Below are 72,089 nucleotides of genomic sequence, written 5' to 3'. Positions count from 1 at the left end.
AAGCCTCCCCCAAGCTTGTGGGAGACTCTCTTCTTCAATTTGCACAAAGTTAAATATTTCCTTTAAAGCAGCTTGTTTCTTATGAGCAGGAAAATATTTGTGAGAGAAGTACTAAATCATATCCTGGGGACTACGCACACAACCAGGAGCAAGAGAGTTAAACCATAACTTAGCATCACCCTTTAATGAGAAAGGAAACAATTTGAGAATATAGTAGTAGTGAATTTTTTCCTCATGAGCAAATAGGGTAGCTATATCATTCAATTTAGTAAGATGTGCCACAATAATTTCGGATTCATAACCATAGAAAGGATCAGATTCAACCAAAGTAATTAACTCAGGATCGACAGAGAATTCATAATCCTTATCAGTAACAAAGATAGGTGAAGTAGCAAAATTAGGATCATATTTCATTCTAGCATTCGGGGATTTTTCTTTCAGCTTAGCTAACCGTTTCTTAAGATACTCCCTATCATTGCAAGCAAAGAATTCTCTAACAGTTTCTTCATCCATAACATAACCCTCAGGTACAACAGGCAATTCATATCTAGGGGGAGAATCATAATCTTCAGTTTCAATAATATCATCAGTTTCAGTAATTTCATTCTCTCTAACCCTAGCAAGTTGTTCATCAAGAAATTCACCAAGTGGCACAGTATTATCAAGCTTAGAGTAGTATCATAATAAGCATCATGTATAGCAGAAGTGGTATCATCAATAACATGCAACATATGAGAACCAATAGTAGGTGTAGGTGTTGCAAGTTTACTCAAAAAAGAAGGTGAATCAAGTGCAGAGCTAGATGGCAGTTCCTTACCTCCCCTCATAGTTGAGGGAAAAATCTTGGTTCTTTGATCTTTCAAATTCCTCATAGTGATCAACAGATATAAATCCCAAGTGACTCAGGGAATAGAGCTATGCTCCCTAGGAACGACACGAGAAAAAGATCTTGATAACCCACAAGTATAGGGGATCGCAATAGTTTTTGAGGGTAGAGTATTCAACCCAAATTTATTGATTCGACATGAGGGGAGCCAAAGAATATACTCAAGTATTAACAGCTGATTTGTCAATTCAACCACACCTGAAAGACTTAATATCTGCAGCAAAATATTTAGTAGCAAAGTAGTATGGAAGTAGCGGCAACTGTGGCAAAAGTAACAGTAGCAGTTTTGTAGCAATCGTAACAGTGGCAACGGAAAAGTAACTTAGCAAAGATCAATATGAAACGAGCTCATAGGCAATGGATCAATGATGGATAATTATGTCGGATGGCATTCATCATGCAACAGTTATAACAAAGGGTGACACAGAACTAGCTCCAATTCATCAATATAATGTAGGCATGTATTCCGAATATAGTCATACGTGCTTATGGAAAAGAACTTGCATGACATCTTTTGTCCTACCCTCCCATGTCAGAGGGGTCCTATTGGAAACTAAGGGATATTAAGGCCTGCTTTTAATAGAGTACCAGACCAAAGCATTAGCACTTAGTGAAGCATGAACTCCTTAAACTACGGTCATCACCGGGAAGTGTTCCAAGTATTATCACTCCGGGGTTGCCGGATCATAAAACGTAGTAGGTGACTATAACTTGCAAGATAGGATCAAGAAAACAAATATATTCATGAAAACATAATAGGTTCAGATCTGAAATCATGGCACTTGGGCCCTAGTGACAAGCATTAAGCATAGCAAAGTCATAGCAATATCAATCTTACAACATAGTGGATACTAGGGATCAAACCCTAAGAAAACTAACTCGATTACATGGTAAATCTCATCCAACCCATCACCGTCCAGCAAGCCTATGATGGGATTACTCACGCACGGCGGTGAGCGTCATGAAATTGGTGATGGAGGATGGCTGATGATGACGATGGCGATGATTTCCCCTCTCTGGAGCCCCGAACGGACTCCAGATCTGCCCTCCCGAGGAAGAACAGGGCTTGGCGGCGGCTCCATATCGTAAAGCACGATGAATCCTTCTCTCTGATTTTTTTTCTCCCCAAACATGAATATATGGAGTTGGAGTTGAGGTCGGTGGAGGTCTAGGGGCCCACAAGGACAGAGGGCGCGCCCCAGGGGGTGGGCGCCCCCCACCCTTGTGGCCGGGGTGTGGGCCCCCCTCGGTTGATTCTTTCGCCAATATTTTTTATTTATTCCAAAACAGATCTCCGTGAAGTTTCAGGTCATCCTGAGAACTTCTATTTCTGCACAAAAATAACACCATGGCAATTCTGCTGAAAACAGTGTCAGTCCGGTTAGTTCCATTCAAATCATGCAAATTAGAGTCCAAAACAAGGGCAAAAGAGTTTGGAAAAGTAGATACGATGGAGACGTATCATAAAGCACCTAAACCCTTGGAACTAATTAAAGTAGAACCTAGTGTTCGTATGGTTGAAGATCTCTTGGTCGATAATATAATGGGCATGTTATTTACTTCTGTGATGAAGCTGTTAGAATTGCCAAACCTGATGAAAAAGATAAACATAGACCTGTTGTTGGCATGCCTGTTGTCTCAGTTAAAATAGGAGATCATTGTTGTCATGGCTTATGTGAATTAGCTGCTAGTGTGAGTGTTATCCCTTTTACCTTATACCAAGAAGTTACGAATGATATATCACCCGCTGAAATAGAAGACATGGATGTTACTATTAAACTTGCTAATAGAGATACCATCACACCACTTGGGATTGTTAGAGATGCTGAAGTCTTGTGCGGGAAAATAAAATACCCTACTGATTTTCTAGTTCTTGGTTCCCCACAAGATGACTTTTGTCCCATAATTTTTGTAGACCTTTCTTGAACACTGTCAATGCTAAGATAGATTGCCATAAAGAAACAGTCAGTGTAAACTTTGGTGATGTGTCTCATGGGTATAATTTGTCTAGGTTTCGTAACAACCTCATGATAAAGAATCACCTAGTAAGGATGAAATAATTGGTCTTGCTTCTACTGTCGTACCTCCTACTGATCCTTTAGAACATTTTTTTGCTAGACCATGAAAATGATATGCACTTGCATGAAAGAAATGAAATAGATAAAATATTTGAACAACAACCTATCCTTAAACACAATTTGCCTATTGAAACTCTAGGAGGTCCTCCTCCACCTAAAGGTGATCCTGTGTTTGATTTAAAACAATTGCTTGACACTTTGATGTATGCTTATCTTGATGAGAAAAAGATATATCCTGTTATTAATAGTGCTAACATTTCAAAACACGAAGAAAAAAGATTATTAAAAATTCTGAGGAAGCACCGTGCTGCTATTGGATATAGTCTTAATGATCTTAAGGCCATAAGTCCTACCTTTGTCAGCACAAGATTAATATGGAACATGATGCTAGACCCGTTGTTGATCACCAATGACGTTTGAATCCAAAGATGAAGGAAGTGGTAAGAACTGAAATACTAAAGCTTCTAGAAGCATGTATAATCTGTCATGTAGCTGATTATAGATGGGTAAGTCCTGTTCATTGTGTCCCTAAGAAAGGAGGTATTAATGTTGTTCCCAATGATAAAAATGAACTTATTCCACAAAGAACAGTGACTGGCTATAGAACGGTAATTGCTTTTAGAAAATTAAATAAAGCTACTAGAAAAGATCATTACCCTCAGCCTTTCATTGATCAAATGTTAGAATGATTATCTAAACACACACGCTTTTTGTAGCGACCAGACCTCAAATGGCCTGTGCTGCTGTGCACCAGTGTCATCCCTGGATCAGTAATGCTGACACGCACAGTACAAATGGAGGATTTATAACAGAGTAGCAATCACACACTTATTACATCGAATATCTCCAAAGAGATTGGGTATAAAAACATGGCTTAAGGCCATCTAATAACGGTAACAGCGAAAGACTTGGAAGATAAGTGAGTCCATCAACTCCAGCGGCATCACTGAGTATAAGACCACGACCTAAGGCACCTTACTCGTCGTCTGAAAAGTCTGCAACATGAAACGTTGCAGCCCGAAAACGGGTCAACACATAGAATATGCTGGCAAAGTAACACATAGAGAGCAATGAACAATGATAATGCTATACTATATGCATATATGGCTGGTGGAAAGGCTCTATGGTTACAGTTTTGCGAAAAGCCAATTTTATCCTACTGCAAAGGAATAAATTTTATTTAACTATCATGGTGGTTGAAACATTGAGAAGGTACCTCCAACTCAATCCCAATTAAGTAACATCATTAACCCAACAAAATTAATTATAAGTATCACAGTGATGAGATTCAAATGATAATCCAGATACTAGATACTCAAGTCGTCCATAACCGGGGACACGGCTAATCATGATCAGTTTGTACACTCTGCAGAGGTTTGCGCACTTTTCCCCACAAGACTCGATCGCCTCCGCTTGATTCTCGCACTACATGATGTTTGAGAAACGGATGACCGAGACACAGTCTTTCAGAAACAATCACTCTTTACTCTGGATGGACCGGTACACCTACTTTCCCCTACATCTGCTAGTCCACCTCTTCAAGAGATCCTGTAACCTACTCAGCTATGCTAGAGCCCATAATAGCTTGTGGCTGCACACGGAAGTTTCTAGCATGAATAATCTTATGATCCCTTTGAGCCTGGGTGGCGGACCTTATACATACAGACAACACTGGGTTCTCTAGGTGCCTCAATCCACCCAGATGTGAGTTTTAGTTGCCACCTTAAGTTGAACCATTATTAACACTCTCACATCTGTCATGAATATCTCTCAAACCCAATCCACGTCTACGAGCATAGCATGGCGATAATAAAAGCAACGTAAAAGTAACTCCCAAGGGTTTGAATAGAAAACAGGTAATAGGTACTACCTCAACTACTTCCCAGTACCCACAGTTTAATTAGATCCTAATCATGCAATGTGTTTGAGGAAATAGATCTAATGCAATAAAACTGGGTATGAACGGGATATGATCAAAGTGTTACTTGCCTTGCTGATGATCCGCAAAAACTAACGAGTCGAAGTAGCAAGCGGCACACTCCGGGTACTCTATCGCAAACAAACAAGCATACAATCAGTACTCATCTAATGCACAGGTAAAACTCGAATGAAAGATCCAACCAGAAAGTTCAACTTAAGAACTCCGGTTTGCAAAAAAAATCAATTCGAAAGAAACAACGAAAGTCAAACGGCGAAAGAAAGAAACTTTGTGTGCTAATCTGGATCTAGGTCAAATTTTACTGTAGCAAAACTTGTTTGAGTAGGTTAAACGGAAAGAGAATTTCGAGATGAAACTCTAGGCGCTTGAATCGCCTGATTCCGATAAACGAGCGAGAAGTTAAACAGAATCGAAAATTCGATCAGAAATCGAATCTGAGAAAATAACGAGAAAAATCCGACGAAAAGAAAAACGGACGAACGGTTAAATAACGGACGTTCGTTAACAGAGAAAAACCGACGAACGCGTTCGTTAAAACGAACGGTTCGGTGAACGCTCGCGAAATAAGAAAACCGAAAAAAAACCGATCTAGGGTTTTTTTTAAACAAAAGGGTTTTTTTTACAGAAAACCGGTCAACGACGGGAAAAACGGCCGGCGGCAGTACCTCGTCGGGCGGGCTCCGGCGGGGCGGGGCTCGGCGGCGGGGTGCGGGGCTCGGGGAGGCGGCGAGGGGCGGCGGCTCCGGGGCTCCCGGCGGCAGCGGCGGGCGAGATGCGGGCGGGCGGCGGCGGCGATGTCGGCGGCGGCGGCGGGGTGAGGAGAGAAGAGAGGGGGGGTATTTAAGGAGGGCGGGGGGGGGGGGGGGCGGCGGCGACTTGGGGAAGGGGTCGGCCGGCGGTGTCGTGCGGCGGCCGGACTCGGGCGGCGAGGTCCCGTGCGGGAGGAGGAGAGGCCGCGGGCGGGCCGTCGGCTGGGCCGTTGGCCCAGTCGGCGCGGGCGTTTTTTTTAAATAAGTTCCGCGGAAAATATTGCGTAGAAAAATAAATAAAAATCAGAAAAATATGAAATAAATTTCCCCATCTAGTTAGAAAATCTAGAATAGGGTGAACATTTTTAAAATCAAAAACAAATATTTTGAAAACATGCAATATTTTTAATGCAATAAAAATTGCAAATAAAGTCCAAATAAATTTCAAATAATGATTTTAACATTTTTCCTCCAGTATTTTAATTGTTTTGGAGAAGTCACATTTTCTCCTCTCGTTTATTTAAAATGAAATATTTTTCCGGAGAGAAAAATAATTAAAACCACAATCCTCGTTGGAAAAATTAATTGAAAAGAATTCGGGAAAATCCCCAACTCTCCCCGAGGGTCCTTGAGTTGCTTAGGATTTATTGAGGATTTGTGAAAATGCAATAAAAACATGATATGCAATGATGATCTATGTATAACATTCCAAATTGGAAATTTGGGATGTTACAAACCTACCCCCCTTAAGATGAATCTCGCCCTCGAGATTCGGGTTGGCTAGAAAACAGGTGGGAGTGGTTTTTCCGTAGATCCTCCTCTCGCTCCCAGGTGGCTTCATCCTCCGTGTGGTGACTCCACTGGACTTTGCAAAACTTGATAACCTTGCTGCGGGTAACTCGACTGGCATACTCGAGAATCTTAACTGGTTTCTCCTCATAAGTCAAATCACTTTCCAACTGAATCGCTTCTAGTGGCACAGTATCTCTTAGTGGTATCTCAGCCATCTCTGCGTGGCACTTCTTCAACTGCGAAACATGAAATACATCATGTATTCCAGACAATCCTTCGGGCAATTCCAGCTTGTAGGCAACTTCTCCCATACGTTCCAACACTCTGTATGGTCCGATAAAACGGGGCGCTAACTTTCCCTTAACTCCAAAGCGCTTCACTCCTCGAAGTGGTGATACTCGAAGATACACTCTGTCTCCGACTTCGTGAACTGTCTCCTTTCGTTTAGAATCGGCATAACTCTTCTGCCTGGACTGGGCTACCTTGAGCCTATCGCGAATCAACCTTACTTTCTGTTCAGACTCCTTAATCAAATCTGGTCCAAACAACTGACGGTCTCCAACTTCGTCCCACAACAACGGTGTTCTACACCTCCTTCCGTACAATGCTTCAAAAGGGGCCATCTTCAAACTGGTTTGATAACTGTTGTTATATGAAAACTCCGCATATGACAAATTGTCGTCCCAACTAGATCCATAATCTAGCGCACATGCTCTCAACATGTCCTCCAAAATCTGGTTGACTCTCTCGTTCTGTCCATCTGTCTGTGGGTGAAATGCTGTACTAAATTCCAGCCTGGTTCCCAATGTTTCATGTAACTGCTTCCAAAACTTCGAGGTAAATTGGGTTCCTCTGTCTGATACAATGGTCCTCGGAACTCCATGCAAACATACGATCCTGGTCATGTATATCTTTGCCAACTTAGCACTGGTGTAAGTGGTCTTCACTGGAATGAAATGAGCCACTTTCGTCAAAGGGTCGACTACAACCCATATCGAGTCATAGCCTGAACGAGTCCTGGGTAATCCCGTGATAAAATCCATGCCTATTTTATCCCACTTCCATTCGGGTATCAGCAATGGCTGTAGCAATCCTGCTGGCTTCTGATGCTCTTCCTTCACTCTCTGACATACATCACAAACTGCTACAAACTCCGCAATATCCTTCTTCATTCCGGTCCACCAGAAAGTATTTTTCAAATCCAAATACATCTTGGTATTCCCTGGGTGAATCGAGTACGGTGAATCATGGGCTTCTTGCAAAATCAACTTCCTGATCTCCGGATCATTTGGCACATATACGCGGTCTTCAAACCATAAGGTATCGTGCTCATCCTCACGAAATCCCTTGGCTTTTCCTTTGCTCATCTTCTCTTTTATCTCTTCAATCTCCTTGTCTGTCTTCTGAGCTTCTCTGATCCTTTCCATCAAGGTAGACTGAATCTCCAATGTCGCTAAATAGCCTCTAGGGACTATCTCCAAACATAGCTCACGTAGGTCCTCGGCTAACTCCTGAGGTAACTCTCCTGTCATGAGGGTGTTGACATGACTCTTGCGGCTCAACGCGTCTGCTACTACGTTAGCCTTTCCAGGGTGATAATGCAATCTCATCTCATAGTCTTTGATGAGCTCCAACCATCTCCTCTGTCTAAGGTTTAACTCCTTCTGCGTGAAAATGTACTTCAACTCTTGTGATCCGTGTACACCTCACAATGGTTTCCGATGAGAAAATGTCTCCGTGTCTTCAATGCATGCACCACGGCTGCTAATTCCAAATCATGCGTAGCATAATTCTTCTCATGGGGTTTAAGTTGTCGTGAAGCTTACGAAACAACTCTTCCTTCCTGCATAAGCACTGCTCCAAGTCCTCGACGAGAAGCGTCGCAATAAACTTCATAATCCTTGCGTTGATCTGGCAGAATCAACACTTGTGAGGTAACCAATCGTTTCTTCAACTCTTGGAAACTAGCTTCACATTCCTCAGTCCAATCGAATTTGGTGTCCTTCTTCAATAGCTCAGTCATGGGCTTAGCAATCCTTGAGAAATTCTCGATAAATCTCCGGTAGTATCCTGCAAGTCCAAGAAAACTCCGGATTTCTCCAACTGTAGTGGGCGATTCCCAACTTGTCACTGTGTCAGCCTTGGCAGGGTCTACTGCTATTCCTTCTCCAGAAATAACATGTCCAAGGAATCCAACTTCCTTCAACCAAAACTCACATTTGCTGAACTTGGCATATAACTGATGTTCTCTGAGCTTCTCAAGTACCAATCGCAAATGCTCCTCATGCTCTTCTTCATCCTTGGAAAAGATTAAAATATCATCAATGAACACCACGACGAACTTATCCAAAAACTCCATAAACACTTTGTTCATCAAGTTCATGAAATAGGCAGGTGCGTTAGTCAGTCCAAATGACATAACGGTATACTCATACAATCCATATCTGGTGGTGAATGCCGTCTTGGGTATATCCTGTTCTCGAATCTTTAACTGATGGTACCCTGATCGTAGATCGATCTTGGAAAATACTTTAGCTCCTTGCAAGCGGTCAAACAAATCATTGATCATCGGCAGTGGGTACTTGTTTTTGATGGTCACTTCATTCAATCCTCGGTAATCAACAACCATCCTCAGCGATCCATCTTTCTTCTCTACTAGAAGTACTGGTGATCCCCAAGGTGACGAACTTGGGCGAATATAGCCTTTATCCAGTAACTCCTTGATCTGCTTCTTAATTTCCTCCAAATCCTTTGCGGGCATCCTGTACGGTCTCTTAGATATTGGCCCTGTGCCTGGCAAAAGTTCAATCAAGAACTCAATGTCTCTATCTGGTGGCATGCCTGGTAACTCTTCTGGAAATACATCTGGATAATCCTTCACCACTGGTACTTCCTCCTGTACAACTCCTGATAAGGAATTCACTTGAGTCCTCTTCGGCATATGCCGGGATACATACTTGATCCTTTTTCCTTCTGGGGTGGTAAGCAAAATCGTCTTGCTGGCACAATCGATGTTTCCTCCATACAACGATAGCCAATCCATTCCCAAAATCACATCCAAACCTTGCGATTCCAAAACAATGAGGTCTGAGGGGAAAACATGCCTACCAATGGCCAATGGTATCGGAAAACATCCTTGGGTGGCCATATACTCTGCTCCTGGCGAGGTTACTAACATGGGGCTTTTGAGGACTTGGGTGGACATCTTAAACTTGTTTACGAATCCCCTTGATATGTATGAATGCGATGCACCAGTATCGAAAAGAACAGTTGCAGTAAATGACTTAACCAAAAACTTACCTATTACTGCATCAGGCTGAGCTTCAACCTCCTCCATGCTCACGTCGTTCACATGTCCTTTGTTGAACGGGTTCGGCTTCTTCCCAGAGCTTCCATTGCCATTTCCATTTTGGGCTTCGGGACAATCGGTAGCGTAATGTCCCGTCTTCTGGCATTTGAAATAGGTAATGTGACTTTGATCTCTCTTGGTTGGGGTAGATGGGTTGGTGCGGTTCTGTCCATTTCCTCCTCCATTCCCATTACCATTCTTGGAGCCATTATGGTTATGCGAACTACCTCCTCCATGGGTATGCTGAAACTGTCCTCCCGGCTTCGGGGTAAACCGGGGCTTCTGCTGGGCTCCAGAATTGTACTTCCCTTGTCCATACTTCCTCTTACGGTTTTCAATCTGCTGTTGCTTCCCTTCAATCATGAGAGCTCTATCTACCAGCTCCTGGTAGTTGTTGAAAGTTGCTACCATCAACTGCATACTCAGCTCATCATTCAATCCTTCCAAAAACTTCTCCTGCTTGGCTGCATCTGTAGCAACGTCATCTGGTGCATAACGTGCTAACTTACTGAAATCCTCCACATACTGGCCTACGGTGCGTCCTCCTTGGCGTAGGTTGCAAAACTCACGCTTCTTCATAGCCATAGCTCCTGCTGAAACATGAGCTGTACGGAAAGCTTGGTGAAACTGGTCCCATGTGACAGTGTCAATAGGGTGCGTGGCTGTATAATTCTCCCACCATGATGCTGCGGGTCCATCAAGCTGATGTGCGGCAAAACGCACTCTTTCCGCATCTGTGCATCCTGCAGTGGTCAACTCCCTTCCAACTTTGCGGAGCCAATCATCTGCTACAATCGGCTCGGTGCTACTGGAAAACACCGGCGGGTTTAGCCTTAAGAAACGGGCTAAGTGATCAGCAGGTGGTGGTGGCGGTGGGTTGTTGTTGTTGTTGCCTTGGTTCTGTACTAACACTTGCATTAGGGCATTCTGTTGCTGAATCAACTGGGTGATCTCTGGCGGGAAAACAAATCCGGTGTCGCGTCTCGGAGGCATCTGATAGGTTTAGAAAAGATGAGAATTAAGAATAGAATGAGGTCTAGGGACAAAACACTACCCATATGCTCATGAGACAAATTCAATCAATATCACTCAATCAATCCAAACAAGGCAAAACAATCGATCTAACTAGCGTTACAAAGTGCTTGAGCTGTACTACTAAATGGGGGAAAAAAACTACTACTGATATGGTGGTCTACTAAAAATTCTGATCCGTTGAAGACTCCATGATGTCTGCTCCAGCTTCATCCACCCATTCGTCTTCACTTGGTTCCGAGTCGGTGTCGTCGATGATGATGTAGTTATCCGAACAAGTGCATTCGTCGACTTCTGCTTTTGGCACTGGATTTCCCATGAATGATCCAATCTTATTCTCCAGATCGTCAATCTTCCCGACTAGTGCGTTGATTTCCTCCAAGTAATCTTCGCGGGTAGCCTTGAGTTCTTCTTGGAGTTCCTTGATCTTCGTGAATGCCTTCTTCAGTTCTTCCTTCTCCGTGCACATCTGATTCTCCTGGCGTCGAATATGTTGGTTCTGCTCCTGGATGAAAGCTGCAATTGATCCATCCTTCTTGGTCTTGATCATCTCCCATTGCGCGTCTCGACGTCCACAAATTTGATAAATCGTATCCTTAAGCTCCTGGTGATAGACTTCTCCAATGCGTCCCATGGCGATATGTGCGGCCATGCTCTTCCCTAAACTCCAAATTGGTGCTTCGAAAACCAATCTCATGGGTTCCGTAATTGGCGCAAACGTTCTTCCTGGAATGATAACTTGAATCTTCCAGCTCTCTTCTTCCGGTAATGTGGCGTTGTAGGTTCCGGTGACGCTTGGTATTCCTATGTTCAAGTACTTGGTGACTTCCTTCAAGTGTCGACCAAACGGCGTGTCTTCATCTGGTTGCATGAACTTGCTCCTTGCATTCGCCATTCCTAAAAGAGTAGAAAGTGGAGAGGGGTCAGAAATGAGAAGAGAGAAGTTTTCTAGGGCTTAAGCTTAGTGGTCGTGTCCTACAGTCAGCGTGTGCTTTGATACCAACTTTGTAGCGACCAGACCTCAAATGGCCTGTGCTGCTGTGCACCAGTGTCATCCCTGGATCAGTAATGCTGACACGCACAGTACAAATGGAGGATTTATAACAGAGTAGCAATCACACACTTATTACATCGAATATCTCCAAAGAGATTGGGTATAAAAACATGGCTTAAGGCCATCTAATAACGGTAACAGCGGAAGACTTGGAAGATAAGTGAGTCCATCAACTCCAGCGGCATCACTGAGTATAAGACCACGACCTAAGGCACCTTACTCGTCGTCTGAAAAGTCTACAACATGAAACGTTGCAGCCCGACGGGTCAGCACATAGAATATGCTGGCAAAGTAACACATAGAGAGCAATGAACAATGATAATGCTATACTATATGCATATATGGCTAGTGGAAAGGCTCTATGGTTACAGTTTTGCGAAAAGCCAATTTTATCCTAATGCAAAGGAATAAATTTTATTTAACTATCATGGTGGTTGAAACATTGAGAAGGTACCTCCAACTCAATCCCAATTAAGTAACATCATTAACCCAACAAAATTAATTATAAGTATCACAGTGATGAGATTCAAATGATAACCCAGATACTAGATACTCAAGTCGTCCATAACCGGGGACACGGCTAATCATGATCAGTTTGTACACTCTGCAGAGGTTTGCGCACTTTTCCCCACAAGACTCGATCGCCTCCGCTTGATTCTCGCACTACATGATGTTTGAGAAACGGATGACTGAGACACAGTCTTTCAGAAACAATCACTCTTTACTCTGGATGGACCGGTACACCTACTTTCCCCTACATCTGCTAGTCCACCTCTTCAAGAGATCCTGTAACCTACTCAGCTATGCTAGAGCCCATAATAGCTTGTGGCTGCACACGGAAGTTTCTAGCATGAAAACCGGTCAACGACGGGAAAAACGGCCGGCGGCAGTACCTCGTCGGGCGGGCTCCGGCGAGGGGCTCCGGCGGGGCGGGGCTCGGCGGCGGGGTGCGGGGCTCGGGGAGGCGGCTCCGGGGCTCCCAGCGGCGGCGGCGGGCGAGGCAACCGGCGGCGGCGGCGGGCGAGATGCGGGCGGGCGGCGGCGGCGATGTCGGCGGCGGCGGCGGGGTGAGGAGAGAAGAGAGGGGGGGTATTTAAGGAGGGGGGCGGCGGCGACTTGGGGAAGGGGTCGGCCAGCGGTGTCATGCGGCGGCCGGACTCGAGCGGCGAGGTCCCGTGCGGGAGGAGGAGAGGCCGCGGGCGGGCCGTCGGCTGGGCCGTTGGCCCAGTCGGCGCGGGCGTTTTTATTTTTATTTTTAAATAAGTTCCACGGAAAATATTGCATAGAAAAATAAATAAAAATCAGAAAACTATGAAATAAATTTTCCCCGTCTAGTTAGAAAATTTAGAATAGGGTGAACATTTTTAAAATCAAAAATAAATATTTTGAAAACATGCAATATTTTTAATGCAATAAAAATTGCAAATAAAATCCAAATAAATTTCAAATAATGATTTTAACATTTTTCCTCCAGTATTTCAATTGTTTTGGAGAATTCATATTTTCTCCTCTCATTTATTTAAAATAAAATATTTTTCCGGAGAGAAAAATAATTAAAACCACAATCCTCGTTGGAAAAATTAATTGAAAAGAATTCAGGAAAATCCCCAACTCTCCCCGAGGGTCCTTGAGTTGCTTAGGATTTATCGAGGATTTGTCAAAATGCAATAAAAACATGATATGCAATGATGGTCTATGTATAACATTCCAAATTGGAAATTTGGGATGTTACACTTTTGTTTTCTTGATGGATATTCTGGTTTCTCTCAAATACCTATTTCACAACCTAATCAAGAGAAAACCACCTTTACTTGCACTTTTGGAACTTATGCTTGTAGACATATGCCTTTTGGTTTATATAATGCACCTGCTACCTTTCAAAGATGTACGACTGCTATATTCTCTGAATTTTCTGAAAATATTTTTGATTTTTTTCATGGATGATTTCTCAGTTTACGGAACTTCTTTTGATGATTGCTTAAGAAACCTTGATTAGGGATGGCAATGGGGGAAATCCCCTATGGGGATACCTACAACATCCCCATCCCCATCTATTCCCTATCATCCCATCCCCATCCCCGTTTAGATGACTGGGGATGAAATTTCCCCATACCCATGCCCCACTTGGGAACGAGGCCCCATTAGGGTCCCCATCCCCATAAACAAATACTCATATACATAATATGACACCCTATAATCAACATACATAAATGGTGTTGTCCTTGTCCTGCTAATGCCTATCTAGGTCGTACTTACTTCTTGGTCATGGTGGCAGCTGAGGTGAGGACGTGAGATAGTTTTAAGGTTTTTCAGAGCTTTTTTTTGTTTTCGCAAGTTTGTTTGTGAATATTTTAAGGTTGACCGCTGTGTCATAGTTACTAACCGGGTCCTTGATGGGTATTGGGTCTGGGGAATAGGATATCGTCCCCATCCCCGTTGTACCCTATGGGGAATAAATTAGTTTTGTAAATATCCCCACGGGGATGTTTTTCACCCATCCCCACCCCCTAATAGATGAAATCCCCATGGGTTTGGCGGGTATGGGGCCCCATTGCCATCCCTAACCTTGATCAAGTTTTGCAGAGATGTGAACAAACTAATCTTGTCTTGAATTGGGAGAAGTGTCACTTTATGGTTAACAAAGGCATTGTCTTGGGGCATAAAATTTCTGAATGCGGTATTGAGGTGGATAAAGCTAAAGTTGATGCAATTGAGAAAATGCCATGTCCCAAAGATATTGAAGGTATTCGTTATTTCCTTGGTCATGCTGGTTTCTATAGGAGGTTTATTAAAGACTTCTCTAAAATTTCTAGGCCTCTTACTAATCTTTTACAAAAGGATGATCCATTTGTTTTTTATGATGATTGCTTAGAAGCCTTTGAAACACTTAAGAAAGCCTTAACTTCTGCACCTATTATTCAACCACCTGATTGGAACTTGCCTTTTGAATTTATGTGTGATGCTAGTGATTATGTTGTTGGTGTTGTTCTAGGGCAAGAGTTGATGAGAAGTTAAATGTTATCCATTATGCTAGTAAAACTCTAGACAGTTCCCAAAGAAATTATGCTACCACTAAGAAATAATTTTTAGCAGTTATGTTTGCTTGTGACAAATTCAGATCCTACATTGTTGGCTCCAAAGTAATTTTGCACTCCAATCATGCTGCTATTAAAAATCTTATGGAAAGGAAATATGATAAACCTAGACTCATTAGGTGGGTTCTCTTGCTACAAGAATTTGACTTCCATATTATTGATAGGAAAGGAGCTGAGAACCCCGTAGCTGCTAACTTGTCTAGGTTAGAAAATATTCTTGATGACCCACTACTATTGATGATAGCTTCCCTGATGAACAATTAGCTATAATAAATGCTTCCCATAATACTCCTTGGTATTCTGACTATGCTAATTATATCGTAGCTAAATTTATACCACCTACTTTCACATACCAACAAAAGAAAAAAAATCTTCTATGACTTAAGACATTACTTTTGGGATGTGATACGTCTCTGTCGTATCTATAATTTTTGATTGTTTTATGCCAATATATACAAGTTTTACATACTTTTGGCAACTTTTTATATGATTTATTGGACTAACCTATTGATCCAGTGCCCAGTGCCAGTTCCTGTTTTTTTGCATGTTTTTGTATCGCAGAATATCCATATCAAACGAAGTCCAAATGCAATATAATTTTATGGAGAATTATTTTGGAACATATGTGATTTTTGGGAGTTGGAATCACCGCAAACGGAGGCCCACACAGTCCACAAGACACCAGGGCGCACCAGAGGCCCCTGGCACGTGGTGGTGGGTTGTGCCCTCCTCGAACGTCGGTTGGTGCTCTACTTCAGGCGCAAGGAAGCTTATATACGGAAAAAATCGTGTTAAAATCTCAGCGCAATTGGAGTTACGGATCTCCCGAAATATAAGAAACGGTTTTCGGCCAGATCAGGGGGACGCGAAACATAAGTGAACAGAGAGGGAGATCCAATCTCGGAGGGGCTCCCGCCCCTCCGCCGCCATGGAGACCAAGGACCAGAGGGGGAACTCTCCTCCCATCTAGGGGGAGGCCAAGGAATAAGAAGGAGGGGGCTCTCTCCCCCTCACTTATGGTGGCGCCAGAGTGCCACTGGGGCAACGATCGGGACAACGATCTACATCAACAATCTTGCTACCATCAACACCAACTTTCTCCCCCTCTATGCAGCGGTGTAACACCTCTTCCCCCCGCTGTAATCTCTACTTAAACATGGTGCTCAACTCCATATATTATTTCCCAATGATCTATGGTTATCCTATGATGTTTGAGTAAATCCGTTTTGTCTAGTGGGTTAATCGTGATCTTGGTTGGTATGATTGTATATTTTATTTATGGTGCTATCCTACGGTACCCTCCGTCTCGCGCAAACATGAGGGGCCCCCGCTATAGGGTGTTGCAATACGTTCATGATTCTCTTATGTTGGGTTGCGAGAGTGACAGAAGCTTAAACCCGAGTAGGTGGGTTGTTGCGTATGGGAGTAAAGAGGACTTGATACTTAATGCTATGGTTGGGTTTCACGACCTTAATGATCTTTAGTAGTTGCGGATGCTTGCTAGAGTTCCAATCATAAGTGCATATGATCCAAGTAGAGAAAGTATGTTAGCTCATGCCTCTCCCTCATATAAAATTGCAAGAATGATTACCGGTACTTGTTATCGATTACCTAGGGAGAAATGACTTTCTTTTTGACAAAAGCTATCTACTTTATTACCTTGCAATTTACTCGTAGTTTTATTCTTGCCAAATAGTTTCATACTTGTTCTAGGTAAAGCAAACGTCAAGTGTGCGTAGAGTTATATCGGTGGTCGATAGAATTTGAGGGAATATTTGTTCTACCTTTAGCTCCTCGTTGGGTTCGACACTTTTATTTATCGAAGAAGGCTACAAACGATCCCCTATACTTGTGGGTTATCAAGACCTTTTTCTGGCGCCGTTGCCGGGGAGCAATAGCGTGGGGTGAATATTCTCGTGTGTGCTTGTTTGCTTTATCACTAAGTGGTTTTTATTTCCTGTTCTAAGTTGTTCTCTATCTTTAGTTATCGATATGGAACACGAAACACCAAAAAAATTAGTGGTACTTGCTACTCATGGAGATGGGGAACCTCCTAAAACCCTCGATGCTCGTTATGTGAAAAATATTATGCACTACTTTGATAATCTTTAGAAAACCCCATTCAACTTGATAATGGGAGTGACATTGGATCAACGTGAATACTTTAGGGATTATCGCTTGACACAAAAAGGGAAACTTTTATGGGATCAAATTCATATGTTGCATTGGTATGCTTGGAATTTATGTCAGAGATATGATTTTACTTGTTGCTCTAGGATCAATGCTCCACATATTCCCTTTTCATGTGAATTTAATGATAATGAAACCTTAGCTTCTTATGCTAATGGTATATATGATTACTATGATGTGGAAAGAATAGAAAAAATTTGTTGATTTTATGGGTGCTTATGAAATTGAATCTTTGTTCGAAAAGTATGAAGCTTTTGATGATGATGTTTATGGACCTAAAATTTTTGCCATCCTTAAATATTGCTATGATAATTATAAATATAATTCTGATATTGATGAATTTATTGAGAAATTCTCCGCTGTCCGAGAAGAAACTAATATTTTGCAGGAGTCTATGGAAGAAGAAATTGATGAAACTGTGAGCTCATTGGATGAAAAAGATGATGAGGAGAGCGAAGAACAAAAGGAGGAAGAGTGGATTAGCTACCCGTGCTCACCTTCTAATGAGAGCAACTCTTCAAATCAAACATTATTTAATGCCCCTTCATTCTTACCGAAGGATGAATGCTATGATAATTGCTATTCCCGTTCATTCATTTGAAATATCCCTTTCTGATGAACTTGATGCTTGTTATGCTTGTGGCCAAGATGCCAATATGAATTATGCTTATGGAGATGAACTTGCTATTGTTCCTTATGTTAAACATGAAATTGTTGCTATTGTACCCACACATGATAGACCTATTATCTTTTTGAATTCTCCCAACTACAATATAGCGGAGAAGTTTGCACTTATTAAGGATTATATTGATGGGTTGCCTTTTACCGTTGCACATGATGATTTTGATGAATATAATATGCATGTGCTTGTTGCTCCTACTTGCAATTATTATGAGAGCGGAACTATATCTCCACCTCTCTATGTTTCTGACACAATAAAATTGCAAGAAATTGCTTATACTATGTATTGGCCTTTACTTGATGTGCATGAATTGTTCTTGTATGACATGCCGATGCATAGGAAGAGAGTTAGACTTCATCATTGCATGATATATCACTGGTACAGCGACGTCCTAAACCAACAGTTTAAAACCCCTTTCCGCGACGGCATTTGGAACCGTCACCAAGTGAGTGTGGGCGATATGTAACATCCCAATTTTCAATTTGGATGTTATGCATAGGTCATCATATGCATATCATATTTTTATTTGCATCTTGTTTTGATCCTGGAAATTCTAAGCAACTCAAGGACCCACGGAGAGAGTTGGGGATTTCATTATTTTCATATTTGAATTTTCTCAAATTTGAAAAGAGGATCATTTTGGTTTTAACAATTTTTCTCTCCAAAATAATTCCAATATAAAAATAAATGAGAGGAGATAATATGACTTCTCCAAAAGAAATATTCGAGGAAAATATTAAAATCAAATAAATAATTTTTATTTGGATTTTATTGCTATTTTATTTGAATTAGAAAAAATATGCATTTTTCAAAATTGCATTTTAGGCCAGAAAAATGTTCACTTTGTTCTAAATATTTTATTTAGACGGTGAAAATTGTTTTTGGCATTTTAAAGATTTTTTTATATTTACTTAGGAAATTTTTCTTCGGCGGAATTATTTAAAAAAAACGCGTCGCCCTACTAGGCCAACGGCCCAACCGAGCGGGCCGAAGCCCAGCGCGCCGCCGCCTCCCGCTCCGGCTCGGGACCGGACTCCCGAGCGTCGCCGCCGCCGCCATGTCTGCGCAGGACACGCTTCCCGAGGCCGTGCCCCCTCCCCCAAGCAGCCGTCGCCCCCCTTTATACGCCGCCACCTCTCCCCACCCAGCCCCGCACCGCCACCAGCGCTGCCGCAGCCGCCGCCCCGCGCCGCCTGTTGCAGCTGCTGCCGCGCGCCGCCGCTGCCCGCGCCGACGCAGCCGCCTCGCCCCGCCGCCACCCGCGCCGTCCCGCCTTGCCGGATCCCGACGCCGCTGCCGCCGGTTTTTGCCCGCGAACCGGTAAAACCGCAAAAAGCCACCGCCGTTTTTCTTAAAACCCCAGATCTTTTTTTTCTAGATCGGGTTTTCTCGGTTTTCTTCGGTTTGTTTTATTCTACGAACGTTCATTCATTTAGTTCTTATAACGAACGAATCTGCTCGTTTGCCTCTGTTAGCGGACGTTCGCGCCGTAGTTTTTTTCTTTTTATTTTATTTTTGGCCAGGGACCTATCCGCGATTATTTTTATCGTAGATTAGCCCCTGATCTTCAAACCCTCGCAACTTGTCCAAATCCAGTGAAACCAACGCCAAAATCTTCATCTCGAACCCCTCTTTCTAGTTAATCAACTTGAACATGATTTTGACGAATTAAAATTTGGTTTCAAGCAGATGTGAATTCGAATTTCTTTTGATCGTAGTTTGAGTTTCGTAGCTCTGATCTGATCGATTCTTTTTGCAAATCGAAGCTCTTCAGTTGAACTTTCAGATTGGATCTTTTATTTGAGTTTTATCCTTGCATCTATGCTTGAGTGCTTATGTATGCTATTGTTTGTTTGCGATAGAATTCCCGGACTGCGAAGCATGCTACTACGAGTCTCTAGGGTTTGCAGATCGTCAGCAAGGCAAGTAACACTTTGATCATACCCCTTTATTACCCAGTTTTTATGCATTAGTTACAATCCTCAAACATTGCATGAGTAGGATCTCTTAACTTGTGGGTTTGGGAAGTAATTGATGAGGTAGAACCTATTGTCCTTTATTATCAAACCCTGGGAGTTACTTCTACGTTATGCTTATACCGCTATGCTATGCTAGTAGACGTGGTTTGGGTTTGAGTGTATCCATGACAGATGTGAGATTGTTAATTGATGGTTAACTTAAGGTGGCTACTTAAATACACATCTGGTGGATTGGTTGCTTGCACCTGGAGAATCTAGTGTTGTCCTAGGATATCCCGGAGTACCCGTGTGATCATCCTACGGTTCGCCACCCAGGCTCAAAGGGATCATAAGATTATTCATGCTAGAAACTTCTGTGTGCAGCCACAAGCCATTATGGGCTCTGGCATAGTTGAGTATGTTGCGTGACCTGAAAGACTATGTCTCGGTCATCCGTTTCTCAAACACCATGTAGTGCGAGAAATCCAACGGAGGAGATCGATTATTCTGAGGAAAAGTGCGCAAACCTCTGTAGAGTGTACAAACTAATCATGGTTAGCCATGTCCCCGGTTATGGACATCTTGAGTATCTGGTTCTTGGATTATCATGTTGATCTCATCACTCTAGATTAATTTGTTGGGTTCTAAATACTGTTTAATTGGGATTGAGTTGGAGGAACCTTCTCAATGTTTCAACCACCATGATAGTGACATAAAATTTATTCCTTTGTTGTAGGGAAAAATTGGCTTTATGCAAAAATTAAACTTAGAGCCTCCACCAGCCAAATATGCATGTAGTGATAGCCATTATTCAGCATTGCTCTACAGTGTGGAATTGCCAGTACATTCAATGTACTGACCTACATGGCTGCATCGTCTCATGTTGCAGGATTCTTACGACGAATAAGTGATACGTTAGGGTTACGATTTCTACACTCAACTTTGCCGTTGGTGTTGATGGGAATCCACAACCTTGTTGTTACTTCCGCTATTTGGATTGAGGTAATAGTATTTACGTTACATTATACATGTGATTTACCTCTGTTATAAAACCTCGAGTATTGTGTGTGACAACATACCGATCCAAGGATGACACTTAAGCACAGAGACTTGACCGTCTTAGGTCGGGTCGCTACACGATAGGGGGTTCCTTCCTACACGACCCAGAAATCATCGGGGATAGGCCCTCATGGGACCCAGGCTGGGGCCGTGTTCGATCGGGCGAGGCATGGAAACCCAATCATTTCTGTAGGTATGTACATCCCACACGGTGAATCCCAGAAATCATTTCCGTTGGTATGTACATCCCACACGGTGAATCCCATAAATCATTTCCGTAGGTATGTACATCCCACACGGTGAATCCCAGAAATCATTTCCGTAGGTATGTACATCCCACACGGTGAATCCCAGGAATCATTTCCGTAGGTATATACATCCCACACGGTGAATCCCAGAAAATCATTTCCGTAGGTATGTACATCCCACACAGTTCTTTGTGTGGAAACATTTGTGCAAGGTGGCCTAACGCAAACAGTTCGCTGCCGGAAGCCGTGTGTGATTGTTAGTTGATCGAACACGCCTACTTTCTAGAAACCGTGCGGGTTGTTTGAGTTCATCGCCCACGGTGCTGTCTGAGTAACCGTTTGCAATAGAAAACCCCAATAAGTAGGGTACATAGCCTATTATTGATAATCCATGTACTAATCAAACTGATATTTCTTATAAAACACGCCAGATATTTCATATCCGTATAAAAGCAACCAGGATTTCATAATCAAATTACATCAGATAGCTTCAGCACTCAGTTACGCCATTACACAACAGCACCAAGTTTCACATGCAGCATCAAAAACCTTTGGAAAGTAGCATCATACACGGTAAATAGACAGATGAATCTCATCTGGGAAACTGTAGAAGCGGAAGGCAAATATTGAGCCTTCAGTGATGTTGAATGTCCTTGCAACTTTAGGCCAGTGGCTATGGATAATTGCCCGCCCAACCTTCGCCCTCTTTAGCAAGACTTCAATATTGTACCGTGGGTGTTGAATGAATACCTTCCTCGCCTCTTGACCATGCAGGTGGTTTGAAAGGTAATCATCGGTGAACTGCTTTGAAAAGTACTGAAAACAAAGCTATGCATAAATCGCTGTTGTAAATTTTGAAATGGCGCAAGGGGTAGAAACAAGGTAAAAGAGTTGGTACCATCCTATAGTTGACTGATGTCTTCTTCATTGTGCAAACAAAGATCTTGCTGTTATTCGTCGCAAGTTTCTTCATCCTAACAATCTTTCTGAGTTTCTTGACTTGACTGATATTCATGGACATCTCATTTCCCTATATGCAAAATGGGTTGAACAGTGGGCCTAGCCTCTGACAGCGAGACCTACATGTGCAAGACCAAATTGTAAGAAACCTAAATATTAGAATGATTCCTGCAACTGCACAATAATGTGCTATTAGCCAAAGGACCCTGCTTGAACAAACCTCGATGGTAAACCGCAGTGTCTCCCATTGTTTCCCTGCAACACACAGAAGGAAGATCTTGATCAGGTTAACTGAGAGTTGCCATACTATTAGTAGAATATGTATTGTGTACAGCCAAATTCGATTGGTGTCACATGCATAACAATACAAAATTGTACCCACAACAAATGAAAATCGAATTGCAAAACTGAACCAAACAGTTAAATGGACAGCAAGCCAAATGAACCAAAATAATTAACTGAGCACGACATTGCAGAATAGAAACATGTACTATAAGATAAGACAGTTAACAAAAGAATGCTTGAGAACAGTATTATGAAATGTAGCAATTGTTGGACCAAAGTGTTAACTAAACATTACATTTCAGAGGACCAAACTGTTAACTGAACATCAGATTGCATATTAACATTACAGAGGACAAATCACAAGAAGGCACTTACGGTGGCCTCGAGAAAACATCACGAACTGTATTTTAAAGTAGACAACCGCGCGACGGTGTCGACGGTGGCCTCGAAGACGAGGTGCTCCTCCAAGATCTAGCGGTCGACACGCATTTCAGCCATAGCGACCTCGTTCGCGCGTGCGGCCACATGCTACTCAGCTCCATGTTATACTGCGTGTAAAATGGCCATGGGCGGCGCTTAATTAGAGGAGGGGGCAGTGATTTCGGTGGAAGGTGTCGCTCCGTCAGTCGGGGCATGTGGGACGGGAAAGGAGGAGGATGGTGTGGGTGGGGTGTGGATTACCTGACCATATCGACGACGCCGTGCAGCAGGAAGAAGGGTCAGCGGCGAGGAGGCCGTGCAACAAGAAGAAGGGTTGCCGGCGAGGAGGCGGCGCTGCAAGAAGAAGGGTCGCCGGCGAGGAGGCGGTGCTGCAAGAAGAAGGGTAGCCGGCGAGGAGGCGGTGCTGCAAGAAGAAGGGTCGCCGGCGAGGAGGCTGAGCTACCAGTAAGCAGCAGTGAAGGTTTGAACTTGGAAAGCAAGGAGGAACAGTGGAAATGTGGCTTTTGGTAGGAGGGAGGGGGCGGGGAGATAGATATTTCCGCGGTGGCAGAAAAATTTCGCTTGGTGCCGCGAGAAGCTGGCGCGCAAGTGTGGTTCAAGCGGGGGCGGTGGACTGTAGACGACGAAGCATCCTGCGTAAGCTAGACAAGACGGTGCGCCAAGATATTTTATATCGCATCCCACACGATTCTTTCTAGTAAACTATTTGTGGTATACCTGACTTTTTCATTATGTTTTGAAAGACAAAATGGTGTTACGGAGGGAAAGGATGGTGTTTGAATTACTAGAACATTTACGTACAGTGAACATGCAACTAGTACATGAGTGTCGTGTTTAAATTTGGAATTATTCTGGGTTCGTTTGGCATTTATATGCATTAATTGAGTTTCTAGACATTTAATGTGCTTAATTCTTGAACTACAAGCACATGCTCCAATGCACCAAAGTTTGCTGAAAAATCACATGTGTGTCTTTTGGTGCATTTATAGGTCCCATGCGAAATGGGAATAAAATTCAACCATCTGGGTGTCATGGCTCGGCCGGAATGAGTGAGAAACTTGGGTTTTTAATTCCTGTAAATCCAAAACACGGTTGAAACTCATGAAACTTGGCATCGTGTCATGACATGGCACCAACATGTTGCAGTAATTTTTTTGGCCGAATTGGGACAAGCTTTGGTGTAAGCTTCTTGCAAACCGGAGCTTCCCTCAAGAAGGCTCGTGGTTCCAAGAGGGAACGTGTCACCTCCGTGTGCGAAACAACATACGTACACTGCCTTCTCCCGCCTTAATTTTTTTACACAGGCAGATTAGACCAAATAGAAGTATCGTGCTAAATTTTGGAATTATTCCGTGTTTGTTCGGCCTTTTTTATACATTAATTGAGTTTCTGCGCATTTAATGCGTATAATTCAAATTTGAACTACAAGCACATGCTCCAGTGCACCATAGTTGTTTGAAAAATCACATGTGTCTCCTTGGGTGCATTTCTAGGTCCGATGCAAGAGATGGGAGTGAAATTCAAATATCTCGGGTCGTGGGTCGACCGGAAAGATTGAGAAACTTGGTTTTTTAATTCCTGTAATTCCAAAACATGCCTGGAAATTATGAAACTTGGCATGGTCTCATGACATGGCACCAACATGCTGCGGTAATTTTTTTGGCCGAATTGGGACAAGCTTTGGTGTAAGCTTCTTGCAAACCGGAGCTTCCCTCAAGAAGGCTCGTGGTTCCGAGAGGGAACGTGTCACCTCCGTGTGCGAAGCGACATACGTACACTGCCTTCTGCCGCCTTAATTTTTTACATAGCCAGATTAGACCAAATAGAAGTACCGTGCTAAATTTTGGAATTATTCCGGGTTCGTTTGGCCTTTTATATACATTAATTGAGTTTCTGGGCATTTAATGTGCATAATTCAAATTTTAACTACAAGCACAGGCTCCAGTGCACCAAAGTTGTTTTAAAAATCACATGTGTGTCCTTGGGTGAATTTCTAGGTCCCATATAAGAGATTGGAGTGAAATTCAAACATATGGGCGTCGTGGCTCGGCCGGAAAGATTGAGAAACTTGGTTTTTTAATTCCAGTAATTCGAAACAAGCCTGAAAATCACGAAACTTGGCATGGTGTCATGACATGGCACTAACATGCTGCGGTAATTTTTTTGGCCGAATTTGGACAAGCTTTGGTGTAAGCTTCTTGCAAACCGGTGCTTCCCTCAAGAAGGCTCGTGGTTCCGAGAGGGAACGTGTCACCTCCGTGTGCGAAGCGACATACGTACACTACCTCTCCCGCCTTAATTTTTTTACACAGCCAGATTGGACCAAATAGAAGTACCATGCTAAATTTTGAAATTATTCCGTGCTCGTTTTGCCTTTTTTATACATTAATTGGGTTTCTGCGCACTTAATGTGCATAATTCAAATTTGAACTACAAGCACATGCTCAAGTGCACCAAAGTTGTTTGAAAAATCACATGTGTGTCCTTGGGTGAATTTCTAGGTGCCATGCAAGAGATGGGAGTGAAATTCAAACATCTGGGCGTCGTGGCTCGGCCGGAAAGATTGAGAAACTTGGCTTTTTAATTCCTGTAATTCCAAAACATGCGTGAAAATCATGAAACTTTGCATGGTGTCATGACATGGCACCAACATGCTGGGGTAAATTTTTTGGCCGAATTGGGACAAGCTTTGGTGTAAGCTTCTTGCAAACCGGAGCTTCCGTCAAAAAGGCTCGTGGTTCCGAGAGGGAACGTGTCACCTCCGTGTGCGAAACGACATATTTACACTGCCTTCTCCCGCCTTAATTTTTTTACATAGCCAGATTGGACCAAATAGAAGTACCGTGCTTAATTTTGGAATTATTCCGGATTTGTTTGGCCTTTTATATACATTAATCAAGTTTATGGGCATTTAATGTGCATAATTCAAATTTGAACTACAAGCACAGGCTCCAGTGCACCAAAGTTGTTTGAAAAATCATATGTGTGTCCTTGGATGAATTTCTACGTCCCATGCAAGAGATGGGAGTGAAATTCAAACATCTGGGCGTCGTGGCTCGGCCGGAAAGATTGAGAAACTTGGTTTTTTAATTCCAGTAATTCGAAACAAGCCTGAAAATCATGAAACTTGGCATGGTGTCATGACATGGCACGAACATGCTGTGGTAATTTTTTTGGACGAATTGGGACAAGCTTTCGTGTAATCTTCTTGCAAACCGGAGCTTCCCTCAAGAAGGCTCGTGGTTCTGACAGGGAACGTGTCACCTCCGTATGCGAAGCGACATACGTACACTGCCTCTCCCGCCTTAATTTTTTACATAGCCAGATTGGACCAAATAGAAGTACCGTGGTAAATTTTGAAATTATTCCATGCTCGTTTTGCCTTTTTTATACATTAATTGAGTTTCTAGGCATTTAATGTGCATAATTCAAATTTGAACTACAAGCACATGCTCAAGTGCACCAAAGTTGTTTGAAAAATCACATGTGTGTCCTTGGGTGAATTTCTAGGTCCCATGCAAGAGATGGGAGTGAAATTCAAACATCTGGGCGTCGTGGCTCGGCCGGAAAGATTGAGAAACTTGGTTTTTTAATTCCTGTAATTCCAAAACACGCGTGAAAATCATGAAACTTTGCATGGTGTCATGACATGGCACCAACATGTTGGGGTAAATTTTTTGGCCGAATTGGGACAAGCTTTGGTGTAAGCTTCTTGCAAACCGGAGCTTCCCTCAAAAAGGCTCGTGGTTCCGAGAGGGAACGTGTCACCTCCGTGTACGAAACGACATATTTACACTGCCTTCTCCCGCCTTAATTTTTTTACACAGCCAGATTAGACCAAATAGAAGTACCGTGCTTAATTTTGGAATTATTCCGGGTTCGTTTGGCCTTTTATATACATTAATTGAGTTTCTGGGCATTTAATGTGCATAATTCAAATTTGAACTACAAGCACAGGCTCCAGTGTACCAAAGTTGTTTGAAAAATCACATGTGTGTCCTTGGGTGAATTTCTAGGTCCCATGCAAGAGATGGGAGTGAAATTCAAACATCTGGGCGTCGTGGCTCGGCCGGAAAGATTGAGAAACTTGGTTTTTTAATTCCAGTAATTCGAAACAAGCCTGAAAATCATGAAACTGGGCATGGTGTTATGACATGGCACTAACATGCTGCGGTAATTTTTTTGCCTGAATTTGGACAAGCTTTGGTGTAAGCTTCTTGCAAACCGGAGCTTCCCTCAAGAGGCTCGTGGTTCAGAGAGGGAACATGTCACCTCCGTGTGCGAAGCGACATACGTACACTGCCTCTCCCGCCTTAATTTTTTTTCACGGCCAGATTGGCCAAATAGAAGTACCGTGCTAAATTTTGAAATTATTTCGTGCTCGTTTAGCCTTTTTTATACATTAATTGAGTTTCTGGGCATTTAATGTGCATAATTCAAATTTGAACTACAAGCACATGCTCAAGTGCACCAAAGTTGTTTAAAAAATCACATGTGTGTCCTTGGGTGAATTTCTAGGTCCCATGCAAGAGATGGGAGTGAAATTCAAACATCTGGGCGTCGCGGCTCGGCCGGAAAGATTGAGAACCTTGGTTTTTTAATTCCTGTAATTCCAAAACACGCGTGAAAATCATGAAACTTTGCATGGTGTCATGACATGGCACCAACATGTTGGGGTAAATTTTTTGGCCGAATTGGGACAAGCTTTGGTGTAAGCTTCTTGCAAACCGGTGCTTCCCTAAAAAACGCCCGTGGTTCCAAGAGGGAACGTGTCACCTCCGTGTGCGAAACGGCATATTTACATTGCCTTCTCCCGCCTTAATTTATTTACACTTCCAGATTAGACCAAATAGAAGTACCGTGCTTAATTTTGGAATTATTCCGGGTTCGTTTGGCCTTTTATATACATTAATCGAGTTTCTGGGCATTTAATGTGCATAATTCAAATTTGAACTACAAGCACAGGCTCCAGTGCACCAAAGTTATTTGAAAAATCATATGTGTGTCCTTGGGTGAATTTCTAGGTCCCATGCAAGAGATGGGAGTGAAATTCAAACATCTGGGCGTCGTGGCTCGGCCGGAAAGATCGAGAAACTTGGTTTTTTAATTCCTGTAATTCCAAAACAAGCCTGAAAATCATAAAACTTGGCATGGTGTCATGACATGGCACCAACATGCTGTGGTAATTTTTTTGGCCGAATTGGGACAAGCTTTCGTGTAATCTTCTTGCAAACCGGAGCTACCCTCAAGAAGGCTCGTGGTTCCGAGAGGGAACGTGTCACCTCTGTGTGCGAAGCGACATACGTACACTGCCTTCTCCCCCCTTAATTCTTTTACACAGCCAGATTGGACCAAAAAGAAGTACCGTGCTAAAATTTGGAATTATTCCGTGCTCGTTTTGCCTTTTTATACACTAATTGAGTTTCTGGGCATTTAATGTGCATAATTCAAATTTGAACTACAAGCACATGCTCAAGTGCACCAAAGTTGTTTGAAAAATCACATGTGTGTCCTTGGGTGCATTTCTAGGTCCCATGCAAGAGATGGGAGTGAAATTCAAACATATGGGCGTCGCGGCTCGGCCGGAAAGATTGAGAAACTTGGTTTTTTAATTCCTGTAATTCCAAAACACGCGTGAAAATCATGAAAGTTTGCATGGTGTCATGACATGGCACCAACATGTTGCGGTAAATTTTTTGGCCGAATTGGGACACGCTTTGGTGTAAGCTTCTTGCAAACCGGAGCTTCCCTCAAAAAGGCTCGTGGTTCCGAGAGAGAACGTGTCACCTCCGTGTGCGAAACGACATATGTACACTGCCTTCTCCCACCTTAATTTTTTTACACAGCCCGATTAGACCAAATAGAATTACCGTGCTAAATTTTGGAATTATTCCGGGTTCGTTTGGCCTTTTATATACATTAATCGAGTTTCTAGGCATTTAATGGGCATAATTCAAATTTGAACTACAAGCACAGGCTCCAGTGCACCAAAGTTGTTTGAAAAATCACACGTGTGTCCTTGGGTGAATTTCTAGGTCCCATGCAAGAGATGGGAGTGAAATTCACACATCTGGGCATCGTGGCTCGGCCGGAAAGATTGACAAACTAGGTTTTTTAATTCCAGTAATTCGAAACAAGCCTGAAAATCATGAAACTTGGCATGGTGTCATGACATGGCACTAACATGTTGCGGTAACTTTTTTGGCCGAATTTGGACAAGCTTTGGTGTAAGCTTCTTGCAAACCGGAGCTTCCCTCAAGAAGGCTCGTGGTTCCGAGAGGGAACGTGTCACCTCCGTGTGCGAAGCGACATACGTACACTACCTCTCCCGCCTTAATTTTTTTACACAGCCAGATTGGACCAAATAGAAGTACCGTGCTAAATTTTGAAATTGTTCCGTGCTCGTTTTGCCTATTTTATACATTAATTGAGTTTCTGGGCATTTAATGTGCATAATTCAAATTTCAACTACAAGCACATGCTCAAGTGCACCAAAGTTGTTTGAAAAATCACATGTGTGTCCTTGGGTGAATTTCTAGGTCCCATGCAAGAGAAGGGAGTGAAATTCAAACATCTGGGCATCGTGGCTCGGCCGGAAAGATTGAGAAAATTGGTCTTTTAATTCCTGTAATTCCAAAACACGCGTGAAAATCATGAAACTTTGCATGGTGTCAAGATATGGCACCAACATGCTGGGGTAATTTTTTTGGCCGAATTAGGACAAGCTTTGGTGTAAGCTTCTTGCAAACCGGAGCTTCCCTCAAAAAGGCTCGTGGTTCCGAGAGGGAACGTGTCACCTCCGTGTGCGAAACCACATACGTACACTGCCTTCTCCCGCCTTAATTTTTTTTACATAGCCAGATTATACCAAATAGAGTACCGTGCTAAATTTTGGAATTATTCCGGGTTCGTTTGGCCTTTTTTATACATTAATCGAGTTTCTGGGCATTTAATGTGCATAATGCAAATTTGAACTACAAGCACATGCTCCAGTTCACCAAAGTTGTTTGAAAAATCACATGTGTGTCCTTGGGTGAATTTCTAGGTCCCATGCAAGAGATGGGAGTGAAATTCAAACATCTAGGCGTCGTGGCTCGGCCGGAAAGATTGAGAAACTTGGCATTTTAATTCCTGTAATTCCAAAACACGCCTGAAAATCATGAAACTTGGCATGGTGTCATGACATGGCACTAACATGTTGCGGTAACTTTTTTGGCCGAATTTGGACAAGCTTTGGTGTAAGCTTCTTGCAAACCGGAGCTTCCCTCAAGAAGGCTCGTGGTTCCGAGAGGGAACGTGTCACCTCCGTGTGCGAAGCGACATACGTACACTGCCTTCTCCCCCTTAATTCTTTTACACAGCCAGATTGGACCAAATAGAAGTACCGTGCTAAATTTTGAAATTATTCCGTGCTCGTTTTGCCTTTTTTATACATCAATTGAGTTTTGGGCATTTAATGTGCATAATTCAAATTTGAACTACAAGCACATGCTCAAGTGCACCAAAGTTGTTTGAAAAATCACATGTGTATCCTTGGGTGAATTTCTAGGTCCCATGCAAGAGATGGGAGTGAAATTCAAACAACTGGGCGTCGTGGCTCGGCCGGAAAGATTGAGAAAATTGATTTTTTAATTCCTGTAATTCCAAAACACGCATGAAAATCATGAAACTTTGCATGGTGTCAAGACATGGCACCAACATGCTGGGGTAATTTTTTTGGCCGAATTGGAACAAGCTTTGGTGTAAGCTTCTTGCAAACCGGAGCTTCCCTCAAAAAGGCTCGTGCTCCCGTGAGGGAACGTGTCACCTCCGTGTGCGAAACCACATACGTACACTGCCTTCTCCCGCCTTAATTTTTTTACACAGCCAGATTAGACCAAATAGAGTACCGTGCTAAATTTTGGAATTATTCTGGGTTCGTTTGGCCTTTTTTATAGATTAATCGAGTTTCTGGGCATTTAATGTGCATAATTCAAATTTGAACTACAAGCACATGCTCCAGTTCACCAAAGTTGTTTGAAAAATCACATGCGTGTCCTTGGGTGAATTTCTAGGTCCCATGCAATAGATGGGAGTGAAATTCAAACATCTAGGCGTCGTGGCTCGGCCGGAAAGATTGAGAAACTTGGCATTTTAATTCCTGCAATTCCAAAACATGCCTGAAAATCATGAAACTTGGCATGGTGTCATGACATGGCACCAACATGCTGTGGTAATTTTTTGGCCGAATTGGGACAAGCTTTGGTGTAATCTTCTTGCAAACCGGAGCTACCCTCAAGAAGGCTCTTGGTTCCGAGAGGGAACGTGTCACCTCAGTGTGCGAAGCGACATACGTACACTGCCTTCTCCCCCCTTAATTCTTTTACACAGCCAGATTGGACCAAATAGAAGTACGATGCTAAATTTTGAAATTATTCCGTGCTCGTTTTGCCTTTTTTATACATCAATTGAGTTTCTGGACATTCAATGTGCATAATTCAAATTTGAACTACAAGCACATGCTCAAGTGCACCAAAGTTGTTTGAAAAATCATTTTGTGTCCTTGGGTGAATTTCTAGGTCCCATGCAAGAGTGGGAGTGAAATTCAAACATCTGGGCGTCGTGGCTCGGCCGAAAAGATTGAGAAAATTGGTTTTTTAATTCCTGTAATTCCAAAACACGCGTGAAAATCATGAAACTTGGCATGGTGTCATGACATGGCACCAACATGCTGGGGTAAATTTTTTGGCCGAATTGGGACAAGCTTTGGTGTAAGCTTCTTGCAAACCGGAGCTTCCCTCAAAAAGGCTCGTGGTTCCGAGAGGGAACGTGTCACCTCCGTGTGTGAAACGACATACGTACACTGCCTTCTCCTGCCTTAATTTTTTTACACAGCCAGATTAGACCAAATAGAGTACCGTGCTAAATTTTGGAATTATTCCGGGTTCGTTTGGCCTTTTTTATACATTAATCGAGTTTCTGGGCATTTCATGTGCATAATTCAAATTTGAACTACAAGGACATGCTTCAGTTCACCAAAGTTGGTTGAAAAATCACATGTGTGTCCTTGGGTGAATTTCTAGGTCCCATTCAAGAGATGGGACTGAAATTCAAATATCTAGGCGTCGTGGCTCGGTCGGAAAGATTGAGAAACTTGGGCATTTTAATTCCTGTAATTCCAAAACACGCCTGAAAATCATGAAACTTGGCATGGTGTCATGACATGGCACCAAAATGCTGTGGTAATTTTTTGGTCGAATTGGGACAAGCTTTGGTGTAATCTTCTTGCAAACCGGAGCTACCCTCAAGAAGGCTCTAGGTTCCGAGAGGGAACGTGTCACCTCCGTGTGCGAAGCGACATACGTACACTGCCTTCTCCCCCCTTAATTCTTTTACACAGCCAGATTGGACCAAATAGATGTACCGTGCTAAATTTTGAAATTATTCCGTGCTCGTTTTGCCTTTTTTATACATCAATTGAGTTTCTAGGCATTTAATGTGCATAATTCAAATTTGAACTACAAGCACATGCTCAAGTGCACCAAAGTTGTTTGAAAAATCACATGTGTGTCCTTGGGTGAATTTCTAGGTCCCATGCAAGAGATGGGAGTGAAATTCAAACATCTGGGCGTCGTGGCTCGGCCGGAAAGACTAAGAAACTTGGTTTTTAATTCCTGTAATTCCAAAACACGCGTGAAAATCATGAAACTTGGCATGGTGTCATGACATGGCACCAACATGCTGCGGTAATTTTTCTGGCCGAATTGGGACAAGTTTTGGTGTAATCTTCTTGCAAACCGGAGCTTCCCTCAAGAAGGCTCGTGGTTCCGAGAGGGAACGTGTCACCTCCGTGTGCGAAACGACATACGTACACTGCCTTCTCCCGCCTTAATTTTCTTACACAGCCAGATTAGACCAAATAGAAATACCGTGCTAAATTTTGGAATTATACCGGGTTCGTTTGGCCTTTTTATACATTAATTGAGTATCTGGGCATTTAATGTGCATAATTCAAATTTGAACTACAAGCACATGCTCCAGTTCACCAAAGTTGTTTGAAAAATCAGATGTGCGTCCTTAGGTGAATTTCTAGGTCCCATGCAAGAGATTGGAGTGAAATTTAAACATGTGGGCGTCGTGGCTCGGCCGGAAAGATTGAGAAACTTGGTTTTTAATTCCTATAATTCCAATAGACGCCTGAAAATCATGAAACTTGGCATGGTGTCATGACATGGCACCAACATGCTGCGATAATTTTTCAAGCCGAATTGGGACAAGCTTTGGTGTAATCTTCTTGCAAACCGGAGCTTCCCTCAAGAAGGCTCGTGGTTCCGAGAGGGAACGTGTCACCTCCGTGTGCGAAATGACATACGTACACTGCCTTCTCCCGCCTGAATTTTTTTACACAGCCAGATTAGAACAAATAGAAGTACCGTGCTAAATTTTGGAGTTATTCCGGGTTCATTTGGCCTTTTTTATACATTAATCGAGTATCTGGGCATTTAATGTGCATAATTCAAATTTGAACTACAAGCACATGCTCCAGTTCACCAAAGTTGTTTGAAAAATCATATGTGTGTCCTTGGGTGAATTTCTAGGTCCCATGCAAGAGATGGGAATGAAATTCAAACATCTAGGCATTGTGGCTCGGCCGAAAAGATTGAGAAACTTTATTTTTTAATTCCTTTAATTCCAAAACATGCCTGAAAATCATGAAACTTGGCATGGTGTCATGACATGGCACCAACATGCTGTGGTATTTTTTTGGCCGAATTGGCACAAGCTTTGGTGTAAGCTTCTTGCAAACCGGAGCTTCCCTCAAGAAGGCTCGTGGTTCCGAGAGGGAACGTGTCACCTCCGTGTGCGAAACGACATACGTACACTGCCTTCTCCCGCCTTAATTTTTTTACACAGCCAGATTAGACCTAATACAAGTACTGTGCTTAATTTTGGAATTATTCCGGGCTCGTTTGGCCTTTTATATACATTAATTGAGTTTCTAAGCATTTAATGTGCATAATTCAAATTTGAACTACAAGCACAGGCTCCAGTGCACCAGAATTGTTTGAAAAATCACATCTGTGTCCTTGGGTGAATTTCTAAGTCCCATGCAAAAGATTGGAGTGAAATTCAAACATCTGGGCGTCGTGGCTCGGCTAGAAATATTGAGAAACTTGGTTTTTTAGTTCCTGTAATTCCAAAACACGCCTGGAAATCATGAAACTTCGCATGGTCTTATGACATGGCACCAATATGCTGCGGTAATTGTTTTTGGCCGAAATGGGACGAGGTTTGGTGTAAGCTTCTTGCAAACCGGAGCTTCGCTCAAGAAGGCTCGTGGTTCCGAGAGGGAACGTGTCACCTCCGAGTGCGAAACAACATACGTACAATGCCTTCTCCCGCCTTAATTTTGAAATTTTTCCGTGCTTGTTTCGCCCTTTTATACATTAATTGAGTTTCTGGGCATTTAATGTGCATAATTCAAATTTGAACTACAAGCACATTCTCGAGTGCACCAAAGTTTTGAAAAATCAGATGTGTGTCCTTGGGCGAATTTCTAGGTCCCATGGAAGAGATTGGAGTGAAATTCAAACATCTGGGCGTCGTGGCTCGGCCGGAAAGATTGAGAAACTAGGTTTTTTAATTCCTATCATTCCAAAAGACGCCTGAAAATCATGAAACTTGGCATGGTGTCATGACATGGCACCAACATGCTGCGGTAATTTTTTTCCCGAATTGGCACAAGCTTTGGTGTAAGCTTCTTGCAAACCGGAGCTTCCCTCAAGAAGGCTCGTGGTTCCGAGAGGGAACGTGTCACCTCCGTGTGCGAAGCGACATACGTACACTGCCTTCTCCCGCCTTAATTTTTTTACATAGCCACATTAGACCAAATAGAAGTACCATGCTAAATTTTCGAATTATTCCGGGCTTGTTTCGCCTTTTTGATACATTAATTGAGTTTCCAGGCATTTAATGTGCATAACTCAAATTTGAACTACAAGCACGTGCTCCAGTGCACTAAAGTTGTTTGAAAAATCACATCTGTGTCCTTGGGTGAATTTCTAGGTCCCATGCAAGAGATTGGAGTGAAATTCAAACATCTGGGCGTCGTGGCTCGGCAGGAAATATTGAGAAACTTGGTTTTTTAATTCCTGTAATTCCCAAACACACCTGAAAATCATGAAACTTGGCATGGTGTCATGACATGGCACTAACATGTTGCTGTAACTTTTTTGGCCGAATTTGGACAAGCTTTGGTGTAATCTTCTTGCAACCCGGAGCTTCCCTCACGAAGGCTCGTGGTTCCGAGAGGGAACGTGTCACCTCCGTTTGCAAAACGACATACGTACATTGCCTTCTCCCGCCTTCATTTTTTTACACAGCTAGATTAGACCAAATAGAAGTACCGTGCTAAATTTTGGAATTATTCCGGGTTCATTTGGCCTTTTTTATACATTAATCGAGTTTTTGGGCATTTAATGTGCATAATTCAAATTTGAACTAAAAGCACATGCTCCAGTTCACCAAAGTTGTTTGAAAAATCACATCTGTGTCCTTGGGTGAATTTCTAGGTCCCGTGCAAGAGATGGGAGTGAAATTCAAACATCTAGGCGTTGTGGCTTGGCCGAAAAGATTGAGAAACTTCATTTTTAATTCCTGTAATTCAATAACACGCCTGAAAATCATGAAACTTGGCATGGCATCATGACATGGCACCAACATGCTGTGGTAATTTTTCTGGCCGAATTGGGACAAACTTTGGTGTAAGCTTCTTGCAACTCGGAGCTTCCCTCAAGAAGGCTCGTGGTTCCGAGAGGGAACGTGTCACCTCCGTGTGCAAAACGACATATGTACACTGCCTTGTCCCGCCTTAATTTTTTTACACAGCCAGATTAGACCAAATAGAAGTACCGTGCTAAATTTTGGAATTATTCCGGGTTCGTTTGGCCTTTTATACATTAATAGAGTTTCCGGGCATTTAATGTTCATAATTCAAATTTTAACTACAAGCACATGCTCCAGTGCACCAAAGTTGTTTGAAAAATCACATCTGTGTCCTTGGCTGAATTTCTAGGTCCCATGCATGAGATGGGAGTGAAAATGAAACATCTGGGCGTCGTGGCTCGGCCGAAAAGATTGAGAAACTTGGTCTTTTAATTCCTGTAATTCCAAAACACGCCTGAAAATCATGAAACTTGGCATGGTGTCATGAGATGGCACCAACATGCTAGGGTAATTTTTTTGGCCGAATTGGGACAAGCTTTGGTGTAAGCTTCTTGCAAACCGGAGCTTCCCTCAAGAAGGCTCATGGTTCCGAGAGGGAACGTGTCACCTTCGTGTGCGAAATGACATACATACACTGCCTCTCCCGCCTTAAGTTTTGTACACCGCCAGATTAGACCAAATAGAAGTACCGTGCTAAATTTTGGAATCATTCCGGATTCGTTTGGCCTTTTTTATACATTAAATCAGTTTCTGGGCATTCAATGTGCATAATTCAAATTTGAACTACAAGCACATGCTCCAGTGCACCAAAGTTGTTTGAAAAATGACATGTGTGTCCTTTGGTGAATTTCTAAGTCCCATGCAAGAGATGGGAGTGAAATTCAAACATCTGGGCGTCGTGGCTCGGCCGGAAAGATTGAGAAACTTCGTTTTTTAATTCCTGTGATTCCAAAACATGCCTGAAAATCATGAAACTTGGCATGGTGTCATGACATGGAACCAACATACTGCAATAATTTTTTTGGCCGAATTGGGACAAGCTTTGGTGTAAGCTTCTTGCAAACCGGAGCTTCCCTCAAGAAGGCTCGTGGTTCCGAGAGGGAACGTGTCACCTCCGTGTGCGAAACGACATACGTACACTGCCTTCTCCCGCCTTAATTTTTTTACACAACCAGTTCAGACCAAATAGAAGTACCGTGCTAAATTTTGGAACTATTCCTGGTTCGTTTAGCCTTTTTTATACATTAGTTGAGTTTCTGGGCATTTAATGTGCATAATTCAAATTTGAACTACAAGCACATGCTCCATTGCACCAAAGTTGTTTGAAAAATCACATGTGTATCGTTGGTGAGTTTCTAGGTCCCATGCAAGAGATTGGAGTGAAATTCAAACATCTGGGCGTCATGGCTCGACCGGAAAGATTGAGAAACTTGGTTTCTTAATTCCTGTAATTCCAACACACGCCTGAAAATCATGAAACTTGGCATGGTGTCATGACATGGCACCAACATGTTGCGGTAATTTTTTTGAATTGGGACACACTTTGGTGTAAGCTTCTTGCAGCCCGGAGCTTCCCTCAAGAAGGCTCATGGTTCCGAGAGGGAACGTGTCACCTCCGTGTGCCAAACGACATACGTACAGTGCCTTCGCCCGCCTTAATTTTTTTACACAGCCATATTAGACCAAATAGATGTCCCGTGCTAAATTTTGGAATTATTCCGGGTTCGTTTGGCCTTTTTTATACATTAATTGAGTTTCTGGGCATTTAATGTGCATAATTCAAATTTTAACTACAAGCACATGCTCCAGTGCACCAAAGTTGTTTTAAAAATCACATGTGTGTCCTTGGCTGAATTTCTAGGTCCCATGCAAGAGATGGGAGTGAAATTGAAACATCCGAGCGTCGTGGCTCGGCCGAAAAGATTGAGAAACTTGGTTTTTTAATTCCTGTAATTCCAAAACATTACTGAAAATCATGAAACTTGGCATGGTGTCATGAGATGCACCAACATACTACGGTAATTTTTATGGCCGAATTGGGACAAGCTTTGGTGTAAGCTTCTTGCAAACCGGAGCTTCCCTTAAGAAGGCTCGTGGTTCCGAGAGGGAACGTGTCATCTTCGTGTGCGAAACGACCTACATACACTGCCTTCTCCCGCCTTAATTTTTTTACACCGCCAGATTAGACCAAATAGAAGTACCGTGCTAAATTTTGGAATCATTCCGGGTTTGTTTGGCCTTTTTTATACATTAATTGAGTTTCTGGGCATTCAATGTGCATAATTCAAATTTGAACTACAAGCACATGCTCCAGTGCACCAAAGTTGTTTGAAAAATCACATGTGTGTCCTTGGGTGAATTTCTAGGTCCCATGCAAGAGATGGGAGTGAAATTCAAACATCTGGATATCGTGGCTCGGCCGGAAAGATTGAGAAACTCGATTTTTTAATTCCTGTAATTCCAAAACACGCCTGAAAATCATGAAACTTGGCATGGTGTCATGACATGGAACGAACATGCTGCAATAATGTTTTTGGCCGAATTGGGACAAGCTTTGGTGTAAGCTTCTTGCAAACCGAAGCTTCGCTCAAGAAGGCTCGTGGTTCCGAGAGGGAACGTGTCACCTCCGTGTGCGAAACGACATACGTACACTGCCTTCTCCCGCCTTAATTTTTTCACACAACCAGATTAGACCAAATAGATGTAACGTGCTAAATTTTGGAACTATTCCGGGTTCGTTTGGCCTTTTTTATACATTAATTGAGTTTATGGGCATTTAATGTGCATAATTCAAGTTTGAAATACAAGCACATGCTCCAGTGCTCCAAAGTTGTTTGAAAAATCAGATGCGTGTCCTTGGGTGAATTTCTAGGTCCCATGCAAGAGATTGGAGTGAAATTCCAACATCTGGGCGTCGTGGCTTGGCCGGAAAAATTGAGAAACTTGGTTTCTTAATTCCAGTAATTCCAATACATGCCTGAAAATCATGAAACTTGGCATGGTGTCATGACATGGCACCAACATGTTGCGATAATTTTTCCGAATTGGGACAAACTTTTGTGTAAGCTTCTTGCAACCCGGAGCTTCCCTCAAGAAGGCTCGTGGTTCCGAGAGGGAACGTCTCACCTCCGTGTGCGAAACGACATACGTACACTGCCTTCTCCCGCCTTAAATTTTTTACATAGCCAGATTAGACAAAATAGAAGTACCGTGCTAAATTTTGGAATTATTCCGGGTTCATTTGGCCTTTTTTATACATTAGTCGAGTTTTTGGGCATTTAATGTGCATAATTCAAATTTGAACTACAAGCACATGCTCCAGTTCACCGAAGTTGTTTGAAAAATCACATGTGTGTCCTTGGGTGAATTTCTAGGTCCCATGCAAGACATGGGAGTGAACTTCAAACATCTAGGCGTTTTGGCTCGGCCGAAAAGATTGAGAAACTTGGTTTTTTAATTCCTGTAATTCCAAAACACGCCTGAAAATCATGAAACTTGGCATGGTGTCACGACCTGGCACCAACATGTTGTGGTAATTTTTCTGGCCGAATTGGGACAAGCTTTCGTGTAAGCTTCTTGGAAACCAAAGCTTCCCTCAAGAAGGCTCATGGTTCCGAGAGGGAACGTGTCACCTCCGTTTGCAAAACGACATACGTACACTGCCTTCTCCCGCCTTAATTTTTTTACATAGCCAGATTAGACCAAATAGAAGTACCGTGCTAAATTTTGGAATTATTCCGGGTTCGTTTGGCCTTTTTTATACATTAATTGAGTTTATGGGCATTTAATGTGCATAATTCAAATTTTAACTACAAGCACATGCTCCAGTGCACCAAAATTGTTTGAAAAATCACATTTGTGTCCTTGGCTGAATGTCTAGGTCCCATGCAATAGATGGGAGTGAAATTCAAACATCAGGGCGTCGTGGCTCGGCCGAAAAGATTGAGAAACATGGTTTTTGAATTCATGTAATTCCAAAACACGCCTGAAAATCATGAAACTTGGCATGGTGTCATAAGACGACACCAACATGCTGCGGTATTTTTTTTGGCTGAATTGGGACAAGCTTTGGTGCAAGCTTCTTACAAACCGGAGCTTCCCTCAAGAAGCCTCGTGGTTCCAAGAGGGAACGTGTCACCTTCGTGTGCGAAACGACATACATACACTGCCTTCTCCCGCCTTAATATTTTTACACGGCCAGACTAGACCAAATAGAAGTACCGTGCTAAATTTTGGAATCATTCCACGTTTGTTTGGCCTTTTTTATACATTAATTGAGTTTCTGGGCATTTAATGTGCATAATTCAAATATTAACTACAAACACATGCTCCAGTGCACCAAAGTTGTTTCAAAAATCACATGTGTGTCCTTGGGTGAATTTCTAGGTCCCATGCAAGATATGGGAGTGAAATTCAAACATCCGGGCGTCGTGGCTCGGCCGGAAAGATTGAGAAACTTGGTTTTTTAATTCCTGCAATTCCAAAACACGCCTGAAATCATGAAACTTGGCATGGTGTCATGACAGGGCACCAACATGCTGTGGTAATTTTTCTGGCCGAATTGGGACAAGCTTTGGCGTAATCTTCTTGCAAACCGGAGCTTCCCTCAAGAAGGCTCGTGGTTCCGAGAGGGAACGTGTCACCTCCGTGTGCGAAACGACATATGTACACTGCCTTGTCCCGCCTTAATTTTTTTACACAGCCAGATTAGACCAAATAGAAGTACCGTGCTAAATTTTGGAATTATTCCGGGTTCATTAGGCCTTTTTTATGCATTAATCTAGTTTCTGGGCATTTAATGTGCATAATTCAAATTTGAACTACAAGCACATGCTCCAGTTCACCAAAGTTGTTTGAAAAATCACATGTGTGTCCTTGGGTGAATTTCTAGGTCCCATGCAAGATATGGGAGTGAAATTCAAACATCTGGGCGTCGTGGCTCGGCCGGAAAGATTGAGAAACTTGGTTTTTTAATTCCTGTAATTCCAAAACACGCCTGAAAATCATGAAACTTGTCATGGTGTCATGACATGGCACCAACATGCTGTGGTAATTTTTCTGGCTGAATTGGGACAAGCTTTGGCGTAATCTTCTTGCAAACCGGAGCTTCCCTCAAGAAGGCTCGTGGTTCCGAGAGGGAACGTGTCACCTCCGTGTGCGAAACGACATACGTACACTGCCTTCTCCCGCCTTAATTGTTTTACACAACCAGACTATACCAAATAGAAGTACCGTGCTAAATTTTGTAATTATTCCGGGTTCATTAGGCCTTTTTTATGCGTTAATCGCGTTTCTGGGCATTTAATGTGCATCATTCAAATTTGAACTACAAGCACTTGCTCCAGTTCACCAAAGTTGTTTGAAAAATCACATGCAGGTCCTTGGGTGAATATCTAGGTCCCATGCAAGAGATGGGAGTGAAATTCAAACATCTGGGCGTCGTGCCTCGGCCGGAAAGATTGAGAAACTTGGTTTCTTAATTCCTGTAATTACAAAACACGCCTGAAAATCATGAAACTTGGCATGGTGTCATGACAAGGCACCAACATGTTGCGGTAATTTTTCCGAATTGGGACAAACTTTGGCGTAATCTTCTTGCAAACCGGAGCTTTCCTCAAGAAGGCTCGTGGTTTCGAGAGGGAACTTGTCACCTCCATGTGCGAAACGACATATGTACACAGCCTTCTCCCGCCTTAATTTTTTTACACAGCCAGATTAGACCAAATAGAAGTACCGTGCTAAATTTTGGAATTATTCCGTGTTCATTAGGCCTTTTTATGCATTAATCGAGTTTCTGGGCATTTAATGTGCATAATTCAAATTTGAACTACAAGCACATGCTCCAGTTCACCAAAGTTGTTTGAAAAATCACATTTGTGTCCTTGCGTGAATTTCTAGGTCCCACGCAAGATATGTGAGTGAAATTCAAACATTTAGGCGTTGTGGCTCGGGCGGAAATATTTAGAAACTTGGTTTTTTAATTACTGTAATTCCAAAACACGCCTGAAAATCATGAAACTTGGCATGGTGACATAACATGGCACCAACATGTTGCGGTAATTTTTCCGAATTGGGACAAACTTTGGTGTAAGCTTCTTGCAACCCGGAGCTTCCCTCAAGAAGGCTCCTGGTTCCGAGAGGGAACTTGTCACCTCCGTGTGCGAAACGACATAGGTACACTGCCTGCTCCCGCCTTAATTTTTTTACACAGCCAGATTAGACCAAATAGAAGTATCGTGCCAAATTTTGGAATTATTCCGGGTTCATTAGGCCTTTTTTATGCATTAATCGAGTTTCTGCGCATTTAATGTGCATAATTCAAATCTGAACTACAAGCACATGCTCCAGTTCACCAAAATTGTTTGAAAAATCACATGTGTGTCCTTGGGTGAATTTCTAGGTCCCATGCAAGATATGGGAGTGAAATTCAAACATCTAGGCGTTGTGGCTCGGCCGGAAAGATTTAGAAACTTGGTTTTTTAATTCCTGTAATTCCAAAACACGCCTGAAAATCATGAAACTTGGCATGGTGTCATAACATGGCACCAACATGTTGCGGTAATTTTTCTGAATTGGGACAAACTTTGGTGTAAGCTTCTTGCAACCCGGAGCTTCCCTCAAGAATGCTCGTGGTTCCGAGAGGGAACGTGTCACCTCCGTGTGCGAAACGACATACGTACACTGCCTTTTCCCGCCTTAATTTTTTTACACAGCCTGATTAGACCAAATAGAAGTACCGTGCTAAATTTTGGAATTATTCCGGGTTCATTAGGCCTTTTTTATGCATTAATCGAGTTTCTACGCATTTAATGTGCATAATTCAAATTTGAACTACAAGCACATGCTCCAGTTCACCAAAGTTGTTTGAAAAATCACATGTGTGTCCTTGGGTGAATTTCTAGGTCCGATGCAAGATATGGGAGTGAAATTCAAACATCTAGGCGTTGTGGCTCGGCAGGAAAGATTTAGAAACTTGGTTTTTTAATTCCTGTAATTCCAAAACACGCCTGAAAATCATGAAACTTGGCATGGTGTCATAACATGGCACCAACATGTTGCGGTAATTTTTCCGAATTGGGACAAACTTTGGTGTAAGCTTCTTGCAACCCGGAGCTTCCCTCAAGAAGGCTCGTGGTTCCGAGAGGGAACTTGTCACCTCCGTGTGCGAAACGACATAGGTACACTGCCTTCTCCCGCCTTAATTTTTTTACACAGCCAAATGAGACCAAATAGAAGTATCGTGCTAAATTTTGGAATTATTCCGGGTTCATTTGGCCTTTTTCATACATCAATCGAGTTTCTGGGCATTTGATGTGCATAATACAAATTTGAACTACAAGCACATTCTCCAGTTCAGCAAAGTTGTTTGAAAAATCACATGTGTGTCCTTGGGTGAATTTCTAGGTCCCATGCAAGAGATTGGAGTCAAATTCATACATCTGGGCGTCGTGGCTCGGCCGGAAAGATTGAGAAACTTGGTTTTTTAATTCCTGTAATTCCAAAACACGCCTGAAAATCATGAAACTTGGCATGGTGTCATGACATGGCACCAACATGCTGTGGTAATTTTTCTGGCCGAATTGGGACAAGCTTTGGCGTAATCTTCTTGCAAACCGGAGCTTCCCTCAAGAAGGCTCGTGGTTCCGAGAGGGAATGTGTCACCTCCGTGTGCGAAACGACATATGTACACTGCCTTCTCCCGCCTTAATTTTTTTACACAGCCAGATTAGACCAAATAGAAGTACCGTGCTAAATTTTGGAATTATTCCGTGTTCATTAGGCCTTTTTTATGCATTAATCGAGTTTCTGGGCATTTAATGTGCATAATTCAAATTTGAACTACAAGCACATGCTCCAGTTCTCCAAAGTTGTTTGAAAAATCACATGTGTGTCCTTGGGTGAATTTCTAGGTCCCATGCAAGAGATGGGAGTGAAATTCAAACATCTAGGCGTTGTGGCTCGGCCGGAAAGATTTAGAAACTTGGTTTTTTAATTCCTGCAATTCCAAAACACGCCTGAAAATCATGAAACTTGGCATGGTGTCATAACATGGCACCAACATGTTGCGGTAATTTTTCCGAATTGGGACAAACTTTGGTGTAAGCTTCTTGCAACCCGGAGCTTCCCTCAAGAAGGCTCGTGGTTCCTAGAGGGAACGTGTCACCTCCGTGTGCGAAACGACATACGTACACTGCCTTTTCCCGGCTTAATTTTTTTACACAGCCAGATTAGACCAAATAGAAGTACCGTGCTAAATTTTGGAATTATTCCGGGTTCATTAGGCCTTTTTTATGCATTAATCAAGTTTCTGCGCATTCAATGTGCATAATTCAAATTTGAACTACAAGCACATGCTCCAGTTCACCAAAGTTGTTTGAAAAATCACATGTGTGTCCTTGGGTGAATTTCTAGGTCCCATGCAAGATATGGGAGTGAAATTCAAACATCTAGGCGTTGTGGCTCGGCCGGAAAGATTTAGAAACTTGGTTTTTTAATTCCTGTAATTCCAAAACACGCCTGAAAATCATGAAACTTGGCATGGTGTCATAACATGGCACCAACATGTTGCTGTAATTTTTCCGAATTGGGACAAACTTTGGTGTAAACTTCTTGCAACCCGGAGCTTCCCTCAAGAAGGCTCGTGGTTCCGAGAGAGAACTTGTCTCCTTCGTGTGCGAAACGACATAGGTACACTGCCTTCTCCCGCCTTAATTTTTTTACACAGCCAGATTAGACCAAATAGAAGTACCGTGCTAAATTTTGGAATTATTCCGGGTTCATTTTGCCTTTTTTATACATTAATCGTGTTTCTGGGCATTTAATGTGCATAATTCAAATTTGAACTACAAGCACATGCTCCAGTTCACCAAAGTTGTTTGAAAAATCACATGTGTGTCCTTGGGTGAATTTCTAGGTGCCATGCAAGAGATGGGAGTGAAATTCAAACATCTGGGCGTCGTGGATAGGCCGGAAAGATTGAGAAACTTGGTTTTTTAATTCCTGTAATTCCAAAACACGCGTGAAAATCATGAAACTTGGCATGGTGTCATGACATGGCACCAACATGCTCTGGTAATTTTTCTGGCCGAATTGGGACAAGCTTTGGTGTAATCTTCTTGCAAACCAGAGCTTCCCTCAAGAAGGCTCGTGGTTCCTAGAGGGAACGTGTCACCTCAGTGTGTGAAACGACATACGTACACTGCCTTCTCCCGCCTTAAATTTTTTACACAGCTAGATTAGACCAAATGGAAGTATCGTGCTAAATTTTGGAATTATTCCTGGTTCATTTGGCCTTTTTTATACATTATTCGAGTTTCTGGGTATTTAATGTGCATAATTCAAATTTGAACTACAAGTACATGCTCCAGTTCACCAAAGTTGTTTGAAAAATCACATGTGTGTCCTTGGGTGAATTTCTAGGTCCCATGCAAGATAAGGGAGTGAAATTCAAACATCTGGGCGTCGTGGCTCGGCCGGAAAGATTGAGAAACTTGGTTTTATAATTCCTGTAATTCCAAAACACGCCTGAAAATCATGAAACTTGGCATGGTGTCATGACATGGCACCAACATGCTGTGGTAATTTTTCTGGCCGAATTGGGACAAGCTTTGGCGTAATCTTCTTGCAAACCGGAGCTTCCCTCAAGAAGGCTCGTGGTTCCGAGAGGGAACGTGTCACCTCCGTGTGCGAAACGACATATGTACACTACCTTCTCCCGCCTTAATTTTTTTACACAGCCAGATTAGACCAAATAGAAGTACCGTGCTAAATTTTGGAATTATTCCGGGTTCATTAGGCCTTTTTATGCATTAATCTAGTTTCTGGGCAATTAATGTGCATAATTCAAATTTGAACTACAAGCACATGCTCCAGTTCACCAAAGTTGTTTGAAAAATCACATGTGTGTCCTTGGGTGAATTTCTAGGTCCCATGCAAGATATGGGAGTGAAATTCAAACATCTAGGCGTTGTGGCTCGGCCGGAAAGATTTAGAAACTTGGTTTTTTAATTCCTGTAATTCCAAAACACGCCTGAAAATCATGAAACTTGGCATGGTGTCATAACATGGCACCAACATGTTGCGGCAATTTTTCCGAATTGGGACAAACTTTGGTGTAAGCTTCTTGCAACCCGGAGCTTCCCTCAAGAAGGCTCGTGGTTCCTAGAGGGAACTTGTCACCTCCGTGTGCGAAACGACATAGGTACACTGCCTTCTCCCGCCTCAATTTTTTTACACAGCTAGATGAGACCAAATAGAAGTACCGTGCTAAATTTTGGAATTATTCCGGGTTCATTTGGCCTTTTTATGCATCAATCGAGTTTCTGGGCATTTGATGTGCATAATACAAATTTGAACTACAAGCACATTCTCCAGTTCAGCAAAGTTGTTTGAAAAATCACATGTGTGTCCTTGGGTGAATTTCTAGGTCCCATGCAAGAGATTGGAGTCAAATTCAAACATCTGGGCGTCGTGGCTCGGCCGGAAAGATTGAGAAACTTGGTTTTTTAATTCCTGTAATTCCAAAACACGCCTGAAAATCATGAAACTTGGCATGGTGTCATGACATGGCACCAACATGCTGTGGTAATTTTTCTGGCTGAATTGGGACAAGCTTTGGCGTAATCTTCTTGCAAACCGGAGCTTCCCTCAAGAAGGCTCGTGGTTCCGAGAGGGAACGTGTCACCTCCGTGTGCGAAACGACATACGTACACTGCCTTCTCCCGCCTTAATTGTTTTACACAACCAGACTATACCAAATAGAAGTACCGTGCTAAATTTTGTAATTATTCCGGGTTCATTAGGCCTTTTTTATGCGTTAATCGCGTTTCTGGGCATTTAATGTGCATCATTCAAATTTGAACTACAAGCACTTGCTCCAGTTCACCAAAGTTGTTTGAAAAATCACATGCAGGTCCTTGGGTGAATATCTAGGTCCCATGCAAGAGATGGGAGTGAAATTCAAACATCTGGGCGTCGTGCCTCGGCCGGAAAGATTGAGAAACTTGGTTTCTTAATTCCTGTAATTACAAAACACGCCTGAAAATCATGAAACTTGGCATGGTGTCATGACAAGGCACCAACATGTTGCGGTAATTTTTCCGAATTGGGACAAACTTTGGCGTAATCTTCTTGCAAACCGGAGCTTCCCTCAAGAAGGCTCGTGGTTTCGAGAGGGAACTTGTCACCTCCATGTGCGAAACGACATATGTACACAGCCTTCTCCCGCCTTAATTTTTTTACACAGCTAGATGAGACCAAATAGAAGTACCGTGCTAAATTTTGGAATTATTCCGGGTTCATTTGGCCTTTTTCATACATCAATCGAGTTTCTGGGCATTTGATGTGCATAATACAAATTTGAACTACAAGCACATTCTCCAGTTCAGCAAAGTTGTTTGAAAAATCACATGTGTGTCCTTGGGTGAATTTCTAGGTCCCATGCAAGAGATTGGAGTCAAATTCATACATCTGGGCGTCGTGGCTCGGCCGGAAAGATTGAGAAACTTGGTTTTTTAATTCCTGTAATTCCAAAACACGCCTGAAAATCATGAAACTTGGCATGGTGTCATGACATGGCACCAACATGCTGTGGTAATTTTTCTGGCCGAATTGGGACAAGCTTTGGCGTAATCTTCTTGCAAACCGGAGCTTCCCTCAAGAAGGCTCGTGGTTCCGAGAGGGAATGTGTCACCTCCGTGTGCGAAACGACATATGTACACTGCCTTCTCCCGCCTTAATTTTTTTACACAGCCAGATTAGACCAAATAGAAGTACCGTGCTAAATTTTGGAATTATTCCGTGTTCATTAGGCCTTTTTAATGCATTAATCGAGTTTCTGGGCATTTAATGTGCATAATTCAAATTTGAACTACAAGCACAAGCTCTAGTGCACCAAAGTTGTTTGAAAAATCACATGTGTGTCCTTGGGTGAATTTCTAGGTCCCATGCAAGAGATGGGAGTGAAATTCAAACATCTATGCGTTGTGGCTCGGCCAGAAAGATTTAGAAACTTGGTTTTTTAATTCCTGCAATTCCAAAACACGCCTGAAAATCATGAAACTTGGCATGGTGTCATGACAAGGCACCAACATGTTGCGGTAATTTATCTGAATTGGGACAAACTTTGGTGCAAGCTTCTTGCAACCCGGAGCTTCCCTCAAGAAGGCTCGTGGTTCCTAGAGGGAATGTGTCACCTCCGTGTGCGAAACGACATACGTACACTGCCTTTTCCCGGCTTAATTTTTTTACACAGCCAGATTAGACCAAATAGAAGTACCGTGCTAAATTTTGGAATTATTCCGGGTTCATTAGGCCTTTTTTATGCATTAATCTAGTTTCTGGGCATTCAATGTGCATAATTCAAATTTGAACTACAAGCACATGCTCCAGTTCACCAAAGTTGTTTGAAAAATCACATGTGTGTCCTTGGGTGAATTTCTAGGTCCCATGCAAGATATGGGAGTGAAATTCAAACATCTAGGCGTTGTGGCTCGGCCGGAAAGATTTAGAAACTTGGTTTTTTAATTCCTGTAATTCCAAAACACGCCTGAAAATCATGAAACTTGGCATGGTGTCATAACATGGCACCAACATGTTGCTGTAATTTTTCTGAATTGGGACAAACTTTGGTGTAAACTTCTTGCAACCCGCAGCTTCCCTCAAGAAGGCTCGTGGTTCCGAGAGGGAACTTGTCTCCTTCGTGTGCGAAACGACATAGGTACACTGCCTTCTCCCGCCTTAATTTTTTTACACAGCCAGATTAGACCAAATAGAAGTACCGTGCTAAATTTTGGAATTATTCCGGGTTCATTTTGCCTTTTTTATACATTAATCGTGTTTCTGGGCATTTAATGTGCATAATTCAAATTTGAACTACAAGCACATGCTCCAGTTCACCAAAGTTGTTTGAAAAATCACATGTGTGTCCTTGGATGAATTTCTAGGTCCCATGCAAGAGATGGGAGTGAAATTCAAACATCTGGGCGTCGTGGATAGGCCGGAAAGATTGAGAAACTTGGTTTTTTATTTCCTGTAATTCCAAAACACGCCTGAAAATCATGAAACTTGGCATGGTGTCATGACATGGCACCAACATGCTCTGGTAATTTTTCTGGCCGAATTGGGACAAGCTTTGGTGTAATCTTCTTGCAAACCAGAGCTTCCCTCAAGAAGGCTCGTGGTTCCTAGAGGGAACGTGTCACCTCCGTGTGTGAAACGACATACGGACACTGCCTTCTCCCGCCTTAAATTTTTTACACAGCTAGATTAGACCAAATAGAAGTATCGTGCTAAATTTTGGAATTATTCCGGGTTCATTTGGCCTTTTTTATACATTATTCGAGTTTCTGGGTATTTAATGTGCATAATTCAAATTTGAACTACAAGTACATGCTCCAGTTCACCAAAGTTGTTTGAAAAATCACATGTGTGTCCTTGGGTGAATTTCTAGGTCCCATGCAATATAAGGGAGTGAAATTCAAACATCTGGGCGTCGTGGCTCGGCCGGAAAGATTGAGAAACTTGGTTTTTTAATTCCTGTAATTCCAAAACACGCCTGAAAATCATGAAACTTGGCATGGTCTCATGACATGGCACCAACATGCTGTGGTAATTTTTCTGGCCGAATTGGGACAAGCTTTGGCGTAATCTTCTTGCAAACCGGAGCTTCCCTCAAGAAGGCTCGTGGTTCCGAGAGGGAATGTGTCACCTCCGTGTGCGAAACGACATATGTACACTGCCTTCTCCCGCCTTAATTTTTTTACTCAGCCAGATTAGACCAAATAGAAGTACCGTGCTATATTTTGGAATTATTCCGGGTTCATTTTGCCTTTTTTATACATTAATCGTGTTTCTGGGCATTTAATGTGCATAATTCAAATTTGAACTACAAGCACATGCTCCAGTTCACCAAAGTTGTTTGAAAAATCACATGTGTGTCCTTGGGTGAATTTCTAGGTCCCATGCAAGAGATGGGAGTGAAATTCAAACATCTGGGCGTCGTGGATAGGCCGGAAAGATTGAGAAACTTGGTTTTTTAATTCCTGTAATTCCAAAACACGCCTGAAAATCATGAAACTTGGCATGGTGTCATGACATGGCACCAACATGCTCTGGTAATTTTTCTGGCCGAATTGGGACAAGCTTTGGTGTAATCTTCTTGCAAACCGGAGCTTCCCTCAAGAAGGCTCGTGGTTCCTAGAGGGAACGTGTCACGTCCGTGTGTGAAACGACATACGTACACTGCCTTCTCCCGCCTTAAATTTTTTACACAGCTAGATTAGACCAAATAGAAGTATCATGCTAAATTTTGGAATTATTCCGGGTTCATTTGGCCTTTTTTATACATTATTCGAGTTTCTGGGTATTTAATGTGCATAATTCAAATTTGAACTACAAGCACATGCTCCAGTTCACCAAAGTTGTTTGAAAAATCACATGTGTGTCCTTGGGTGAATTTCTAGGTCCCATGCAAGATAAGGGAGTGAAATTCAAACATCTGGGCGTCGTGGCTCGGCCGGAAAGATTGAGAAACTTTGTTTTTTAATTCCTGTAATTCCAAAACACGCCTGAAAATCATGAAACTTGGCATGGTGTCATGACACGGCACCAACATGCTGTGGTAATTTTTCTGGCCGAATTGGGACAAGCTTTGGCGTAATCTTCTTGCAAACCGGAGCTTCCCTCAAGAAGGCTCGTGGTTCCGAGAGGGAATGTGTCACCTCCGTGTGCGAAACGACATATGTACACTGCCTTCTCCCGCCTTAATTTTTTTACTCAGCCAGATTAGACCAAATAGAAGTACCGTGCTATATTTTGGAATTATTCCGGGTTCATTAGGCCTTTTATGCATTAATCTAGTTTCTGGGCATTTAATGTGCATAATTCAAATTTGAACTACAATCACATGCTCCAGTTCACCAAAGTTGTTTGAAAAATCACATGTGTGTCCTTGGGTGAATTTCTAGGTCCCATGCAAGAGATGGGAGTGAAATTCAAACATCTAGGCGTTGTGGCTCGGCCGGAAAGATTTAGAAACTTGGATTTTTAATTCCTGCAATTCCAAAACACGCCTGAAAATCATGAAACTTGGCATGGTGTCATAACATGGCACCAACATGTTGCGGTAATTTTTCTGAATTGGGACAAACTTTGGTGTAAGCTTCTTGCAACCCGGAGCTTCCCTCAAGAAGGCTCGTGGTTCCGAGAGGGAACGTGTCACCTCCGTGTGCGAAACGACATATGTACACTACCTTCTCCCGCCTTAATTTTTTTACACAGCCAGATTAGACCAAATAGAAGTACCGTGCTAAATTTTGGAATTATTCCGGGTTCATTACGCCTTTTTATGCATTAATATAGTTTCTGGGCATTTAATGTGCATAATTCAAATTTGAACTACAAGCACATGCTCCAGTTCACCAAAGTTGTTTGAAAAATCACATGTGTGTCCTTGGATGAATTTCTAGGTCCCATGCAAGAGATGGGAGTGAAATTCAAACATCTGGGCGTCGTGGATAGGCCGGAAAGATTGAGAAACTTGGTTTTTTATTTCCTGTAATTCCAAAACATGCCTGAAAATCATGAAACTTGGCATGGTGTCATGACATGGCACCAACATGTTCTGGTAATTTTTCTGGCCGAATTGGGACAAGCTTTGGTGTAATCTTCTTGCAAACCGGAGCTTCCCTCAAGAAGGCTCGTGGTTCCTAGAGGGAACGTGTCACCTCCGTGTGTGAAACGACATACGGACACTGCCTTCTCCCGCCTTAAATTTTTTACACAGCTAGATTAGACCAAATAGAAGTATCGTGCTAAATTTTGGAATTATTCCGGGTTCATTTGGCCTTTTTTATACATTATTCGAGTTTCTGGGTATTTAATGTGCATAATTCAAATTTGAACTACAAGTACATGCTCCAGTTCACCAAAGTTGTTTGAAAAATCACATGTGTGTCCTTGGGTGAATTTCTAGGTCCCATGCAATATAAGGGAGTGAAATTCAAACATCTGGGCGTCGTGGCTCGGCCGGAAAGATTGAGAAACTTGGTTTTTTAATTCCTGTAATTCCAAAACACGCCTGAAAATCATGAAACTTGGCATGGTGTCATGACATGGCACCAACATGCTGTGGTAATTTTTCTGGCTGAATTGGGACAAGCTTTGGCGTAATCTTCTTGCAAACCGGAGCTTCCCTCAAGAAGGCTCGTGGTTCCGAGAGGGAATGTGTCACCTCCGTGTGCGAAACGACATATGTACACTGCCTTCTCCCGCCTTAATTTTTTTACTCAGCCAGATTAGACCAAATAGAAGTACCGTGCTATATTTTGGAATTATTCCGGGTTCATTTTGCCTTTTTTATACATTAATCGTGTTTCTGGGCATTTAATGTGCATAATTCAAATTTGAACTACAAGCACATGCTCCAGTTCACCAAAGTTGTTTGAAAAATCACATGTGTGTCCTTGGGTGAATTTCTAGGTCCCATGCAAGAGATGGGAGTGAAATTCAAACATCTGGGCGTCGTGGATAGGCCGGAAAGATTGAGAAACTTGGTTTTTTAATTCCTGTAATTCCAAAACACGCCTGAAAATCATGAAACTTGGCATGGTGTCATGACATGGCACCAACATGCTCTGGTAATTTTTCTGGCCGAATTGGGACAAGCTTTGGTGTAATCTTCTTGCAAACCGGAGCTTCCCTCAAGAAGGCTCGTGGTTCCTAGAGGGAACGTGTCACGTCCGTGTGTGAAACGACATACGTACACTGCCTTCTCCCGCCTTAAATTTTTTACACAGCTAGATTAGACCAAATAGAAGTATCATGCTAAATTTTGGAATTATTCCGGGTTCATTTGGCCTTTTTTATACATTATTCGAGTTTCTGGGTATTTAATGTGCATAATTCAAATTTGAACTACAAGCACATGCTCCAGTTCACCAAAGTTGTTTGAAAAATCACATGTGTGTCCTTGGGTGAATTTCTAGGTCCCATGCAAGATAAGGGAGTGAAATTCAAACATCTGGGCGTCGTGGCTCGGCCGGAAAGATTGAGAAACTTTGTTTTTTAATTCCTGTAATTCCAAAACACGCCTGAAAATCATGAAACTTGGCATGGTGTCATGACACGGCACCAACATGCTGTGGTAATTTTTCTGGCCGAATTGGGACAAGCTTTGGCGTAATCTTCTTGCAAACCGGAGCTTCCCTCAAGAAGGCTCGTGGTTCCGAGAGGGAATGTGTCACCTCCGTGTGCGAAACGACATATGTACACTGCCTTCTCCCGCCTTAATTTTTTTACTCAGCCAGATTAGACCAAATAGAAGTACCGTGCTATATTTTGGAATTATTCCGGGTTCATTAGGCCTTTTATGCATTAATCTAGTTTCTGGGCATTTAATGTGCATAATTCAAATTTGAACTACAATCACATGCTCCAGTTCACCAAAGTTGTTTGAAAAATCACATGTGTGTCCTTGGGTGAATTTCTAGGTCCCATGCAAGAGATGGGAGTGAAATTCAAACATCTAGGCGTTGTGGCTCGGCCGGAAAGATTTAGAAACTTGGATTTTTAATTCCTGCAATTCCAAAACACGCCTGAAAATCATGAAACTTGGCATGGTGTCATAACATGGCACCAACATGTTGCGGTAATTTTTCTGAATTGGGACAAACTTTGGTGTAAGCTTCTTGCAACCCGGAGCTTCCCTCAAGAAGGCTCGTGGTTCCGAGAGGGAACGTGTCACCTCCGTGTGCGAAACGACATATGTACACTACCTTCTCCCGCCTTAATTTTTTTACACAGCCAGATTAGACCAAATAGAAGTACCGTGCTAAATTTTGGAATTATTCCGGGTTCATTACGCCTTTTTATGCATTAATATAGTTTCTGGGCATTTAATGTGCATAATTCAAATTTGAACTACAAGCACATGCTCCAGTTCACCAAAGTTGTTTGAAAAATCACATGTGTGTCCTTGCGTGAATTTCTAGGTCACATGCAAGATAAGGGAGTGAAATTCAAACATCTGGGCGTTGTGGCTTGACCGGAAAGATTGAGAAACTTGGTTTTTTAATTCCTGTAAATCCAAAACACGCCTGAAAATAATGAAACTTGGCATGGTGTCATGACATGGCACCAACATGCTGTGGTAATTTTTCTGGCCGAATTGGGACAAGCTTTGGCGTAGTCTTCTTGCAAACCAGAGCTTCCCTCAAGAAGGCTTGTGGTTCCAAGAGGGAACGTGTCACCTCCGTGTGCGAAACGACATACGTACACTGCCTTCTCCCGCCTTAATTTTTTTACACAGCCAGATTAGACCAAATAGTAGTACCGTGCTAAATTTTGGAATTATTCCGGGTTCATTAGGCCTTTTTTATCCATTAATCGAGTTTTTGGGCATTTAATGTGCATAATTCAAATTTGAACTACAAGCACATGCTCCAGTTCACCAAAGTTGTTTGAAAAATCACATGTGTGTCCTTGGGTGAATTTCTAGGTCCCATGCAAGAGATGGGAGTGAAATTCAAACATCTAGGCGTTGTGGCTCGGCCGGAAAGATTTAGAAACTTGGTTTTTTAATTCCTGCAATTCCAAAACACGCCTGGAAATCGTGAAACTTGGCTTGGTGTCATAACATGGCACCAACATGTTGCGGTAATTTTTCCGAATTGGGACGAACTTTGGTGTAAGCTTCTTGCAACCCGGAGCTTCCCTCAAGAAGGCTCGTGGTTCCGAGAGGGAACGTGTCACCTCCGTTTGCGAAACGACAAACGTACACTGGCTTTTCCTGCCTTAATTTTTTTACACAGCCAGATTAGACCAAATAGAAGTACCGTGCTAAATTTTGGAATTATTCCGGGTTCATTTGGCCTTTTTCATACATCAATCGAGTTTCTGGGCATTTAATGTGCATAATTCAAATTTGAACTACAAGCACATTCTCCAGTTCACCAAAGTTGTTTGAAAAATCACATGTGTGTCCTTGGGTGAATTTCTAGGTCCCATGCAAGATAAGGGAGTGAAATTCAAACATCTGGGCGTCGTGGCTCGGCCGGAAAGATTGAGAAACTTTGTTTTTTAATTCCTGTAATTCCAAAACACGCCTGAAAATCATGAAACTTGGCATGGTGTCATGACACGGCACCAACATGCTGTGGTAATTTTTCTGGCCGAATTGGGACAAGCTTTGGCGTAATCTTCTTGCAAACCGGAGCTTCCCTCAAGAAGGCTCGTGGTTCCGAGAGGGAATGTGTCACCTCCGTGTGCGAAACGACATATGTACACTGCCTTCTCCCGCCTTAATTTTTTTACTCAGCCAGATTAGACCAAATAGAAGTACCGTGCTATATTTTGGAATTATTCCGGGTTCATTAGGCCTTTTATGCATTAATCTAGTTTCTGGGCATTTAATGTGCATAATTCAAATTTGAACTACAATCACATGCTCCAGTTCACCAAAGTTGTTTGAAAAATCACATGTGTGTCCTTGGGTGAATTTCTAGGTCCCATGCAAGAGATGGGAGTGAAATTCAAACATCTAGGCGTTGTGGCTCGGCCGGAAAGATTTAGAAACTTGGATTTTTAATTCCTGCAATTCCAAAACACGCCTGAAAATCATGAAACTTGGCATGGTGTCATAACATGGCACCAACATGTTGCGGTAATTTTTCTGAATTGGGACAAACTTTGGTGTAAGCTTCTTGCAACCCGGAGCTTCCCTCAAGAAGGCTCGTGGTTCCGAGAGGGAACGTGTCACCTCCGTGTGCGAAACGACATATGTACACTACCTTCTCCCGCCTTAATTTTTTTACACAGCCAGATTAGACCAAATAGAAGTACCGTGCTAAATTTTGGAATTATTCCGGGTTCATTACGCCTTTTTATGCATTAATATAGTTTCTGGGCATTTAATGTGCATAATTCAAATTTGAACTACAAGCACATGCTCCAGTTCACCAAAGTTGTTTGAAAAATCACATGTGTGTCCTTGGATGAATTTCTAGGTCCCATGCAAGAGATGGGAGTGAAATTCAAACATCTGGGCGTCGTGGATAGGCCGGAAAGATTGAGAAACTTGGTTTTTTATTTCCTGTAATTCCAAAACATGCCTGAAAATCATGAAACTTGGCATGGTGTCATGACATGGCACCAACATGTTCTGGTAATTTTTCTGGCCGAATTGGGACAAGCTTTGGTGTAATCTTCTTGCAAACCGGAGCTTCCCTCAAGAAGGCTCGTGGTTCCTAGAGGGAACGTGTCACCTCCGTGTGTGAAACGACATACGGACACTGCCTTCTCCCGCCTTAAATTTTTTACACAGCTAGATTAGACCAAATAGAAGTATCGTGCTAAATTTTGGAATTATTCCGGGTTCATTTGGCCTTTTTTATACATTATTCGAGTTTCTGGGTATTTAATGTGCATAATTCAAATTTGAACTACAAGTACATGCTCCAGTTCACCAAAGTTGTTTGAAAAATCACATGTGTGTCCTTGGGTGAATTTCTAGGTCCCATGCAATATAAGGGAGTGAAATTCAAACATCTGGGCGTCGTGGCTCGGCCGGAAAGATTGAGAAACTTGGTTTTTTAATTCCTGTAATTCCAAAACACGCCTGAAAATCATGAAACTTGGCATGGTGTCATGACATGGCACCAACATGCTGTGGTAATTTTTCTGGCTGAATTGGGACAAGCTTTGGCGTAATCTTCTTGCAAACCGGAGCTTCCCTCAAGAAGGCTCGTGGTTCCGAGAGGGAATGTGTCACCTCCGTGTGCGAAACGACATATGTACACTGCCTTCTCCCGCCTTAATTTTTTTACTCAGCCAGATTAGACCAAATAGAAGTACCGTGCTATATTTTGGAATTATTCCGGGTTCATTTTGCCTTTTTTATACATTAATCGTGTTTCTGGGCATTTAATGTGCATAATTCAAATTTGAACTACAAGCACATGCTCCAGTTCACCAAAGTTGTTTGAAAAATCACATGTGTGTCCTTGGGTGAATTTCTAGGTCCCATGCAAGAGATGGGAGTGAAATTCAAACATCTGGGCGTCGTGGATAGGCCGGAAAGATTGAGAAACTTGGTTTTTTAATTCCTGTAATTCCAAAACACGCCTGAAAATCATGAAACTTGGCATGGTGTCATGACATGGCACCAACATGCTCTGGTAATTTTTCTGGCCGAATTGGGACAAGCTTTGGTGTAATCTTCTTGCAAACCGGAGCTTCCCTCAAGAAGGCTCGTGGTTCCTAGAGGGAACGTGTCACGTCCGTGTGTGAAACGACATACGTACACTGCCTTCTCCCGCCTTAAATTTTTTACACAGCTAGATTAGACCAAATAGAAGTATCATGCTAAATTTTGGAATTATTCCGGGTTCATTTGGCCTTTTTTATACATTATTCGAGTTTCTGGGTATTTAATGTGCATAATTCAAATTTGAACTACAAGCACATGCTCCAGTTCACCAAAGTTGTTTGAAAAATCACATGTGTGTCCTTGGGTGAATTTCTAGGTCCCATGCAAGATAAGGGAGTGAAATTCAAACATCTGGGCGTCGTGGCTCGGCCGGAAAGATTGAGAAACTTTGTTTTTTAATTCCTGTAATTCCAAAACACGCCTGAAAATCATGAAACTTGGCATGGTGTCATGACACGGCACCAACATGCTGTGGTAATTTTTCTGGCCGAATTGGGACAAGCTTTGGCGTAATCTTCTTGCAAACCGGAGCTTCCCTCAAGAAGGCTCGTGGTTCCGAGAGGGAATGTGTCACCTCCGTGTGCGAAACGACATATGTACACTGCCTTCTCCCGCCTTAATTTTTTTACTCAGCCAGATTAGACCAAATAGAAGTACCGTGCTATATTTTGGAATTATTCCGGGTTCATTAGGCCTTTTATGCATTAATCTAGTTTCTGGGCATTTAATGTGCATAATTCAAATTTGAACTACAATCACATGCTCCAGTTCACCAAAGTTGTTTGAAAAATCACATGTGTGTCCTTGGGTGAATTTCTAGGTCCCATGCAAGAGATGGGAGTGAAATTCAAACATCTAGGCGTTGTGGCTCGGCCGGAAAGATTTAGAAACTTGGATTTTTAATTCCTGCAATTCCAAAACACGCCTGAAAATCATGAAACTTGGCATGGTGTCATAACATGGCACCAACATGTTGCGGTAATTTTTCTGAATTGGGACAAACTTTGGTGTAAGCTTCTTGCAACCCGGAGCTTCCCTCAAGAAGGCTCGTGGTTCCGAGAGGGAACGTGTCACCTCCGTGTGCGAAACGACATATGTACACTACCTTCTCCCGCCTTAATTTTTTTACACAGCCAGATTAGACCAAATAGAAGTACCGTGCTAAATTTTGGAATTATTCCGGGTTCATTACGCCTTTTTATGCATTAATATAGTTTCTGGGCATTTAATGTGCATAATTCAAATTTGAACTACAAGCACATGCTCCAGTTCACCAAAGTTGTTTGAAAAATCACATGTGTGTCCTTGCGTGAATTTCTAGGTCACATGCAAGATAAGGGAGTGAAATTCAAACATCTGGGCGTTGTGGCTTGACCGGAAAGATTGAGAAACTTGGTTTTTTAATTCCTGTAAATCCAAAACACGCCTGAAAATAATGAAACTTGGCATGGTGTCATGACATGGCACCAACATGCTGTGGTAATTTTTCTGGCCGAATTGGGACAAGCTTTGGCGTAGTCTTCTTGCAAACCAGAGCTTCCCTCAAGAAGGCTTGTGGTTCCAAGAGGGAACGTGTCACCTCCGTGTGCGAAACGACATACGTACACTGCCTTCTCCCGCCTTAATTTTTTTACACAGCCAGATTAGACCAAATAGTAGTACCGTGCTAAATTTTGGAATTATTCCGGGTTCATTAGGCCTTTTTTATCCATTAATCGAGTTTTTGGGCATTTAATGTGCATAATTCAAATTTGAACTACAAGCACATGCTCCAGTTCACCAAAGTTGTTTGAAAAATCACATGTGTGTCCTTGGGTGAATTTCTAGGTCCCATGCAAGAGATGGGAGTGAAATTCAAACATCTAGGCGTTGTGGCTCGGCCGGAAAGATTTAGAAACTTGGTTTTTTAATTCCTGCAATTCCAAAACACGCCTGGAAATCGTGAAACTTGGCTTGGTGTCATAACATGGCACCAACATGTTGCGGTAATTTTTCCGAATTGGGACGAACTTTGGTGTAAGCTTCTTGCAACCCGGAGCTTCCCTCAAGAAGGCTCGTGGTTCCGAGAGGGAACGTGTCACCTCCGTTTGCGAAACGACAAACGTACACTGGCTTTTCCTGCCTTAATTTTTTTACACAGCCAGATTAGACCAAATAGAAGTACCGTGCTAAATTTTGGAATTATTCCGGGTTCATTTGGCCTTTTTCATACATCAATCGAGTTTCTGGGCATTTAATGTGCATAATTCAAATTTGAACTACAAGCACATTCTCCAGTTCACCAAAGTTGTTTGAAAAATCACATGTGTGTCCTTGGGTGAATTTCTAGAGATTGGAGTGAAATTCAAACATCTGGGCGTCGTGGCTCGGCCGGAAAGATTGAGAAACTCGGTTTTTTAATTCGTGTAATTCCAAAACACGCCTGAAAATCATGAAACTTGGCATGGTGTCATGACATGGCACCAACATGCTATGGTAATTTTTCTGGCCGAATTGGGACAAGCTTTGGCATAATCTTCTTGCAAGCCGGAGCTTCCCTCAAGAAGGCTCGTGGTTCCGAGAGGGAACGTGTCACCTCCGTGTGCGAAACGACATATGTACAGTACCTTCTCCCGCCTTAATTTTTTTACACAGCCAGATTAGACCAATTAGAAGTACCGTGCTAAATCTTGGAATTATTCCAGGTTCATTAGGCCTTTTTTTGCATTAATCGAGTTTCTGGGCATTTATTGTGCATAATTCAAATTTGAAATACAAGCACATCCTCCAGTTCACCAAAGTTGTTTGAAAAATCACATGTGTGTCGTTGGGTGAATTTCTAGGTCCCATGCAAGATATGGGAGTGAAATTCAAACATCTAGGCGTTGTGGCTCGGCCGGAAAGATTTAGAAACTTGGTTTTTTAATTCCTGTAATTCGAAAACACGCGTGAAAATCATGAAACTTGGCATGGTGCCATAACATGGCACCAACATGTTGCGGTAATTTTTCCGAATTGGGACTGAGTTTGGTGTAAGCTTCTTGCAACCCGGAGCTTCCCTCAAGAAGGCTCGTGGTTCCGAGAGGGAATGTGTCACCTCCGTGGGCGAAACGACATACGTACACTGCCCTTTCCCGGCTTAATTTTTTTACACAGCCAGATTAGACCAAATAGAAGTACCGTGCTAAATTTTGGAATTATTCCGGGTTCATTTGGCCTTTTCCATACATCAATCGAGTTTCTGGGCATTTAATGTGCATAATTCAAATTTGAACTACAAGCACATTCTCCTGTTCACCAAAGTTGTTTGAAAAATCACATGTGTTTCCTTGGGTGAATTTCTAGGTCCCATGCAAGAGATGGGAGTCAAATTCAAACATCTGGGCGTCGTGGCTCGGCAGGAAAATTGAGAAACTTGGTTTTTTAATTCCTCTAATTCCAAAACTTGGGATGGTGTCATGACATGGCACCAACATGCTGTGGTAATTTTTCTGGCCGAATTGGGACAAGCTTTGGTGTAATATTCTTGCAAACCAGAGCTTCCCTCAAGAAGGCTTGTGGTTCCGAGAGGGAACGTGTCACCTCCGTGTGCGAAACGACATACGTACACTCCCTTCTCCCGCCTTAATTTTTTTACACAGCTAGATTGGACCAAATAGAAGTACCGTGCTAAGTTTTGGAATTATTCCGGTTTCATTTCTCCCTTTTTATACATTAATCGAGTTTCTGGGAATTTAATGTGCATAACTCAAATTTGAACTACAAGCACATGCTCCAGTTCACCAAAGTTGTTTGAAATATCACATGTGTGTCCTTGGGTGAATTTCTAGGTCCCATGCAAGAGATGCGAGTGAAATTCGAACATCTAGGCGTTGTGGCTCGGCCGAAAAGATTGAGAAACTTGGTTTTTTAATTCCTGTAATTCCAAAACACGCCTGAAAATCGTCGAACTTGGCATGGTGTTATGACATGGCACCAACATGCTATGGTAATTTTTTTGGCCGAATTGGGACAAGCTTTGGTGTAATCTTCTTGCAAACCAGAGCTTCCCTCAAGAAGGCTCGTGGTTCCGAGAGGGACGTGTCACCTCCGTGTGCGAAATGACATACGTACGCTGCCTTCTCCCGCCTTAATTTTTTTACACAGCCAGATTAGACCAAATAGAAGTACCGTGCTAAATTTTGGAATTATTCCGGGTTCATTAGGCCTTTTTATGCATTAATGTAGTTTCTGGGCAATTAATGTGCATAATTCAAATTTGAACTACAAGCACATGCTCCAGTTCACCAAAATTGTTTGAAAAATCACATGTGTGTCCTTGGGTGAATTTCTAGGTCACGTGCAAGAGATGGGAGTGAAATTCAAATATCTAGGCGTTGTGGCTCGGCCAGAAAGATTTAGAAACTTGGTTTTTTAATTCCTGCAATTCCAAAACACGCCTGAAAATCATGAAACTTGGCATGGTGTCATAACATGGCACCAACATGTTGCGGTAATTTTTCTGAATTGGGACAAACTTTGGTGTAAGCTTCTTGCAACCCGGAGCTTCCCTCAAGAAGGCTCGTGGTTCCTAGAGGGAACGTGTCACCTCCGTGTGCGAAACGACATACGTACACTGCCTTTTCCCGGCTTAATTTTTTTACACAGCCAGATTAGACCAAATAGAAGTACCGTGCTAAATTTTGGAATTATTCCGGGTTCATTAGGCCTTTTTTATGCATCAATCGAGTTTCTGGGCATTCAATGTGCATAATTCAAATTTGAACTATAAGCACATGCTCCAGTTCAGCAAAGTTGTTTGAAAAATCACATGTGTGTCCTTGGGTGAATTTCTAGGTCCCATGCAAGAGATTGGAGTCAAATTCAAACATCTGGGCGTCGTGGCTCGGCCGGAAAGATTGTGAAACTTGGTTTTTTTAATTCCTGTAATTCCAAAACACGCCTGAAAATCATGAAACTTGGCATGGTGTCATGACATGGCACCAACATGCTATGGTAATTTTTCTGGCCGAATTGGGACAAGCTTTGGCGTAATCTTCTTGCAAACCGGAGCTTTCCTCAAGAAGGCTCGTGGTTCCGAGAGGGAACTTGTCTCCTCCGTGTGCGAAACGACATAGGTACACTGCCTTCTCCCGCCTTAATTTTTTTACACAGCCAGATTAGACCAAATAGAAGTACCGTGCTAAAATTTTGAATTATTCTGGGTTCATTTTGCCTTTTTTATACATTAATCGTGTTTCTGGGCATTTAATGTGCATAATTCAAATTTGAACTACAAGCACATGCTCCAGTTCACCAAAGTTGTTTGAAAAATCACATGTGTGTCCTTGGGTGAATTTCTAGGTCCCATGCAAGAGATGGGAGTGAAATTCAAACATCTGGGCGTCGTGGATAGGCAGGAAAGATTGAGAAACTTGGTTTTTTAATTCCTGTAATTCCAAAACACGCCTGAAAATCATGAAACTTGGCATGGTGTCATGACATGGCACCAACATGCTCTGGTAATTTTTCTGGCCGAATTGGGACAAGCTTTGGTGTAATCTTCTTGCAAACCGGAGCTTCCCTCAAGAAGGCTCGTGGTTCCTAGAGGGAATGTGTCACCTCCGTGTGTCAAACGACATACGTACACTGCCTTCTCCCGCCTTAAATTTTTTACACAGCTAGATTAGACCAAATAGAAGTATCGTGCTAAATTTTGGAATTCTTCCGGGTTCATTTGGCCTTTTTTATACATTATTCGAGTTTCTGGGTATTTAATGTGCATAATTCAAATTTGAACTACAAGCACATGCTCCAGTTCGCCAAAGTTGTTTGAAAAATCACATGTGTGTCCTTGGGTGAATTTCTAGGTCCCATGCAAGATAAGGGAGTGAAATTCAAACATCTAGGCGTCGTGGCTCGGCCGGAAAGATTGAGAAACTTGGTTTTTTAATTCCTGTAATTCCAAAACACGCCTGAAAATCATGAAACTTGGCATGGTGTCATGACATGGCACCAACATGCTGTGGTAATTTTTCTGGCCGAATTGGGACAAGCTTTGGCGTAATCTTCTTGCAAACCGGAGCTTCCCTCAAGAAGGCTCGTGGTTCCGAGAGGGAATGTGTCACCTCCGTGCGCGAAACGACATATGTACACTGCCTTCTCCCACCTTAATTTTTTTACTCAGCCAGATTAGACCAAATAGAAGTACCGTGCTATATTTTGGAATTATTTCGGGTTCATTAGGCCTTTTATGCATTAATCTAGTTTCTGGGCATTTAATGTGCATAATTCAAATTTGAACTACAATCACATGCTCCAGTTCACAAAGTTGTTTGAAAAATCACATGTGTGTCCTTGGGTGAATTTCTAGGTCCCATGCAAGAGATGTGAGTGAAATTCAAACATTTAGGCGTTGTGGCTCGGGCGAAAAGATTTAGAAACTTGGTTTTTTAATTACTGTAATTCCAAAACACGCCTGAAAATCATGAAACTTGGCATGGTGACATAAAATGGCACCAACATGTTGCGGTAATTTTTCCGAATTGGGACAAACTTTGGTGTAAGCTTCTTGCAACCCGGAGCTTCCGTCAAGAAGGCTCCTGGTTCCGAGAGGGAACTTGTCACCTCCGTGTGCGAAACGACATAGGTACACTGCCTTCTCCCGCCTTAATTTTTTTACACAGCCAGATTAGACCAAATAGAAGTATCGTGCCAAATTTTGGAATTATTCCGGGTTCATTAGGCCTTTTTTATGCATTAATCGAGTTTGTGGGCATTTAATGTGCATAATTCAAATCTGAACTACAAGCCCATGCTCCAGTTCACCAAAGTTGTTTGAAAAATCACATGTGTGTCCTTGGGTGAATTTCTAGGTCCCATGCAAGATATGGGAGTGAAATTCAAACATCTAGGCGTTGTGGCTCGGCCGGAAAGATTTAGAAACTTGGTTTTTTAATTCCTGTAATTCCAAAACACGCCTGAAAATCATGAAACTTGGCATGGTGTCATAACATGGCACCAACATGTTGCGGTAATTTTTCTGAATTGGGACAAACTTTGGTGTAAGCTTCTTGCAACCCGGAGCTTCCCTCAAGAATGCTCGTGGTTTCGAGAGGGAACGTGTCACCTCCGTGTGCGAAACGACATACGTACACTGCCTTTTCCCGCCTTAATTTTTTTACACAGCCAGATTAGACCAAATAGAAGTACCGTGCTAAATTTTGGAATTATTCCGGGTTCATTAGGCCTTTTTTATGCATTAATCAAGTTTCTGCGCATTTAATGTGCATAATTCAAATTTGAACTACAAGCACATGCTCCAGTTCACCAAAGTTGTTTGAAAAATCACATGTGTGTCCTTGGGTGAATTTCTAGGTCCCATGCAAGAGATGGGAGTGAAATTCAAACATCTAGGCGTTGTGGCTCGGCCGAAAAGATTGAGAAACTTGGTTTTTTAATTCCTGTAATTCCAAAACACGCCTGAAAATCGTCGAACTTGGCATGGTGTTATGACATGGCACCAACATGCTATGGTAATTTTTTTGGCCGAATTGGGACAAGCTTTGGTGTAATCTTCTTGCAAACCAGAGCTTCCCTCAAGAAGGCTCGTGGTTCCGAGAGGGACGTGTCACCTCCGTGTGCGAAATGACATACGTACGCTGCCTTCTCCCGCCTTAATTTTTTTACACAGCCAGATTAGACCAAATAGAAGTACCGTGCTAAATTTTGGAATTATTCCGGGTTCATTAGGCCTTTTTATGCATTAATCTAGTTTCTGAGCAATTAATGTGCATAATTCAAATTTGAACTACAAGCACATGCTCCAGTTCACCAAAGTTGTTTGAAAAATCACATGTGTGTCCTTGGGTGAATTTCTAGGTCACGTGCAAGAGATGGGAGTGAAATTCAAATATCTAGGCGTTGTGGCTCGGCCAGAAAGATTTAGAAACTTGGTTTTTTAATTCCTGCAATTCCAAAACACGCCTGAAAATCATGAAACTTGGCATGGTGTCATAACATGGCACCAACATGTTGCGGTAATTTTTCTGAATTGGGACAAACTTTGGTGTAAGCTTCTTGCAACCCGGAGCTTCCCTCAAGAAGGCTCGTGGTTCCTAGAGGGAACGTGTCACCTCCGTGTGCGAAACGACATACGTACACTGCCTTTTCCCGGCTTAATTTTTTTACACAGCCAGATTAGACCATATAGAAGTACCGTGCTAAATTTTGGAATTATTCCGGGTTCATTAGGCCTTTTTTATGCATCAATCGAGTTTCTGGGCATTCAATGTGCATAATTCAAATTTGAACTATAAGCACATGCTCCAGTTCAGCAAAGTTGTTTGAAAAATCACATGTGTGTCCTTGGGTGAATTTCTAGGTCCCATGCAAGAGATTGGAGTCAAATTCAAACATCTGGGCGTCGTGGCTCGGCCGGAAAGATTGTCAAACTTGGTTTTTTAATTCCTGTAATTCCAAAACACGCCTGAAAATCATGAAACTTGGCATGGTGTCATGACATGGCACTAACATGCTATGGTAATTTTTCTGACCGAATTGGGACAAGCTTTGGCGTAATCTTCTTGCAAACCGGAGCTTTCCTCAAGAAGGCTCAAGGTTCCGAGAGGGAACTTGTCTCCTCCGTGTGCGAAACGACATAGGTACACTGCCTTCTCCCGCCTTCATTTTTTTACACAGCCAGATTAGACCAAATAGAAGTACCGTGGTAAATTTTTGAATTATTCCGGGTTCATTTTGCCTTTTTTATACATTAATCGTGTTTCTGGGCATTTAATGTGCATAATTCAAATTTGAACTACAAGCACATGCTCCAGTTCACCAAAGTTGTTTGAAAAATCACATGTGTGTCCTTGGGTGAATTTCTAGGTCCCATGCAAGAGATGGGAGTGAAATTCAAACATCTGGGCGTCGTGGATAGGCCGGAAAGATTGAGAAACTTGGTTTTTTAATTCCTGTAATTCCAAAACACGCCTGAAAATCATGAAACTTGGCATGGTGTCATGACATGGCACCAACATGCTCTGGTAATTTTTCTGGCCGAATTGGGACATGCTTTGGTGTAATCTTCTTGCAAACCGGAGCTTCCCTCAAGAAGGCTCGTGGTTCCTAGAGGGAATGTGTCACCTCCGTGTGTCAAACGACATACGTACACTGCCTTCTCCCGCCTTAAATTTTTTACACAGCTAGATTAGACCAAATAGAAGTATCGTGCTAAATTTTGGAATTCTTCCGGGTTCATTTGGCCTTTTTTATACATTATTCGAGTTTCTGGGTATTTAATGAGCATAATTCAAATTTGAACTACAAGCACATGCTCCAGTTCGCCAAAGTTGTTTGAAAAATCACATGTGTGTCCTTGGGTGAATTTCTAGGTCCCATGCAAGATAAGGGAGTGAAATTCAAACATCTAGGCGTCGTGGCTCGGCCGGAAAGATTGAGAAACTTGGTTTTTTAATTCCTGTAATTCCAAAACACGCCTGAAAATCATGAAACTTGGCATGGTGTCATGACATGGCACCAACATGCTGTGGTAATTTTTCTGGCCGAATTGGGACAAGCTTTGGCGTAATCTTCTTGCAAACCGGAGCTTCCCTCAAGAAGGCTCGTGGTTCCGAGAGGGAATGTGTCACCTCCGTGTGCGAAACGACATATGTACACTGCCTTCTCCCGCCTTAATTTTTTTACTCAGCCAGATTAGACCAAATAGAAGTACCGTGCTATATTTTGGAATTATTTCGGGTTCATTAGGCCTTTTATGCATTAATCTAGTTTCTGGGCATTTAATGTGCATAATTCAAATTTGAACTACAATCACATGCTCCAGTTCACAAAGTTGTTTGAAAAATCACATGTGTGTCCTTGGGTGAATTTCTAGGTCCCATGCAAGAGATGTGAGTGAAATTCAAACATTTAGGCGTTGTGGCTCGGGCGAAAAGATTTAGAAACTTGGTTTTTTAATTACTGTAATTCCAAAACACGCCTGAAAATCATGAAACTTGGCATGGTGACATAACATGGCACCAACATGTTGCGGTAATTTTTCCGAATTGGGACAAACTTTGGTGTAAGCTTCTTGCAACCCGGAGCTTCCGTCAAGAAGGCTCCTGGTTCCGAGAGGGAACTTGTCACCTCCGTGTGCGAAACGACATAGGTACACTGCCTTCTCCCGCCTTAATTTTTTTACACAGCCAGATTAGACCAAATAGAAGTATCGTGCCAAATTTTGGAATTATTCCGGGTTCATTAGGCCTTTTTTATGCATTAATCGAGTTTGTGGGCATTTAATGTGCATAATTCAAATCTGAACTACAAGCCCATGCTCCAGTTCACCAAAGTTGTTTGAAAAATCACATGTGTGTCCTTGGGTGAATTTCTAGGTCCCATGCAAGATATGGGAGTGAAATTCAAACATCTAGGCGTTGTGGCTCGGCCGGAAAGATTTAGAAACTTGGTTTTTTAATTCCTGTAATTCCAAAACACGCCTGAAAATCATGAAACTTGGCATGGTGTCATAACATGGCACCAACATGTTGCGGTAATTTTTCTGAATTGGGACAAACTTTGGTGTAAGCTTCTTGCAACCCGGAGCTTCCCTCAAGAATGCTCGTGGTTTCGAGAGGGAACGTGTCACCTCCGTGTGCGAAACGACATACGTACACTGCCTTTTCCCGCCTTAATTTTTTTACACAGCCAGATTAGACCAAATAGAAGTACCGTGCTAAATTTTGGAATTATTCCGGGTTCATTAGGCCTTTTTTATGCATTAATCAAGTTTCTGCGCATTTAATGTGCATAATTCAAATTTGAACTACAAGCACATGCTCCAGTTCACCAAAGTTGTTTGAAAAATCACATGTGTGTCCTTGGGTGAATTTCTAGGTCCCATGCAAGAGATGGGAGTGAAATTCAAACATCTAGGCGTTGTGGCTCGGCCGAAAAGATTGAGAAACTTGGTTTTTTAATTACTGTAATTCCAAAACACGCCTGAAAATCGTCGAACTTGGCATGGTGTTATGACATGGCACCAACATGCTATGGTAATTTTTTTGGCCGAATTGGGACAAGCTTTGGTGTAATCTTCTTGCAAACCAGAGCTTCCCTCAAGAAGGCTCGTGGTTCCGAGAGGGACGTGTCACCTCCGTGTGCGAAATGACATACGTACGCTGCCTTCTCCCGCCTTAATTTTTTTACACAGCCAGATTAGACCAAATAGAAGTACCGTGCTAAATTTTGGAATTATTCCGGGTTCATTAGGCCTTTTTATGCATTAATCTAGTTTCTGGGCAATTAATGTGCATAATTCAAATTTGAACTACAAGCACATGCTCCAGTTCACCAAAGTTGTTTGAAAAATCACATGTGTGTCCTTGGGTGAATTTCTAGGTCACGTGCAAGAGATGGGAGTGAAATTCAAATATCTAGGCGTTGTGGCTCGGCCAGAAAGATTTAGAAACTTGGTTTTTTAATTCCTGCAATTCCAAAACACGCCTGAAAATCATGAAACTTGGCATGGTGTCATAACATGGCACCAACATGTTGCGGTAATTTTTCTGAATTGGGACAAACTTTGGTGTAAGCTTCTTGCAACCCGGAGCTTCCCTCAAGAAGGCTCGTGGTTCCTAGAGGGAACGTGTCACCTCCGTGTGCGAAACGACATACGTACACTGCCTTTTCCCGGCTTAATTTTTTTACACAGCCAGATTAGACCATATAGAAGTACCGTGCTAAATTTTGGAATTATTCCGGGTTTATTAGGCCTTTTTTATGCATCAATCGAGTTTCTGGGCATTCAATGTGCATAATTCAAATTTGAACTATAAGCACATGCTCCAGTTCAGCAAAGTTGTTTGAAAAATCACATGTGTGTCCTTGGGTGAATTTCTAGGTCCCATGCAAGAGATTGGAGTCAAATTCAAACATCTGGGCGTCGTGGCTCGGCCGGAAAGATTGTCAAACTTGGTTTTTTAATTCCTGTAATTCCAAAACACGCCTGAAAATCATGAAACTTGGCATGGTGTCATGACATGGCACTAACATGCTATGGTAATTTTTCTGACCGAATTGGGACAAGCTTTGGCGTAATCTTCTTGCAAACCGGAGCTTTCCTCAAGAAGGCTCGTGGTTCCGAGAGGGAACTTGTCTCCTCCGTGTGCGAAACGACATAGGTACACTGCCTTCTCCCGCCTTCATTTTTTTACACAGCCAGATTAGACCAAATAGAAGTACCGTGGTAAATTTTTGAATTATTCCGGGTTCATTTTGCCTTTTTTATACATTAATCGTGTTTCTGGGCATTTAATGTGCATAATTCAAATTTGAACTACAAGCACATGCTCCAGTTCACCAAAGTTGTTTGAAAAATCACATGTGTGTCCTTGGGTGAATTTCTAGGTCCCATGCAAGAGATGGGAGTGAAATTCAAACATCTGGGCGTCGTGGATAGGCCGGAAAGATTGAGAAACTTGGTTTTTTAATTCCTGTAATTCCAAAACACGCCTGAAAATCATGAAACTTGGCATGGTGTCATGACATGGCACCAACATGCTCTGGTAATTTTTCTGGCCGAATTGGGACAAGCTTTGGTGTAATCTTCTTGCAAACCGGAGCTTCCCTCAAGAAGGCTCGTGGTTCCTAGAGGGAATGTGTCACCTCCGTGTGTGAAACGACATACGTACACTGCCTTCTCCCGCCTTAAATTTTTTACACAGCTAGATTAGACCAAATAGAAGTATCGTGCTAAATTTTGGAATTATTCCGGGTTCATTTGGCCTTTTTTATACATTATTCGAGTTTCTGGGTATTTAATGTGCATAATTCAAATTTGAACTACAAGCACATGCTCCAGTTCGCCAAAGTTGTTTGAAAAATCACATGTGTGTCCTTGGTGAATTTCTAGGTCCCATGCAAGATAAGGGAGTGAAATTCAAACATCTGGGCGTCGTGGCTCGGCCGGAAAGATTGAGAAACTTGGTTTTTTAATTCCTGTAATTCCAAAACACGCCTAAAAATCATGAAACTTGGCATGGTGTCATGACATGGCACCAACATGCTGTGGTAATTTTTCTGGCCGAATTGGGACAAGCTTTGGCGTAATCTTCTTGCAAACCGGAGCTTCCCTCAAGAAGGCTCGTGGTTCTGAGAGGGAATGTGTCACCTCCGTGTGCGAAACGACATATGTACACTGCCTTCTCCCGCCTTAATTTTTTTACTCAGCCAGATTAGACCAAATAGAAGTACCGTGCTATATTTTGGAATTATTCCGGGTTCATTAGGCCTTTTATGCATTAATCTAGTTTCTGGGCATTTAATGTGCATAATTCAAATTTGAACTACAATCACATGCTCCAGTTCACAAAGTTGTTTGAAAAATCACATGTGTGTCCTTGGGTGAATTTCTAGGTCCCATGCAAGAGATGTGAGTGAAATTCAAACATTTAGGCGTTGTGGCTCGGGCGGAAAGATTTAGAAACTTGGTTTTTTAATTACTGTAATTCCAAAACACGCCTGAAAATCATGAAACTTGGCATGGTGACATAACATGGCACCAACATGTTGCGGTAATTTTTCCGAATTGGGACAAACTTTGGTGTAAGCTTCTTGCAACCCGGAGCTTCCCTCAAGAAGGCTCCTGGTTCCGAGAGGGAACTTGTCACCTCCGTGTGCGAAACGACATAGGTACACTGCCTTCTCCCGCCTTAATTTTTTTACACAGCCAGATTAGACCAAATAGAAGTATCGTGCCAAATTTTGGAATTATTCCGGGTTCATTAGGCCTTTTTTATGCATTAATCGAGTTTCTGGGCATTTAATGTGCATAATTCAAATCTGAACTACAAGCACATGCTCCAGTTCACCAAAGTTGTTTGAAAAATCACATGTGTGTCCTTGGGTGAATTTCTAGGTCCCATGCAAGATATGGGAGTGAAATTCAAACATCTAGGCGTTGTGGCTCGGCCGGAAAGATTTAGAAACTTGGTTTTTTAATTCCTGTAATTCCAAAACACGCCTGAAAATCATGAAACTTGGCATGGTGTCATAACATGGCACCAACATGTTGCGGTAATTTTTCTGAATTGGGACAAACTTTGGTGTAAGCTTCTTGCAACCCGGAGCTTCCCTCAAGAATGCTCGTGGTTCCGAGAGGGAACGTGTCACCTCCGTGTGCGAAACGACATACGTACACTGCCTTTTCCCGCCTTAATTTTTTTACACAGCCAGATTAGACCAAATAGAAGTACCGTGCTAAATTTTGGAATTATTCCGGGTTCATTAGGCCTTTTTTATGCATTAATAAAGTTTCTGCGCATTTAATGTGCATAATTCAAATTTGAACTACAAGCACATGCTCCAGTTCACCAAAGTTGTTTGAAAAATCACATGTGTGTCCTTGGGTGAATTTCTAGGTCCCATGCAAGAGATGGGAGTGAAATTCAAACATCTAGGCGTTTTGGCTCGGCCGGAAAGATTGAGAAACTTGGTTTTTTAATTCCTGTAATTCCAAAACACGCCTGAAAATCATGAAACTTGGCATGTTGTCATGACATGGCACCAACATGCTGTGGTAATTTTTCTGGCCGAATTGGGACTGAGTTTGGTGTAAGCTTCTTGCAAACCAGAGCTTCCCTCAAGAAGGCTCGTGGTTCTGAGAGGGAACGTGTCACCTCCGTTTGCAAAACGACATACGTACACTGCCTTCTCCCGCCTTAATTTTTTTTACACAGCCAGATTAGACCAAATAGAAGTACCGTGCTAAATTTTGGAATTATTCCGGGTTCGTTTGGCCTTTTTTATACATTAATTGAGTTTCTGGGAATTTAATATGCATAATTCAAATTTTAACTACAAGGACATGCTCCAGTGCACCAAAGTTGTTTGACAAATCACATTTGTGTCCTTGGCTGAATTTCTAGGTCCCATGCAATAGATGGGAGTGAAATTCAAACATTAGGGCGTCGTGGCTCGGTCGAAAAGATTTAGAAACTTGGTTTTTGAATTCATGTAATTCCAAAACACGCCTGAAAATCATGAAACTTGGCATGGAGTCATGAGATGGCAACAACATGCTGCGGTAATTTTTTTGGCCGAATTGTGCAAGCTTTGGTCTAAGCTTCTTGCAAACCGGAGCTTCCCTCAAGAAGCCTCGTGGTTCCAACAGGGAACGTGTCACCTTCGTTTGCGAAACGACATACATACACTGCCTTCTCCCGCCTTAATTTTTTGGTGTAATTAAGCTTCTTGCAAACCGGAGCTTCCCTCAAGAAGGCCCGTGGTTCCGAGAGGGAACGTATCACCTCCGTGTGCGAAACGACATATGTACATTGCCTTCTCCCGCCTTAATTTTTTTACACAGCCAGATTAGACCAAATAGAAGTACCGTGCTTAATTTTGGAATTAGTCCAGG

Source organism: Aegilops tauschii, chromosome 5 (assembly GCF_002575655.3).
Source record: "Aegilops tauschii subsp. strangulata cultivar AL8/78 chromosome 5, Aet v6.0, whole genome shotgun sequence".
Lineage (NCBI taxonomy): Eukaryota > Viridiplantae > Streptophyta > Magnoliopsida > Poales > Poaceae > Aegilops > Aegilops tauschii.
Note: the sequence above shows the minus strand (reverse complement) of the source record.